Source organism: Triticum aestivum, chromosome 3A, assembly GCF_018294505.1.
Source record: "Triticum aestivum cultivar Chinese Spring chromosome 3A, IWGSC CS RefSeq v2.1, whole genome shotgun sequence".
Lineage (NCBI taxonomy): Eukaryota > Viridiplantae > Streptophyta > Magnoliopsida > Poales > Poaceae > Triticum > Triticum aestivum.
Genome location: NC_057800.1, coordinates 314697766 through 314769854, shown reverse-complemented (window position 1 = coordinate 314769854; position 72089 = coordinate 314697766).

Below are 72089 nucleotides of genomic sequence, written 5' to 3'. Positions count from 1 at the left end.
GATCTTCCTTGAATATTACCTTGGGGTGCCTTGTGCATCCCCAAGATTAGGGTCTTGTCACTCCTCATTCTCATCATATCAACATCTCACCCAAAACTTGAAAACTTCAATCACACAAAACTTAACGGAACTTTGTGAGATAGGTTAGTATGATAAAGAGCAAACCATTTCACTTTTGGTACTGCCAAAGACAAGATTCATAATTGTTCTCACACAATGCCTAATGTAACATATCATTTCTACAATTTATATTGAGAAATATAAGTCATAGAAACTAGAAAACAAGCAAACTATGCATTGAAAACAGAATCTGTTAAAAACAGAACAGTCTGTAGTAATCTGTACTTAAATCATACTTATGCTACTCCAACAATTCTGAAAATTTAGGACCACGTGTGTAATTTTTATATTAATATTCTGCAAAAATAATCAACTCAATATCACTCTTCTATTAAGAATAATAATTATTTTCATGAGCTCAGATGTTTCTGTATTTTTAGCAAGATCAAAGCAACTATCACTCAACAAGATCCTAAAGGCTTTACTTGGCACTTTATTGAAACAAAAGCAATAAAAATGATTACTACAGTAGCTTAATCATGTGAACACACAAAAACAGTAGGTAAAAGTGTTGGATTGTCTCCCAACAAGCGCTTTCTTTTATGCCTTTTAAGCTAGGCATGATGATATCAATGATGCTCGCATAAAATATAAGAATTGAAACATGAAGAGAGCATCATGAAGCATAAGACTAGCACATTTAGGTCTAACCCACTTCCTATGCATAGGGATTTTGTGAGAAAACAACTTATGGGAACAAGAATCAACTAGCATAGGAAGGCAAAACAAGTGTAACTTCAAAACAATCAACACATAGATAAGAAACTTGATATTATTGAGATATGTAAGGGCATAATTTCCTTTCTCATAATATTTTCAGAGACATCATGAATGAATTCAATAATATAACCGTCACATACATCACTCTTTTCATGATGCACAAGCATAGAAGATTTATCACTCTTTATGGCATAGATGTCATAATAATAATCATCATAGATAGCAACTTCATTGTCATAGTCAATTGAAACCTCTTCCAAAATAGTAGATGTATCACTAAATATAGTCATGACCTCTCCAAATCCACTTTCATAAATATTGTAATAAGATTCAACACCCTCCAAAATAGTGGGATCACTACTACCTAGAGTTGACACTCTTCCAAACCCACTTTCATCAATGTAATCATCACAAATAGGAGGCATGCTATCATCATAATAAATTTTCTTATTGAAAGTAGAAGGAATCAAAGGATCATATTCATTAAGAAAATCATCCCCAAGCTTAGGACAAGCATTATTTCCAGCAAATAAATCTTCAAACATATCATACTCATTAAACATAGCATCCCCAAGCTTGTGGTTTTTCATATCATCACAATCATTCTTAACAATAGCATGAATGGCACCAATAGTATAGCAAATATTATTATCATATTCTTCCAAGCAAGTGCTAAAAATATTTTTAAGATCATAATTGACATCTTGTCCTCCCAATCATAATCATTACATAAAGTAGTAGGTATCACAAAATCATGCTCAATATTATCATCCTCCATTAACATATTTGATTCACTTTCATGAGGCATAATGGTAGGAGCAACATTATTTGGGAGAGATAACTTTTTACCTCTATTCTTTCTTCTTTTCTCATTCTTCTTCACCACATCATGTGTGGGTTTAATTAATCTTTTCAAGCTTCTTATTGATGAGATTGGTTGGATAGGAAGCTCCTCCTCGTTACCTGATTCATCATAATAAACACTAGGAGGGTATTGGGAAATACTTTCCCTTTCATTAGTACTCTCTTCATATTCTATTGGTTTTCTTGACTTTAGATATTTGGAAATATAAGGATTCTCAATGCAATTTACCGCACAAAACATATAAATTTCCTCTAGATCAAAATCAAGAAATCTCTCAAGATTAAATTTTGGAATACCCTTAGTTATACGTTTCATTTCTTCATACCCCAAAAGAAGACTAAGATCTTTATGATGCTCAAGGGTAATCAAGTTATCACAATTTTTGGACACGATTTGATCATGAAAGAATTTGCATTGGAGATTTAAATGACCATGTTCATTACAAAGTTCACAAGGATGGCGAAAAAAAAATCTTTCAGCACAATCATCTAGCCTCTCTTGCAATTTTGAGTTTCTAAATATTTATGCTTCTTACAAAATCTATCTTCCCTTTTTGATGTGCAATTGCACTCCCAATTCACTCCGCAAAAAGTAACATGCTTATAAGAAACACTTTTGTCATGGCTTGTGCAGTCATCATTAGCATTTTGGATATTCAAAGAATTCATACTAACAACATTGCAATCATGATCACCATTCAAATATTTTGTGCCAAACATTTTATTGACTTCTTCTTCTAATAATTGAGCACAATTTTCCGAACCATCATTTTCAAGAAAGATATTATAAAGATGATCAATAACATGATGCAACCTCAATTCCGTTTTTTGTAGTTTTCTTTTTATAAACAAACTAGTGATCAAACAAGAAACTAAAAGATTCAATTGCAAGATCTAAAGATATACCTTCAAGCACTCACCTCCCTGGCAACGGCGCTGGAAAAGAGCTTGATGTCTACTACGCAACTTTATTCTTGTAGACTCGTGTTGGGCTTCCAAGCATAGAGTTTTTTTAGGACAGTAGCAATTTTACCTCAAGTCGATGATCTAAGGTTTATCAATCCGTGAGAGGTGTAGGATGAAGATGGTCTCTCTCAAACGACCCTGCAACCAAATACAAGAAATCTCTTGTGTCCCCAACACACCCAATACAATGGCAAATTGTATAGGTGCACTAGTTCAGTGAAGAGATGGTGATGAAAGTGTAATATGGATGGTAGAAATATATCTTTATAATCTGAATAAATAAAAACAGCAAGGTAGCAAATAGTAAACGGGCACAAAAACGGTATTGCAATGCTTAAAAACAAGGCCTAGGGTCCGTACTTTCACTAGTGCAATCTCTGAACAGTGCTAACATAGTTGGATCATGTGATTATCCCTCAAAGTACAATAGAGAATCACTCCCGGGTTCCTATTAGTGGAGAAAAAAAGATAGAAATTTTTTGTAGGGTACGAAACCACCTCAAAGCTATTCTTTCCGTTCGATCTATTCAAGAGTTCGTACTAAAATAACGCAATGTTATTGTTTCTGTTCGATCTATCCTAGAGTTCATACTAGAATAAAACCAAAGAAAATTCATATTCATATTACTCAATCTGTCGGATGTGGGGTTCCGGCAAACCCTTAAGGTTCGAACACTAGGGTGAGCGCGAAGTCTTTTCCTCCCACCAATCTACGCCCTAGCTCACTAAGATCTCGCGAACGAACTCGACGAACTCGCAACACGGAAAGACACAAGATTTATACTGGTTCGGGCCACCGTTGTGGTGTAGTACCCTACTCTAGTGTGGTGGTGGTGGATTGCCTCTTGGGCTGATGACGAACAATACAATGGGAAGAACAGCCTCCTGAGGTTGAGGTGTTCTTGTGCTTGGCTAACTTGTGAGGGTGAGACTGATCTCAGATCTCTCTCCCTGCCTATGGTGGTGGCTAGTCCTACTTATAGAGGCCCTGGTCCTCCTCCCAAATCTTGAGTGGGAAGGGAGCCAACAATGGCGGGCCAATTTGAAGGGGGGCAGCTAGTAGAAGCTATCCTGACAAAAGTGGTCTTCGCCTGCCAAAGGCTCTGGTGGTGACGCCGTCTTGGGCTCCACGATGACCTCCGCCTTGCCGTCCTTCTGGTCTTGGTCTTGTTGCACCAAAATGGTAACCTTTGCCTGATGCCTCGGTACTCCTCGCCTGCGCTGGTTCCCTTAGAACCAAAGAGGAAACAAGGACGTTGTGCACGCTGGCGCCCGCCTGGCGCCCGTCTGGTGTTGATCGTCATGGCTCAGGTCACGAGAGCCTCGTGAGGTTCGCCTTGCCTTGATATCTCCGCTCCTCGTGAGCCTGCCTGACTATGCCGCTCCAGAGGAGGTCTTGTGTCGTCCGCCTCGCTAGGCTTGGCCCCTCGCGAGGGTCATGGATGCCTTGTTGATGAAGGTGGGCCGTACGGCCTGCTAGCTTAGCCACGCCGCGGGCCGCCGGCAGGCAAGCCTGGGGACCCCCGTTCCCAGGACGCCGACAGTAGCCCCCGGTCCCAAGGTGCGCTCGGGCTCGACTTCACGGCAAAGCCAAGGGTCAAGTATGGAGCACCACGGGCCCCAAAAGCCAGCGACCTCGGTTGACACATGGCAGTTGATTGGACGCGGCGTCTCCAGTTCCCCATGCTGCCTTGGCAACTTCACGACTTGACGAGTCCCTGCGACATGCAAGGAAAACCATCATTACTTGCGATCGTGGGAGGTGTCGATTGGCCTTCTCTTGCTATAAATGGGGAGGGGGCGGAGCCCCTGTTGCCCATCTCTTCATGCCTTGCCCCCGCCTTCTTCCTCCTCCATTGCTCGCTGCGCCACCAATGGTGCCACAAAGGAAGTTCTCCACCACTGAGAAGGGAAAGGCCCCTCGCGAGGGGCCCGGCTTGCTGGTGCCCAAGCGCGGACGTGGCCGTCCGCACAAGCACGCCACGTCCCCTGGTGCGGCCCATTGTCGGAGCGGCGCCATAGCACGCGGAGGGGGTCGCCCCAGCCATGGCGATCCAGTTGACGAGGGGAGGCGTGCTTTGGTGCCCCCCCGTCTGCGTTTCCACACAGTGGAGGTGTCGCCGGAGTTTGTCGTCTGGTCGGAGAATCCGACCGGCAACTGACTCCAACTTCCGCGCTTCTTCGCCGAGGAGCTGCCGGCCTCTGGTCCAGGCGGACTTTGGCTGCAGGCGGATGGTTGCTGTAGCAAGGCCTCTTGGGTTGCAGTCGCGACTTCCGCCGCGGGCAACGTAGCCCTGACCACGGTTGGCAGACGTTCTCCTGCGCGCGTGGCTTGGGCCGGCGGTGCACCCTCCACTACAGGTACGACGGCGAATCAACCCTCTACATGAGAGTGTTTGGGGAAGATGGTCTCCACGTCGGGTGCTGCCCCGAGGCGAACGATGGTGAGGAGGTGCTTGGTCTCGGGGACGGTCACGACGAGGATGAGGGCGAGCCTGCCCTTGGGGGCGGCTGTGTCTTGTCCAGCTACAGCGTCTCTTCCTCCGGTGACAGCTCCAGCAGCAGTGGCCATGACCAGCCGCCGCACCGTCGCGCCCGCTTTGAAGGCGACAGTGGGTCATCTTGTTGTCGCACCTCCATGAAGCGCGAAGAAGGATCCGGCTAGGCTCGAGGTGCCGCTAGGGGTCTGCCTCCGCAGATTGCCGTGACGCTGCTTTTGTTTTATTCTTTTTCCTACATCAAGAATGTAACCAGTTTGGGCCCAGGGGGCGTGTATCGAACTATGGTTCCTCGGTTGTGCCACCGTGCGTGTTGTGTCATTATTTCGTGCAAAGATAACTTAACCTGGTATATCCTGGACACCCTCTTCCTCACGAGGTGCTCATTTCCTCGCGTCCATCTTGCCTTGGTGGCCTGCATTTGCTCGAGAACTGCGAAAGCTCATTAGGAAGTGCGTTAAAAGATTTTCCGTTCGCCCTGGCCCTGACCTGGCGCCTTGTATCGCGGTACCCGAGGGGCATGGACTAGGAGGGGCACACCAGCTTTTGGGCTCGAACGAGGGTGGCTGGCGAGAAGGCAGAGAAGGGAGAAAATGCTCGTGAGGGCACATGCCCAGCCCCTTCGCGAGGCATGCGAGAGAGAGAACACGAGCTAACCCTAGCCGGAAAAATGCAGCGAGAGGCGAGGGAGTCAACTCAGCAAGGAATGCCAAAAGCAAATTTCGATTAAGGAAAAGGAAGCCAAATACGGCAAGCAAATGAAAAGCCACGTCTGGCACCTAATCTAGTCTTCAAGTCTTCTCACCAGCGCGGAGCTAAGTGCTACCACTAGGCGTGGGCGGGAGCCCCAGGGCCTGAGGCCGACACCCCTGAGACTCCGGGGCATGTACAACCCCAACTCATTATTATGTGAGAGTGTCACAGGCGGTGATTCTTCACATGCACCGGGCCTTCTTCACAGGCTCTGAGCCTTTCTTCACAGGATCTGGGCCTTGCTTCACAGGCTCTGGTCTTGCTTCACAGGCTCTAGGCCTTGCTTCACAGGCTCTGGGCCTTGCTTCACAGGCTCTGGGCCTTGCTTTATGGGTAAAACTTCCGGAGGTGCTGGATGTTCCAGGCGTTTTGGACTGGTACTCCGTCTTGTGTCTCCAGGCGCACGGCGCCAGACCTGGAGATGTGGACGACCTTGAACGGGCCCTCCCACATTGGTGAAAGCTTATGCAGCCCTTCCCTGGAGAGGACCCGCCTCAGGACTAGGTCTCCCGTCTCGAGCGTCCTGGAGCGGATGTTGCAGCAGTGGTATCGCCGCAGTGCTTGCTGGTACCTCGCCATGCGCAGCGCAGCTTCGTAGCGGCGTTCCTCCACTAACACGAGGTCCATCCCCTGCGTGGTGTCCTGCTGCGTTTCGTCGAACGCCATGACCCGTGTGGAGCAATGCTTGACCTCGTGAGGGAGGACCGCTTCGGCTCCGTAGACGAGGAAGAATGGAGTTTCTCCCGTTGGCTTGGTGGTGGTGGTCCGGATGGACCACAGTACGGACTGGAGCTCGTCGTGCCAGCCCCTGCCGCAGGCGTCCAGCTTCTTCTTGAAGGTCCTGGTCTTGAGGCCCCTCAGGACCTCCGCGTTAGCACGTTCGGCCTGACCATTGCTCCTGGGGTGGGCCACCGAAGCGTAGCAGATCTATGTTCCAAGATTAGCACAGTAGGTTTTGAAGAGGTTGCTAGTAAACTGTGAACCATTATCTGTGATGATGCAGTTAGGGACACCGAAGCGGCTCACGAGGCCCTTGATGAACTTGACAGCAGAGCCGGCTGGGATGGTACGGACGGCTTCCACTTCTGCCCACTTGGTAAACTTGTCGATGGCGACGTAGAGGTAACGGTAGCCCCCTGGCGCCCGAGGGAACGGGCCTAGGATATCCAGCCCCCAGACCGCGAACGGCCATGTGAGCGGGATAGTTTGAAGGCCTTGAGCTGGTTGATGGATTTGCTTGGCGTGGAATTGGCAAGCTTCGCAAGACTTCACCAGCTCGGCTGCGTCGTTGAGTGCTGTAGGCCAGTTGAATACACTACGAAACACCTTGCCGATGAGGGTCCGTGACAACGAGTGGTGTCCGCAGTCCCCGCCATGTATGTCAATCAGCAACTCCCTTCCTTGGTCGCTAGATATGCAGCGCAATGTGACATCGTTTGGTCGCTTCTTATATAACTCGCCGTCTTGGATACAGTATGCCGTGGCATGCCGGGCCACGCGCTCCGCCTCCTCTTCCTTCTCCGGCAACGTCCCATGCGTTAAGTACTCCTTGAATTTCTTGGTCCAGCATTCCTCCTAGGGCTTGAGTGCCAAGAGCAGCCGAGCTCCGGAGGTCGGTCCACAGGTTGGGGCTCCCGCGGGCGGAGGCTGGGGGAGCTCCTCCCGAGGTTGAGTCTTGCTTTAGAGAGGTAGCGCAGCTGATGGCTTGAAGAGCCGCTCCTCAAAGACGCCTGGCTCCTGAGGTTGCCGCTTGGATGCTCTCCTGGCGATGTCATCTGCTTCCTTGTTGGTGCCCTGGGGCACGTGCTGCAGCTCTAGGCCCAAGAACTGTTTCTCCATCTTGCGCACCTCCGTGAGGTAGGCCTCCATATGCTCGTCCTTCAGCTCATACACCTTGTTGGAGAAGTTGACGAGGAGTTGTGAGCCGCCTCTGATGGTGAGGCGCTTCACCCCTAGGGCCGCTGGTTGTCCTCTGGAGCTTTTGCAACGCCACCCTGCCGAGCTTGGCCTTCCACTACTGATGCCTTTGTTGCGCCTTCCTGACCCCGCGCTACTTCAGCCTTGGCCTGGCGGGGCCCGCCCTTGGTTTGGCGCTCCTCCCGAACCGCCACCAACACCGCATTGGCGCAATACGAGGTGGCAGCAAGGTAGAGTACCAGAGGCTCGAGGGGCCATGGTGCCACCATCACTAGGGGGCTAGTAAGGTATTTCTTGCGGTCTTGGAAGGCCCGGTCGGCCTCCGGTCTCTAGTTGAACATGCGCTTCCTCTTCATGAGCTTGAAGAATGGTAAGGCGCCCTCTCCCAGCTTGGAGATGAAACGCCCTAACGCGGTCACCCACCCCGCCAGCTTCTGCATCTCTTTCAGGGTCTGCGGCGGGCTCATGTCCTTGATAGCCTTGACCTTCTTCGGGTTCGCCTCGATCCCCCTATGGGATACGAGGAATCCCAGCAGCTTGCCGGAGGGGACACCGAACACACACTTCTCCGGGTTGAGCCTTAAGTTCACTTGGCGCAGGCTCTCGAAGGTCTCCTCCATGTCTTGAATCAATGTCCTTGCCTCGCGAGACTTGACCACTATGTCATCGACGTAAGCCTCTGTGTTCCTCCCGAGCTGTCACCCAGAGCGATGTGCATCAACCGCTGAAAGGTTGCGCCCGCGTTGCGCAACCCGAAGGGCATGCAAGTGTAGCAGTACACCCCACATGGTGTCAGGAAGGCCGTTTTCTACACATCTTCCACTGCCATCTTGATTTGATGATACCCTGAGAACACATCCAGGAAGCACAACAGGTCACACTCGGCGGTGGAGTCAACGATCTGGTCGATGCGCGGGAGTAGGAATGGGTCTTGAGGGCAGGCTTTGTTAAGATTAGTGAAGTCGACGCACATCTGTTCCTTCCCGCCTTTTTTCGGCACCACGACAGGGTTCGCCAGCCATTCGGGGTATCGGACCTCTCGGATGGCACCTGCCGCTTCCAGCTTGAGTGTCTCTTGGACAATGAATGCCTGCTTCTTAGTGGACTGCCGCCTCGCTCGCTGCTTCATGGGGCGGATGTTGGGGGCATACCCTTAGACGATGCTAGATCACCTCCCTCGGGACCCCTACCAGCTGATTGGGCTCCCACGCGAATATCTCCTTGTTCACGCGCAAGAACCTCACTAGGGCTTCTTCTTGTTCCGGGTCAAGGCCGGCTCCTATGGTAAAGGTAGCTCCTGAAGACCCATCCTCGCTGACCGACACCTGCTTGGTTTCCGCCTTGTCCTAGGTGAACAGCTGCTTCTTCTTGGTGGGCATGGCCTTCCTGGCCGTGGGGGTACCGGCGTCGGCGGGCTGTGCTGCTGCCGCGGTCTTGGAGGCGAGCCTTAGCACGATCATGGCCTCCTTAGTGTCCCCCTTGATGGTGAGGACGCCCCTGCTCCCTGGCATCTTCATGAGGTTGTAAGCCGGGTGAGTCACCGTCATGAACTGAGCGAGAGCCGGGTACCAGAGGATGGCATTGTACGGGAGACTGATGCAAGCGATGTCGAAGTCCACCAGCTCGGTGCGGTAGTTGTCGCGTGTGCCAAAGGTGACAAGGAGGCGAATCTGTCCCAGGGAGTGGGCAGCTCCACCACCCACTCCCGAGAAGGGCTTACTGAGGCCAAGCCGCTCGAGTGGCACGTGAAGGCTGAAGGCTTCCACAGAGAGCAAGTTGAGGCCAGCACCACGGTCGATGAGGGTCTTGGTGACGGCCACGTTGTAGATGGTGGGCGTGCAGAGCATCGGGAGCATTCCAGAGCCAGCGGTGGAGTCGGGGTGGTCTTTCACGGAAAAACTCGACGAACTCGCAACATGGAAAGACACAAGATTTATACTGGTTCGGGCCACTGTTGTGGTGTAGTACCCTACTCCAGTGTGGTGGTGGTGGATTGCCTCTTGGGCTGATGATGAACAATACAATGGGAAGAACTACCTCCTGAGGTTGAGGTGTTCTTGTGCTTGGCTAACTTGTGAGGGTGAGAGTGATCTCAGATCTTTCTCCCTGCCTATGGTGGTGGCTAGTCCTACTTATAGAGGCCCTCGTCCTCGTCCCAAATCTTGAGCGGGAAGGGAGCCAACAACCGCGGGCCAATTTGAAGAGGGACAGCTAGTACAAGCTATCCTGACAAAAGTGGTCTTCGCCTGCCAAAGGCTCTGGTGGTGACGTCGTCTTGGGCTCCACGATGACCTCCATCTTGCCATCCTTCTGGTCTTGGTCTTGTTGCACCAAAATGGCAACCTTTGCCTGATGCCTCGGTACTCCTCGCGTGCGCTGGTTCCCTTAGCACCAAAGAGGAAACAAGGACGCTGTGCACGCTGGCACCCGCCTGGTGTTGATCGTCATGGCTCACGTCACGAGAGCCTCATGAGGTTCGCCTTGCCTTGATATCTCTGCTCCTTGTGAGCCTTCCTGACTAGGCCGCTCTAGAGGAGGTCTTGTGCCGTCCGCCTCGCGAGGGTCTTAGATGCCTTGTTGATGAAGGTGGGCCATACGGCCTGCTAGCTTAGCCACGCCGCGGGCCACAGGCAGGCAAGCCTGGGGAGTCCCGTTCCCAGGACGCCGACACAATTCCACACAAAGGACTACAAGGAGATCCCAAAGTTTCTATCGGAGAAAAGATAATGAAAATGTGCATCAACCCCTATGCATAGATTACCCCAACATCACCGCGGGAATCCGCAAGTTGAGTGCCATAACGTATATCAAGTGAATCAATAAGATACCCCATTGTCACCTCAAGTATTCATACCGCAAGACATACATCATGTGTTCTCAAATCTGAACATTCAATCCGAAATGACAAAACTTCAAAGGGTAAAGATTAAATTCATCACAACAAGAGTATAGTGGGGAGAAACATCATATGATCCGACTATATTACCAAAGCCCATTATATAGATCACGAAAGAGAGATTAAACATATAGCTACTCATACAGACCCTCAGCCCCGAGGGTGGACTACTCCCTCCTCATCGTGGTGGCCGCTGGGATGATGAAGATGGCCACCGGAGATGATTCCCCCCTTCGGCAGGGTGCTGGAACGGGTCTAGATTGGTTTTCGATGGCTACGGAGCCCTGCGGCAGCGGAACTTCTGATCTAGGTTTACCCCGAAGGGTTTCAGAATATTTGGGGATTTATAGTGCAAAGAAGGGGTGCAGGAGGCCACCGAGGTGGGCACAACCCACATGGGCGCGACGGGGGGCCCTGGCATGCCCTGGTGGGTTGTGCCCCACTCGGGGCACCCCCCAGGTGCAGCTCTGGCCCATTGGGTTCCTTCTGGTCCAAAAAAAATCTCCAAAAAGTTTTGCGGTGTTTGGACTCCGTTTAATATTGATTTTCTGTGATGTAAAAAACAAGCAAAAACAACAACTGGCACTGGGCACTGGGTCAATAGGTTAGTCCCAAAAAATGATATAAAGTTGATATTAAATGATTGTTAAACATCCAAGAAGGATAAAATAACTACACGAAAACTTCATAAATTATAGATATGTTGGAGACGTATCATAGCGGCTGTCATTGACGAACTCGGCCGGTTGCTGGCAGTGACGCGCTCGGCAAGACGGCCATGGAGGAAGGCATTGTTCACGTCCATCTGGTGAATGGGCCACTTGCGAGCGACAGCGGTGGTGAGGACGATGCGGACAGTGGCCGCCTAGATGATAGGCAAGAATGTCTCGTCGAAGTCCATGCCAGGACGTTGCAAGAATCCACACACGACCGACCATGCCTTGTATCGTTCCAGCGTGCCGTCGGCCTTGAGTTTGTGGTGAAACAACCACTTGTCGGTGATGATGTTAGCACTCAGCAGACGTGGGACGAGGCTCCATGTACGGTTCTCCATCAGTGCCCTGTACTGCACCTGCATTGCAGCTAGCCAATGGGGGTCATGCAACACAACACACACGGTCTTAGGGATGGGGGAGATGGCGGAATCGGTAGTGGATGTGGTTAGGGATTGGTTGTATTTAGAGTTGGGAAGGAACTTGCCTGCCTAAGCTCAGTGACCATGGTGTGTGTGGGTATAGGGGCTGGCCACCGTTGGGGGGGGGGTGTTTGGCACGGGTGGGCGGACGCGATGGGTTGGCTGGTGTAGGAGGGGAGCTCGGACCTGATTCGGCAGTGGGCACTACAAAAAAAAATACACTTTCGTGATGGTACGTGTTTGTCAGAGTAGGTAACATTTTCTGTCATGCATGTACATCCATGATGATTTTATGACAGAATCAAGATAGTCATACCTGTGCTATCGTAGAAGTGTTCCATGACATTACCAAAATTATCATCACGGAAGTGTCCACTTCCATGATGATAAATCACGCGTCGTAGAAGTGCTTTCGTCAAGGGTGACCGAAACATGGCATCCACCGTAATGGGTCACCGTTAAGCTATCAGGTCCGGTTTTGGATCCAATAACCCGCTAACAGCCACGACCATTGCCGATTTTCCATGTGTAAAATTCTTATTGGCTGGCGGAACCACGTGCTAGCTCCGAGTTGACACAGGTGTCACTCATCCAATGGGCGAGATGCGCCTATGATATGTTGACATGTGGACGGCCCATAAGTGGCCCATAAAGATTAAATGGGCCGGCCCAACTAAAGGCCCACAAGATTTAGAGACCATAATGGGCCCGTCCAGCTAAAGGCCCACAAGATTTTGCAGACCATAATGGGCCGGCCCGGCTAAAGGCCCAACATTCTTAGTTAAGGACCGTACGGCTAGTGTCAAATCGGCCCATCAATGGCCCGTCCTAAACTTGTCATCATCGCGGCCCATGTTCACTTCTGGCCCATTAACAGTCCGCTAAGTATTGGGGCCGAATTACGACCCGGTGTGTTTCTGGCCTGTTAAAGGTCCTATTTCATTTGGGCCCATTTATAGGCCACTGAAACTTTCGGCCCATAAACAACTGTGAAGGGTATGGGTCATATTTGGCCATGTCTGACATTCGGCCTGTTAGAGGCCCACTATAGATTCGGGCCACTTTTAGCCTGTTGTGACTTTCCGCCTATTAACGTCGGACGAAATCCATCGGCCTTATGTGGCCCAACGTCACATTGGGCCTACTAACAGCCCATATAAAAATGACACTAATCAAGCCCGACCAAACTTCTGGTCTGTTAAAGGCCCGTGTAGTAGGTTGGCGCATTTACGGCCCGTCTGAATTTCGGCCCGTGGACAATCCGCATTGTAAATGGGCCACCATTTCGTACTGCTAAGACCAGTGGCTTATTTGGCACAATCAGGGCCCAATCTTACTTTCGGCCTATTAAAGGACCATGTTTTTATGGGCTCAACATATTTACACCTGTAAATGACCTATTATTACTGAGGGCCAAAATTATGTTTAGGCCTATTAAAGGCCCACTATGGGCACATGCCTACCAGAAAAATATGAAAGCTTATGCTGATTTAGGCCCAGATATTTTTAGTGGGCTACATGCAAATTTCGGCCCAGAATCGTTTTTAGCCCAATTGGAATGGGCCCGATGAATGTTGGCATGTAGGGATCCTACGAAGCTTTCGGTCGAATACATTACTAAGATAAACCTACACTATACAAAAATAGCATCGCAATTACTGCAGCCTTTCGCAGCATCATAAATGCTGTATCACAACAAAATAAATTCCAACCATACAACAAAAGGCCTGTTGGTATAAAGTTTACAGTCCTTGCAGATAAAAGCACCATCATATGTATAGAAGCACAAATCATTTGACCCGAGTGCTAATCTTTCAGGCTGTAAAATAATGATGGAGCAACACAATCTTCCCCCTTTTTCCACCATTGCTCTTGAACAACGAAGCAAATGTCTGATAGTCTGGTTTCAAAACCATTCATATCTTCACGACATTTGGCAACCACTATTCTTGTTTCCGAAACAACGTCCATTAGGGATTGGACTTGTGTCTGGAGCACATATATATCACTCTGTCTAGCCGGAAGATTTTGTTCAGTAGGCGATTTGGACGAGGTTACCTTGACAACCAACCTAGATTTACGCAGGAAGGTGGTTTTTGCACTGTTAGTGGAGAGATACTGACCACTGCAGCAAGAGGTGACATTGTGCCTATGGTAGCCTCGTCACCTTCAGGTGGTTGTGGTTGTTCAATCATTTGTTCCATAGCTTGCTAAAAGTTTGAACTTGTAGATTAGTGTACCAGATAAGTTACCAATGAGACAAAAACAAACAAAGTAGGTTTCACGTTGATACATAACTTATTTTGGTGAACTACTGTAATACATTAGCATTTATTGTAGTGCCATCTACATAATAAAATCACTTTCAGAACATATGTCCATGTAGCATGCCTACTGTATTGTCTATTTCCTCACATTCGTTGACATCTAGGGATAAAGAGACATGGTTTAAAGTAGGATGAACATAGTATGACATCATTCATATCATGGGCAAACAGATATAAAGCAAACATGCTATTGTATCATTGTGTGCGCACGTGAACATCACAACTAGATTATAGGTCAAGACCAAAAGAATATCCTTTGTATCTTTTACACCATGTAAGGTGAAATGATACGTTAAGACAACTGTGTATAAAAGTGAACAGAGTAACTGACATTGGCTACAAACCAAGCAGTTAAGTGAACTCATCACAATACCAATCAGTTCAAAGGCAGGAGGAGTAAGGACTTACAACAGCGGCTTGAACTGGTGTGCTCATGCCCTTGATCTTGCTAGCGTGGCAATCCTTGAAGATTTCCACTGCATTCGGTTTAGGTTCTTTTTGGTCCGCACAGGGGTTCCTCTGTATTTGGAACAAGTCAATATAGATACGATAATATGGCAAAGAAAAAAGAAGGAACTAGCAGCTATTTACAAGAGCCTCGTAGTGTGCAATATAGCTACGAGATCCTATTGTCTGTTGGAATTTCACTTTAGAACGGTTGGTCTTGTTCTTCAAACAGTTAGCCTAGGAGAATATACACTTGTAAGGCACATACATAAATACAAGTTCAATATGTGGTTTCATCAAATACATATACCCTACCTGATACTTTGGATCAGACCAGTGTTTAACAAGGGCTGTCTAGTCTTCATCTGTAATATATTCCACTAGAGATGTTTGGGCGATTTCATTGTTAGCCTTGCCTTCAAAGTGAGATTTTCTAATGTGGTACCGATACTGTCGCAGAGCAGACTGAAAAACATGAGCGCATGCTTGTTTATTTTTTTGACTGGGAACTGTAGGGGAAACCCCCCACAGCATATCAAAACTTTATTAAAAAAGTAATACAATTACAAAGGGGGGATTACAAGGGGTAATCAAAATAATCTAAATAGGAAAATAACAAAAGGAGAAAAATACAAAACAAGGGCCTCAAGGAGGCAGAAATGAGACCCATTTAGGAGGTCATCCTTGTAGGCAGCTTTCACTCTATATTGCATCAAAGTAATGTCATGAATGAATGCACTTCTCCATTTATGAAACCTAGCTCTCACATGCCTGAACACTTTAGCATTCCTGATGATCCATATATGCCAACATGCAATAAACACCACTTCAGTGAAGAAGGGTTTCCCAAAGCTCCTTCTAGCATTGATAACCAAATCAGTCATGGAGTCACCAGATGACCAACCAACTTGCAAATAGTTCCAGACTCTGATAATGAAGTTGCAATTGAAGAACATATGATCCCTTGTTTCCCTAGCCTGTAAAGGACATAGAACACAATTGACACCATCCCCCAGATGCCAATGTCTCCTTTCCACCATGTCCTTAGTGTTTAATCTGTCCATAATGAGCGTCCAAGCAAAAACCTGTATCCCTTGGCAGTGCCATGCCAAAACCAAACGTCCTTGGACCCAAGTGCCCTGTTGTGGCCATCCATCAGAGACAGGAGAGTGGCTAGTGTCGGTGTCAAAACCGGCGGATCTCGGGTAGGGGGTCCCGAACTGTGCGTCTAGGATCGATGGTAACAGGAGACGGGGGACACGATGTTTACCCAGGTTCGGGCCCTCTCTATGGAGGTAATACCCTATGTCCTGCTTGATTGATCTTGATGAATATGAGTGTTACAAGAGTTGATCTACCACGAGATCGTAATGGCTAAACCCTAGAACCCTAGCCTGTATGACTATTCTAATGAATATCCTTTCCGGACTAACCCCTCTAGTTTATATAGACACCGGGGGGTCTAGGGTTTACATAGAGTCGGTTACATAGGAAGGAATCTTCATCTTCAATCGCCAAGCTTGCCTTCCACGCCAAGGAGACTCCAATCCGGACACGGGTACAGTCTTCGACCTTCATGTCTTCACATCCCATTAGTCCGGCCCATGGATAACAGGCCGGACGCCCGAGGACCCCTTAGTCCAGGACTCCCTCAGTAGCTCCTGAACCTGGCTTCAATGACGAGGAGTCCGGTGCGCAGATTGTCTTCGACATTGCAAGGCGGGTTCCCTTCTATCCGAACTTCAAGATAGTCTTCGGATGCGATGATAGTATCCAGACCTGTCACACACACACACCATACATAACCGCAAAGAGAATATATTTTTACACGAGTCTAATCTGCTGACCGCGTTTTACCACATGACATCACATCTGCTCGGTCACAATTCCAAACCGCTTTCATGTTTCGACGCCCGACGCCCCGAGATGCGGTTGCCATTGGCGCGTCTTGTAAAAGCAGAGATCGTGTATCCTTATCGCGGGATTCTCATCAATGCGGGCATGGGTAACCCAATCGTGCCGTTTATACAACCCTTGGGAATAGGCGAATCTTAAGGTGAGTGAGGAGGCGTTCAATATTCGATGCCTTTATAAGGGGATAAGGATTCCCTCTTCCTCTCTCACACCCTCTCTCTGTCTCCGCCTTTCCAATCTCGAGCTCCAGCGCCCAAGTTCTCATCTCCTTTCCAATCAAGCAACCATGTCCGGATCCGGAGGCCAGGGCAAGTGGATGGTCTCCTCCGTCAAGGAGGAGGACATTACTAAGCATCGGGCGGCTAGATATTTGGCGAAGGAGATCGCTCATCGCCTGCCGACCGAGGGACAAGTCGTCCCCACACCGAAGCCCACTGAGAGGGTAGTGTTCATCCCCCATTTCTTCCGTGGGCTAGGGTTTCCACTCCACCCTTTCGTCCACGGGCTGATGTATTATTACGGGATAGATTTCCATGACTTGCCCCCGAATTCTTTCCTCAACATTTCGGTGTTTATCGTAGTGTGTGAGGCCTTCCTCCGCATCCAACCCCACTTCGGGCTGTGGCTCAAAGTCTTCAACGTGAAGCCGAAGGTGGTGGACGGCCAGCACGCGGAGTGCGGAGGAGCCATGGTGAGCAAGCTAGCCAACGTCTCCTGGCTGAAAGGCACTTTTGTGGAGACAGTAAAGGAGTGGCAGAAATAATGGTTCTACATCACAGAACCCCGCGGCACCACCTGGGCCGCGGCTGTCGAATTCCACTCCGGTGCTCCCATGCGACTCACCTCCTAGGCCGAGAAGAGTCTAGACTGGTGCTCGCCCGATGAGCTGATAGCGCTGCAGACGCGCGTCCAGAGCATGATAACCAAGGATGTCAAGCTCGTCGATGTAATCCAGGTGATCCTAGTTCGCCGGATTCTCCCCTGCCAGCACAGAAGTCGCCCTCTGTGGGATTTTAATCCGAAGAAGCATCAAACCCTGGTGAGGCTCTTCGAAACCACCCACGAAAATGCCTGGAGGCTGCTCTTTAAGGGTAACGAGAATCCACCGGCCACAGATTCAGACCATGGTAACAATTGTAAACACCTCGCTAGCGAGGTATGTCATTTTTGATGCATTCTCCACTTGTTTGTTCCACGGATGAGCCTGAGCTTTTATTGTTGCATTTTCAGGACTGGATGGAGAGGGCGAAGCGGATCCAGTGTCCGGCCCTGCTGCCCGAAGAACCGGTCATCCCATGTCTGGCGAAGATGCTGGCGCCGGCGCCCTATAAAGCGCCGGAGAATAAGGCCAAGAAGAAGGCAAAGGGGGCCAAGAGTTGCCCCCGTTGCAAGGGCACTTCAGACGTGACGTTCGAAGACGATGAAGCTCTTTCCTCTGTCCCTGAGGACAATGGCGAGGAAGAGGAGGAAAACAACCCTCCCCCTGAGGAGAGGAAGAAGAAGAGGGCAGCTTTGGCGCATCTGGAGGTGGAAACGCCCAAGAAGGGGAATGGCACCCCAGCGGTTAATACCGCGTGGGACGTTGACAGCAGTCCGGAACGACGCCCCCGCACTAAGCCCCTGGTCGCATCGTAAATGACATGGCTCGCTCATGCGCACATCCGGCCCTTTCTCTTTATTATTTTGACATAGTTAACTGTACTATTGCAGTCCGGCCCGCGACCTTATCCAGCGATCCTCATCTGGAGGTTCGTTGGCTCCGTTGGAGATGGCGAGTATGTCGCCACCACCTGCTTATTCCCCCGGGGCCAGGGACGACACCAAAGTGTTATCCCGGAGAACTACTCCGAACTAGGGAGGAGCCCAGGACACCGTCCGGCAGGCGCCACAAGGCGAGACCTCCATTGCCGGACACATGGGGGAGCCGATCCCCATGGAGACGGGCAAAGAGGGCCGCATCCAATTCGGCCCTCAGACGAATATGATTCCGGAGACCCATATGGCTCCGGAGTCGGGCGAGCAGCCCCCTTTGAAGGAGGGGGTGCGTCGCTTCCACCTGTGGCCCCTATCCATCCAGGGGCGCCGGATAATCTGATGGAGGCGCTTCGAGGTGCCTCCCTCGTGGACGAGCACCGTGTCCTTATGGGTGCGGTGATCGAGAAGATTCAGTCTGCCAAGAGTGGACTGAATGAAGCCTGTAGCAGCCTATTGACAGGTTTCAAGGTAAGAAAGAGAAAAACCCCATGTAGTCAGTAGCCCCTGAGACACTGTCTGGTGTTCGGCCAGAAGAACTGGACAGAGGATCAATCTTTTGCTATAGGAGACTAACGTAATATGTATGAATAAGCAGGCGTCGCTGTTGTCTGCAACCTCGCATGCCGCCGAAGTCTCTGAACTGAGGCAGAGGCTGGAGCGGACCAAGAACGAGGTAGGCGAGGTTAAGGTTCGGCTCCAGGAGAAGGAAGGTGAGTGATGACTTGCTGTGTGTTCGGAAAGGATAGGTGTTGCATATTGACAGCACTGTCGTAATATGTGAAGGAGCCGCAACCGAGGTCGAGGCCCTAAGGAAGGCCCTGAGCGAGATCGAGGAGAAGGCTGTCCGGCAGCAAGCCGCCCGTAAGAAGCTCAAGGCCCGGGTCAAAGAAGTCCAATAGGAGCTCCAGGATGCGGTCAAGAAATGCGAAGCCTTGGAGCATGATGCGTCAATTCAGGGGACCGAACTCGACAAGGCTCGTCAAAGCGCGGAGACCGCACGGAATGAGGCCCAGGCCGCCCTTTAGGAGATCCAGGAGGCCAAGAAGATCGCGGCGGGTAAGGCATTTAAGATGCAAAGCAAGTATGCGGAGAAGCAGTACCTTTTACTAACCCCGGGTTCGGAGTTCCCCAGGGGCTTTGCAGATTTACCACGTAGTGTATCAGACCCCGTGGAGTTCTATCGAGCCGAAGGAGGGGGTTCTACGGAGAAGCTATTCTGGTCGCAATATGCGGCGCCAGAGCATCCCGTGTCCTTCACCAATCACCTGAAACAGCTGGTGGAGCTGAATAGGGTGGCCGAACTAGCCATTAAGGATTTGATAATCCGGCTATGGCTAGCCGAAGCTATGCCAAGCAGCTACTTCGGACTCGTGAGGCGGATGGTGAACACATGTCCTCGACTGGACGTCGTCAAGCGCTTGGCCTGCATTGAAGGTCCGCGCATGGCCTTCGCCCGTTGCAAGATGTGGTGGGAGAACATGGACGTCGTCGAGGTGACCAGAGGGCCACCGGAGGGAAAGGAGCACCGCACACCCGAAAGTTATTTTGCGGATGTCCTGGAGGGGTCTCGCCTTGCGGCAACACAATGTTCGCAGGACATTGTATTTGGATAAATGTATTCATGTTGCCTTTGCCTTGTATTATGAGAACAAAGCCTGTTTTGTAATGTAATTTTGTTATGCTTTTAATTGTTTCCTCCTGTGCGGCCGTGTTGTATGTAATCTGAGGGTTGGCCAGTCGTCGGCTTCTGCCCTCACGTAGGTAGTACGGAGGTGTTCGGGATGGAATCTAAACAATCTTGATCCAATTATATGGTCCTTGTAGGAGTTGTTTAGCGCAACGAACAAGGCAATCGGACTATACAGCTTAAACGCCCTCACTTAGCCATAGGAGTTTTATAATAAAGTGTGGGTGCAGCCCCTGGTTCGAACCAGAGTGCTGTCAGCATCTGATCGGGAAGTGCTGATCGTTCGCATAATGCGGAAAAATCTCCAATGATTTGTAACCCTCGAACAGCTGACCGGCTCTCGCCGTATCATGACAGTCAGTTTTCGGCTTTCTCTACTGAGGTGCTCATCTGGTCAAGGCCAGGGCACAATCGCAATAGTTCTCCATTTACTACCCTAGCCGATTTAGCAGAACATAGGGTAGCAAGCACAGGAGCCGGGCAAGCCAACTATTGACCAAAGACATGATTCGGAGCTAATGCATATAATGCTAAATTTGGGGCGCCGAACTTATCTTTAAGGATTGTTCGGACTTTGTTGCCGTAACGTGGGGCGATGGGGAGCCCCTGGCGAATATGAAACGTACCAGAGTGTACGGTTGCTAGGAAATAAGTAATTTAAAGGAAAAACATAAGGAGAACAGAGATAGAATCTAGGGCCCTTGAACTTGGATCATGAACTGTTTCCCTAAGTGCTCGCTTAGGCTCCCTTTTGGGGATGTGTGTAGCGTATATCATGTTCACCATTTTGACTTGAGGGGGGAATTTCTTCTGCCCCCCGGTGTTCGGCTGCTGGGGCTCTTCGTCCTCGTCCTCACTTTGTGATCCCTTTTCTTTGTTTTCAGCATTTAACTTGCCATCCTATTTGAAGACCCAACAGTCTCTGTTGGTGTTATTGGCTTGTTTATCTTGGGTACCATGTATCTGGCATGGATGATCGAGTATGCAATCCAGGCTGGATGGTCCCTTAATGTTCCTTTTGTAGGGATTCTTTCGCTGTCCTGACTTGGAGCCGCTGAATCCGGCGTCAACGGTGGTGTCATCGGTGTTGTCGCCATTGCTTCGGCGTTTATGTCTATTGCGCCGGAGCTTGCCGGTGCTGTTCTTGGCCTCAGAGGGGCCTGTCTTGCTGGCTGTGTTTTTGCTACGAGCCAGCCAGCTGTCCTGACCCACGCAAAAGTGGGTCATGATTGCCGTAAGGGCTACCATGGACTTCGACTTTTCTTGGCCAAGGTGGCGTGCTAGCCATTCGTCATGGATGCTATGTTTAAAGGCCGCTAGGGCTTCGGCATCCGGACAGTCAACGATCTGGTTCTTTTTGGTTAGGAACCTAGTCCAGAATTTTATGGCTGATTCTCCAGGTTGTTGAACTATGTGGCTTAAGTCATCGGCATCGGGTGGCCGGACATATGTACCTTGGAAGTTGTCAAGGAAGGCTTCTTCCAAGTCCTCCCAGCTGCCGATGGAATTTTCGGGCAGGCTATTTAGCCAGTGTCGAGCTGGCCTTTGAGCTTCAGTGGGAGCTATTTGATGGCGTGGAGATCGTCTCCACGAGCCATGTGGATGTGGAGAATAAAGTCCTCAATCCATACAGCAGGATTGGTTGTTCCGTCATATGATTCAATATTAACGGTCTTGAATCCCTCGGGGAATTCATGATCCAGCACCTCATCTATGAAGCAGAGAGGGTATGCGGCGCCTCTATATTGGGCCGCGTCACGGCGCACCTCCGATGAAGTCCGTCTGCGGTTATCGGCCCGGGTGTGACTAGGTTTGTCAGGTCCGAATAGGTAGCCGTCATCCTGAGTCGGGAAGCGTCCTCGCGATCCATAGGTTGATCTTGTGTGTCTTGCTCTGGTGTCCAGCTCCTGCCAAAGGTCGTATGTATGGTCCCGAGCTGTTCCGTCCCTGTTTTTGCGAGGCGGTGGGGTAGGCTGTTGTTCGGCCTAGGTTACCGTTTTATCTCGACCACGGGGTGGTCGGTCCGCATTACGTGAGGGCGGTATGGGATCTGGTGCTTCCTCATCAAACTGAGGTAGCAGTTTGCTCTTTGGGTAACTCTTGGCTGGGCGCTCGAGGCTGTATTCTTCGGCTGCCAGGACATCAGTCCACCTGTCAATGAGCAGGTCTTGATCAGCTTGGAGCTGCTGCTTCTTCTTCTTCAGGCTTCTTGCAGTGGCTATTAGTCGGCGCTTGAAGTGCTCTTGCTCGAGGGGTGCCTCAGGCACGATGAAGTTCTCATTGCCGAGGCTCTCGTCATCCTCGAAGACTGGACAATAACTATCATCATCTGGGTCATTGGGCATGGCCTGTTTATCAGGGTTATCTTGCCCGTTGTCTTGCTCCTCCTGTTCGGATGCAGCCCCAACAGGTTCTTCATTGTTTTCGGCGTCACCCAGAGTACTATTTTCTCCGGTGCTAGTGTCGCCATCTTTTGAGCGATGAGGCTTAGAGCGGCATTTAGGGCACCGGCGCTTGGACTGTGTCTCAGAGGGTTTATTCCCAACTGGATCTCCTTTGTCATCGTCGCTAGCTTTTTTAGGTGTGTCGACCATGTACACATAGTATGAAGAGGTGGCCGTCCAACGTCCAGTAAATGGAGGGTCTTGGCCTTGCTCCTGGTTGGCATCGTCGTCCATACCATCGATGTCTTCGGAGCCGTAATCAATCATGTCGGTTAAGTCATCGACAGTGGCTATGAAGTGGGTGGCGGGTGGGAAACAAAATTTCCCATCATCGGCCTCTGGCTCGAACCGAACATAGTTCGGCTGTGAGTCCTTCTCCAAGGACAAATTCTTTAAAGAGTTTAGCACATCACCCAAAGGTGAGTGCTGGAAGATGTATTCGGCGCTAAATTCGAAAGTCGATAACCGAACCAACTCGGTGTCCGCGGGCGTACCTGGTCCAGAACTTATAGCCGGAGACGAGTCCAGAGTTCCATTGACACAAATATTGCAGGGTGCCGAGTCCGTGTGTGGCTCCAGCGCCGCGGACTCTGTGGCCTCAGATGGCACGTTCAGCTCCGGTTCTAAGGTCATTGCAGCAACAGGGACCATCTCCTGGATGTGATCCGATGACAAATTTAAGTCATGTTCATCGGGGCGAGGGGTAGCGACCGCTGCGGTCTCAAATCCATTGAAGATCAAGTCTCCACGGATATCCGCGACGTAGTTCAAGCTTCCAAATCTGACCTTGTGGCCAGGGCGTAGCCATTGATCTGCTCCAGATGGCGAAGCGAGTTGGCCCACAATACAAAGCCACTAAACACGAAAATCTGTCTAGGGAGGAAGGTTTCTCCTTGGACAGCATCACTACAAACGATTGAAGGGGCCATCGAACCTTTCGTTGACGGCACAGTGGAACTCTAAATGAAAGCACCAATGTCGGTGTCACGGCGGATCTCGGGTAGGGCGTCCTGAACTGTGCGTCTACGATCGATGGTAACAGGAGACGGGGGACACGATGTTTACCCAGGTTCAGGCCCTCTCTATAGAGGTAATAGCCTACGTCCTGCTTGATTGATCTTGATGAATATGAGTGTTACAAGAGTTGATCTACCACGAGATTGTAATGGCTAAACCCTAGAAGCCTAGCATGTATGACTATGGTAATGAATATCCTTTCCGGACTAACCCCTTCGGTTTATATAGACACCGGGGGGGGGGGTCTAGGGTTTACATAGAGTCAGTTACATAAGAAGGAATCTTCATCTTCGGTCGCCAAGCTTGCCTTCCACGCCAAGGAGAGTCCAATCCGGACACAGGTACAGTCTTCGGCCTTCATGTCTTCACAGCCCATCAGTCCGGCCCATGGATAACAGGCCGGACGCCCGAGGACCCCTTAGTCTAGGACTCCCTCAGCTAGTCATCAAAAGCTTGACTAGACAGAGGAAGATGGAAGTGTTGGAACACATCTTATGAGTCAAAAAACTCTTTAACAGTGATCCAGGGGTCCTTAATATACAAAAAGAGCTCGGGAAATGTGAATTGAAGGTTAGAAACCTGTTAATCAAGCTGCCAGTTATCTGACCAAATGAGGGCAGTGTCCCCTTTGTTTATCTGCACCCAAGCACTTTCTCTATAGCTTTGCATGATCTTGCCTATATCTTTCCACCGGAAAGAGCCACAATCAGTAGTTCGCTGAGGCACTCTGCCATGATAGTAAGAGTCCCAGATTAAAGACACCCAGGGAAGGTCCTTATTGAGAAAGTTATTTGCATGTTTGAGCAGAAGGGCTACATTCTGAACACCCAGGTTGAGAATACCAAGACCTCCCTTGTTCTTTGGCCTACAAATAAGGTCCCAAGCAGCAAGTGAAGGAGCAGGCTCACCCCTATGTTTCCTCCAGAGGAATTGCCTCTGAATTCTCTCCAGTTGTTTCAAGATGCCAGTAGGAACATCCAAACTGCAAAGTAAAAAAATGGGCATAGAAGACAAGGCAGAGTTCAAAAACTGTAGTCTTTCTCATTGATTTAAAAAAGAGGAGCTAGCTGTCATTCTTCTCTCCATGCAGCTTGCTTGTTTAGTTGCATCATCTTTCGGATCCAACTTGAACCTCATCTGTTGAAAAAGGAATGTGTGTCTTATTAGGAGGAAGCTAGGGAGTATGGCACAGAGCAAGACAATGTTATAAATTGCGATGAATAACATTACTTACGGATAAATGGTCAAGGAAGGTGTTAAACTGGGTATTGTCTTCCTCATTCCTGTACTGGATCCACGTTGGGAGGATACGTGCATGACACCTAACGACAATGGCTGCCTCTGATATTAACTTGGCTGACTCTGTATTATCACGTGGCCTTTTTAAACCTGCCTCAAAATGGATCTCCATTCTTCCTTGTTTCGGTTTTGTTAATCTGTCAAGCATTATCCCTGATGTCTATTTCCGCTTGCGCTGTGGTGTTAGTTCAACAACGAATATGGAAAGTGTTAGTGCACATCAAACTACAAGAGAACATATAAAGGAGCATGCAACTGCAACTTGACTCGGTCAGGTACCGTCTTGGTGTTGATGCTCATGAGGTTCATCTGATCTTGCCAAGTCTTGTCTTCAACGGTGGAGCTGTCAGTTGGAGCAGTTCTAAACAAAGCGTTGTGGCAGGATCTACATGTAAAGCTGAGTACATAGCTGCTTCGGAAGTAGCAAATGAAGGAGTCTGGATGAAGGAGTTCATATCCGATCTAGGTGTTATACCTAGTGCATCGGGTCCAATGAAAATCTTTTGTGACAATACTGGTGTAATTGCCTTGGCAAAGGAATCTAGATTTCACAAGAGAACCAAACACATCAAGAGATGCTTCAATTCCATCCACGATCAAGTCCAGGTGGGAGACATAGAGATTTGCAATATACATACGGATCTGAATGTTGCAGACCCATTAACTAAACCTCTCTCACGAGCAAAACATGATTAGCACCAAGACTCCATGGGTGTTAGAATCATTACTGTGTAATCTAGATTATTGACTCTAGTGCAAGTGGGAGACTGAAGGAATATGCCCTAGAGGCAATAATAAAGTTATTATTTATTTCCTTGTTTCATGATAAATGTTTAGTATTCATGCTAGAATTGTATTAAACGGAAACATAATACTTGTGTGAATACATAGACAAACAAATTGTCACTAGTATGCCTCTACTTGACTAGCTCGTTGAATCAATGATGGTTATGTTTCCTAACCATAGACATGAGTTGTCATTTGATTAACGGGATCACATCATTAGAGAATGATGTGATTGACCCGACCCATTCCGTTAGCATAGCACATGATCGTTTAGTTTACTGCTATTGCCTTCTTCATGACTTATACATGTTCCTATGACTATGAGATTATGCAACTCCCGTTTACCGGAGGAAAACTTTGTGTGCTACCAAACGTCACAATGTAACCGGGTGATTATGTTGAGTTGGCATAGATCGAGACTAGGATTTGTCACTCCGATTGTCGGAGATGTATCTCTGGGCCCTCTCGATAATGCACATCACTATAAGCCTTGCAAGCAATGCAACTAATGAGTTAGTTGCAGGATGATGCATTACATAATGAGTAAAGAGACTTGCCGGTAACGAGATTGAGCTAGGTATTGAGATATCAACGATCGAATCTCGGGCAAGTAACATACCAATGACAAAGGGAACAACATATGTTGTTACGCGGTTTGACCGATAAAGATCTTCGTAGAATATGTAGGAACCAATATGAGCATCCAGGTTTCGCTATTGGTTATTGACCGGAGACGTGTCTCGGTCATGTCTACATAGTTCTCGAACCCATAGGGTCGCACGCTTAAAGTTCTCTAACGATCGGTATTATGAGTTTTTGTGTTTTGATGTACCGAAGGTAGTTCGGAGTCCCGGATATGATCACAGACATGACGGGGAGTCTCGAAATGGTTGAGACGTAAAGATTGATATATTGGATGACTATGTTCGGACACCGGAAGGGTTCCGGAAGGTTTCGGACACATACCGGAGTACCGGGGTTACCGGACCCCCCCCCCCCGGGAAGCTATTGGGCCTTATGGGCCTTAGTGGAGAAGAGAGAGGGAAGCCAGGAGGTGGCGCGCTGCCCCCCTTGCCCCAATACGAATTGGACAAGGGGAAGGGGCGGCGGCCCCCCTCTCCTTCCTTCTCTCCACCTCCTCCTTCCCCCTTCTCCTTCTTGGAATTGGAAAGGGGGGCGGGACAAACCTACTTGGAGTAGGATTGCCCCCCCTTGGGCGCGCCCCTCCCTTAGCCGGCCCTCTCCTCCTCCCCCCTTTATATACGGGGGTAGGGGGCACCCCAAAGAAACAACAATTGATTTGTTGATCTCTTAGTCGTGTGCGGTGCCCCCCTCCACCATAATCCACCTCGGTTATATCGTAGCGGTGCTTAGGCGAAGCCCTGCGTCGGTAGCTTCATCAACATCGTCACCACGCGGTCATGCTGACGAAACTCTTCCTCGAGCTGTACTGGATCGTGAGTTTGCGGGACATCATCGAGCTGAACATGTGCTGAACGTGGAGGTGCCGTACGTTCGGTGCTAAGGATCGGTCGATCGTGATGGCGTACGACTATATCAACCGTGTTGTTATAATCCTTCCGCTTAACGGTCTACGAGGGTACGTAGATGACACTCTCCCCTCTCGTGGCTATGCATCACCATGATATTGCGTGTGTGTAGGAATTTTTTTTGAAATTACTACGTTCCGCAACAGTGGCATCCGAGCTAGGTTTATGCATAGATCTTATATGCACGAGTAGAACACAAGTGAGTTGTGGGCGGTACAAGTCATACTGCTTAGCAACATGTATACTTTGGTTCGGCGGTATTGTTGGATGAAGCGGCCTGGACCGACATTATGCATACGCTTACGCGAGACTGGTTCTACCGACGTGCTTTGCACACAGGTGGCTGGCGGGTGTCAGTTTCTCCAACTTTAGTTGAACCGAGTGTGGCTACACCCGGTCCTTGAGAAGGTTAAAACAACACTAACTTGACGAACCATCATTGTGGTTTTGATGCGTAGGTAAGAACAGTTCTTGCTCAGCCCGTAGCAGCCACGTAAAACTTGCAACAACAAAGTAGAGGACGTCTAACTTGTTTTTGTAGGGCATGTTGTGATGTGATATGGTGAAGACATGATGCTATATTTATTGTATGAGATGATCAGGTTTTGTAACGGAGTTATCGGCAACTGGGAGGAGCCATATGGTTGTCGCTTTATTGTATGCAATAAGCGGTAGCAATAGTCGTGGAAGCAATAGATGGCGGGACGACAACGATGCTACGATGGAGATCAAGGTGTCGCGCCGGTGACGATGGTGATCATGACGGTGCTTTGGAGATGGAGATCAAAGGCACAAGATGATGATGGCCATATCATATTACTTATATTGATTGCATGTGATCTTTATCCTTTATGCAACTTATTTTGCTTTGTTTGATGGTAGCATTATAAGATGATCTCTCACTAAATTTCAAGGTAAAAGTGTTCTCCCTGAGTATGCACCATTGCCAAAGTTCGTCGTGCCAAGACACCACGTGATGATCGGGTGTGATAAGCTCAACGTTCATCTACAACGGGTGTAAGACAGTTTTACACACGCAGAATACTCGTGTAAAACTTGACGAGCCTAGCATATGCTGATATGGCCTTGGAACACTGAGACCGAAAGGTCGAGCGTGAATCATATGGTAGATACGATCAATATAGTGATGTTCACCATTGAAAACTACTCCATTTCACGTGATGATCTGTTATGGTTTAGATGATATGGATCACGTGATCACTTAGATGATTAGAGGGATGTCTATCTAAGTGGGAGTTCTTAAGTAATATGATTAATTGAACTTAAATTTATCATGAACTTAGTACCTGATAGTATTTTGCTTGTCTATGTTATTGTAGATAGATGGCCCGTGCTGTTGTTGCATTGAATTTTAATGCGTTCCTTGAGAAAGATAAGTTGAAAGATGACGGTAGCAATTACATGGAATGGGTCCGTAACTTGAGGATTATTCTCATTGTTGCACAGAAGAATTACGTCCTGGAAGCACCGCTAGGTGCCAAACCCGCTACAGGAGCAACGCCAGATGTTATGAACGTCTGGCAGAGCAAAGCTGATGACTACTCAATAGTTTAGTGTGCCATGCTTTACGGCTTAGAACCGGGACTTCAACAACGTTTTGAACATCATGGAACATGTGAGATGTTCCAGGAGTTGAAGTTAATATTTCAAGCAAATGCCCGGATTGAGAGATATGAAGTCTCCAATAAGTTCTATAGCTGCAAGATGGAGGAGAATAGTTCTGTCAGTGAACATATACTCAGAATGTCTGGGTACCATAACCACTTGACTTAGCTGGGAGTTAATCTTACGGTTGATAGTGTCATTGACAAAGTTCTTCAATCACTGCCACCAAGCTACAAGAGCTTCGTGATGAACTATAAATATGCAAGGGATGGATAAGACGATTCCCGAGCTCTTCGCAATGCTAAAGGCTACGGAGGTAGAAATCAAGAAGGAGCATCAAGTGTTGATGGTCAACAAGACCACCAGTTTCAAGAAAAAGGGTAAAGGGAAGAAGAAAGGGAACTTCAAGAAGAACGACAAACAAGTTGCTGCTCAAGAGAAGAAACCCAAGTCTGGACATAAGCCTGAGACTGAGTGCTTCTACTGCAAAGGGACTAGTCACTGGAAGTGGAACTGCCCCAAGTATTTGGCGGATAAGAAGGATGGCAAGGTGAACAAAGGTATATGTGATATACATGTTATTGATGTGTACCTTACTAGAGCTCGCAGTAGCACCTGGGTATTTGATACTGGTTCTGTTGCTAATATTTGCAACTCGAAACAGGGACTACAGATTAAGTGAAGACTAGCTAAGGACGGGGTGACGATGCGTGTGGGAAATTGTTCCAAAGTTGATGTGATCATCGTCGGCACGCTACCTCTACATCTACCTTCGGGATTAGTTTTAGACCTAACTAATTGTTGTTTGGTGCCAGCGTTAATCATGAACATTATATCTAGATCTTGTTTGATGCGAGATGGTTATTCATTTAAATCTGAGAATAATGGTTGTTCTATTTATATGACTAATATCTTTTATGGTCATGCACCCTTGAAGAGTGGTCTATTTGTGTTGAATCTCGATAGTAGTGATACACATAATCATAATGTTGAAGCCAAAAGATGTAGAGTTGATAATGATAGTGCAACTTATTTGTGGCACTGTCGTTTGGGTCATATTGGTGTGAAGCGCATGAAGAAACTCCATACTGATGGTCTTATAGAATCACTTGATTATGAATCACTTGGTACTTGTGAACCATGCCTCATGGGCAAGATGACTAAAACGCTGTTCTCCGGAACAATGGAGCGAGCAACAGATTTGTTGGAAATCATACATACTGATGTATGTGGTCCAATGAATATTCAGGCTCGCGTCGGGTATCATTATTTTCTCACCTTCACACATGATTTGAGAAGATATGGGTATATATACTTAATGAAACATTTGAAAATTTCAAAGAATTTCAGAGTGAAGTATAAAATCATCGTAACAAGAAAATAAAGTTTCTATGATCTGATCGTGGAGGAGAATATTTGAGTTACGAGTTTGGTCTACATTTGAAACAATGTGGAATAGTTTCACAACTCACGCCACCCGGAACACCACGGCGTAATGGTGTGTCCGAACGTCGTAATCGTACTTTACTAGATATGGTGCAATCTATGATGTCTCTTACTGATTTACCACTATCATTTTGGGGTTATGCTTTAGAGACAGTTGCATTCACGTTAAATAGAGCACCATCGAAATCCATTGAGACGAGGCCTTATGAACTGTGGTTTGGCAAGAAACCAAAGTTGTCTTTTCTTAAAGTTTGGGGTTGCGATGCTTATGTGAAAAAGCTTCAACCTGATAAGCTCGAACCCAAATCGAAGAAATGTGTCTTCATAGGATACCCAAAGGAAACTGTTGGGTACACCTTCTATCACAGGTCCGAAGGCAAGGCATTCGTTTCTAATAATGGATCCTTTCTAGAGAAGGAGTTTCTCTCTAAAGAAGTGGGAGGAAAGTAGAACTTGATGAGGTATCTGTACCTACTCCCTTATTGGAAAGTAGTTCATCATAGAAACCGGTTCCTATGACACCTACACCAATTAGTGAGGAAGCTAATGATGTTGATCATGAAACTTCAGATCAAGTTACTACCGAACCTCATAGGTCAACCAGAGTAAGACCCACACCAGAGTGGTACGGTAATCCTGTTCTGGAGGTCATGTTACTTGACCATGACGAGCCTACGAACTATGAGGAAGAAATGATGAGCCCAGATTCCGCAAAATGGCTTGAAGCCATGAAATCTGAGATGGGATCCATGTATGAGAACAAAGTGTGGACTTTGGTTGATTTGCCCGATGATCGGCAAGCCATCGAGAATAAAAGGATCTTCAAGAAGAAGACTAACACTGATTGTAACGTTACTGTCTACAAAGCTCAACTTGATGCAAAAGGTTTTCAACAAGTTCAAGGAGTTAACTACGATGGGACCTTCTCACCCGTAGCGATGCTTAAGTCCGTCCGAATCATGTTAGCAGTTGCCGCATTTTATGATTATGAAATTTGGCAAATGGATGTCAAGACTGCATTTCTTAATGGACTTCTGGAAGAAGAGTTGTATATGATGCAACCTGAAGGTTTTATCGATCCAAAGGGTACTAACGAAGTGTGCAAGCTCCAGCGATCCATTTATGGACGGGTGCAAGCCTCTCGTAGTTGGAATATATGTTTTGATAGTGTGATCAAAGCATATGGTTTTATACAGACTTTTGGAGAAGCCTGTATTTACAAGAAAGTGACTGGGAGCTCTGTAGAATTTCTAATATTATATGTGGATGGCATATTGTTGATTGGAAATGATATAGAATTTCTGGATAGCATAAAAGGATACTTGAATAAGAGTTTTTTAATGAAAGACCTCGGTGAAGATGCTTATATATTGGGCATCAAGATCTATAGAGATAGATCAAGATGCTTAATTGGACTTTCACAAAGCACATACCTTGATAAAGTTTTGAAGAAGTTCAAAATGGATCAAGCTAAGAAAGGCTTATTGTCTGTGCTACAAGGTGTGAAGTTGAGTAAGACTCAATGCCCGACCACTGTAGAAGATAGAGAGAAAATCAAAAGTGTTCCCTATGCTTCAGCCATAGGCTCTATCATGTATGCAATGTTGTGTACCAGACCTGATGTGTGCCTTGCTATTAGTTTAGCAGGGAGGTACCACAGTAATCCAGGAGTGGATCACTGGACAGCGGTCAAGAACATCCTGAAATACCTGAAAAGGACTAAGGATATGTTTCTCGTTTATGGAGGTGACAAAGATCTTGTCGTAAATGGTTACATCGATGCAAGCTTTGACACTGATCCGAACGATTCTAAATCGCAAACCAGATACATGTTTATATTGAACGGTGGAGCTGTCAGTTGGAGCAGTTCTAAACAAAGCGTTGTGGCGGGATCTACGTGTGAAGCGGAGTACATAGATGCTACGGAAGTAGCAAATGAAGGAGTCTGGATGAAGGAGTTCATATTCGATCTAGGTGTTATACCTAGTGCATCAGGTCCAATGAAAATCTTTTGTGACAATACTGGTGCAATTGCCTTGGCAAAGGAATCCAGATTTCATAAGAGAACCAAACACATCAAGAGACACTTCAATTCCATCCACGATCAAGTCCAGGTGGGAGACATAGAGATTTGCAAGATACATACGGATCTGAATGTTGTAGACCCATTGACTAAACCTCTCTCACGAGCAAAACATGATCAACACCAAGACTCCATGTGTGTTGGAATCATTACTGTGTAATCTAGATTATTGACTCTAGTGCAAGTGGGAGACTGAAGGAAATATGCCCTATAGGCAACAATAAAGTTATTATTTATTTCCTTATTTCATGATAAATGTTTATTATTCATGCTAGAATTGTATTATCCGGAAACATGATACTTGTGTGAATACATAGACAAACAGATTGTCACTAGTATGCCTCTACTTGACTAGCTCGTTGAATCAATGATGGTTATGTTTCCTAACCATAGACATGAGTTGTCATTTGATTAACGATATCACATCATTAGAGAATGATGTGATTGACATGACCCATTCCGTTAGCTTAGCACATGTTCGTTTAGTTTACTGCTATTGCTTTCTTCATGACTTATACATGTTCCTATGACTATGAGATTATGCAACCCCCGATTACCGGAGGAACACTTTGTGTGCTACCAAACGTCACAACATAACTGGGTGATTATAAAGGTTCTCTACAGGTGTCTCCAGTGGTACTTGTTGAGTTGGCATAGATGGAGACTAGGATTTGTCACTCCGATTGTCGGAGAGGTATCTCTAGGCCCTCTCGGTAATGCACATCACTATCAGCTTTTCAAGCAATGCAACTAATGAGTTAGTTGCGGGATGATGCATTATAGAACGAGTAAAGAGACTTGCCGGTAACGAGATTGAGCTAGGTATTGAGATACCGACGATCGAATCTCGGGCAAGTAACATACTGATGACAAAGGGAACAACGTATGTTGTTATGTGGTTTGACCGATAAAGATCTTCGTATAATATGTAGGAACTAATATGAGCATCCAGGTATCGCTATTGGTTATTGACCGGAGACGTGTCTCAGTCATGTCTACATAGTTGTTGAACCTGTAGCGTCCGCACGCTTAAAGTTCTATGACGATCGGTATTATGAGTTTTTGTGTTTTGATGTACCGAAGGTAGTTCAGAGTCTCGGATATGATCACGGACATGACGAGGAGTCTCCAAATGGTCGAGACGTAAAGATCGATATAGTGGATGACTATGTTCGGACACCGGAGGGGTTCCGGAAGGTTTCGGACATATACCTAAGTACTGGGTTACCGAAACCCCCCCGGGAAGCTATTGGGCCTTATGGGCCTTAGTGGAGAAGAGAGAGGGCAGCCAGGAGGTGGCGCGCGGCCCCCCTTGCCGCAATCCGAATTGGATAGGAGGAAGGGGCGGCGACCCCCCCTCTCCTTCCTTCTCTCCACCTGCTCCTTCCCCCTTCTCCTTCTGGGAATAGGAAGGGGGGGACAAAACTACTTGGAGTAGGATTGCCCCCCCCCCCTTGGGCGCGCCTCTCCCTTGGCCGGCCCTCTCCTCCTCCCCCCTTTATATACGGGGGCAGGGGCACCCCAAAGAAACAACAATTGATCTGTTGATCTCTTAGCCGTGTGCGGTGCCCCCCTCCACCATAATCCACCTCGGTTATATCGTAGCAGTGCTTAGGCGAAGCCCTGCATCGGTAGCTTCATCAACATTGTCACCACGCCATCATGCTGAGGAAACTCTTCCTCGAGCTCTACTGGATCGTGAGTTCACAGGACGTCATCGAGCTGAACGTGTGCTGAACACGGAGGTGCCGTATGTTCGGTGCTAAGGATCAGTCGATCGTGAAGTCGTACGACTACATCAACTGCATTGTTATAATACTTCCGCTTAACGGTCTACGAGGGTACATAGATGACACTCTCCACTCTCGTTGCTATGCATCACCATGATCTTGCGTGTGCGTAGGATTTTTTTTAAAGTTACTACGTTCCCCAACACCACTTCCAGACTAATTTCCTTTAGCTCTATTGATTTTGGATTGTGAAGTCAAACCGATAAGAAAAAGGAATAAAGTTCGCTCTTCAAAACTCATTCATGCATGATACTAGTGAACACTACTCGGATGAAGGGAAAACACATGATACGAGGATGGAATATGTACGAAAAATAGGACGGCGTGACATATTCACACCTATGATGTGGTAACTAAGCAGAACACATTTCAACAAATCAGAAGCACTGCAAGCTAGACACCATATGAAAGGTGCAACCAATATCACTCTGCCAAGTTAAAACTGTCTGACGTTTCAACAAATTAGAAGCAGTACATGCTAGAAATCATATGCAAGACACAACCAATATCACAGTGGCGACTTAAAGGTGCCTTATCATAAGTGACTGATGCAGGATATGCAAGAACAGTAGTCTGATGTAAGAACATGGTGTGATCAGATATAGTATGTTCTAGAAACAGGAACATGTGTCATATTCACAAGCATTATGTGTAAAGTAAGCAGAGGCAATTCAACGAAGTTAGAAGCAATACAAGCTACACATCATACGCAACATCCAACCACATATAATAGTTCCAAGTTAGAGCAAGCACCTGTGATAGTGGAGTAGGTTAGATGTGCTCATCATCTACACACCTATGTTGATTGTCTAGCCTTGCGTTGTCTTGCGAATCTTGTTGGGAGGATGGCAGAGTAGAATCTGTAGAGACACTCATTTCAGTTGGTCGGAAGGACCACCATCATCCAATGCCTTACCAATTTCCTTCCGCTTTATTGATTTTGCATTGTGAGGTCAAACCGACAAGAAAAAGGAATAAAATTCGCTCTTCAAAACTCATTCATGCATGATACTGACGAACACTACTCTGATGAAAGGCAAAGTCATGATACGAGGATGGAATATGTATGAAAAACTGGACGGCTTGACATATTCACACCTATGATGTGGTAACTAAGCAGAAGGCACTTCAACAAATTAGAAGCACTGCAAGCTAGACACCATATGGAAGTTGCAATCAATATCACTCTGCCAAGTTAAAACTGTCTCGTCATAGGTGGCGTTCATCAAACTAGAAGCATGACATGCTAGAAATCATATTCAAGACACAAACCAATATCACACTGCCAACTTAAAGGTGCCCCATCATATGTGACTGATGCATGATACACAAGAAGAGTTGTTTCATGTAAGAACATGGTGTGATAGACAGATATAGTATGTACCAAAAATAGGAAAGCGTGTCATATTCACATGTATTATGTGTAAGCTAAGCAGATGTAGTTTACACTAATTAGGAGAAATACAAGCTAGACACCATATGCAACATGCAACCAGATATCACACTACCAAGTTAGAGCAAGCACCTTGGATGGTGGAGTAGGGGAGCGGAGACTTGGAACTTGTAATGCACTAGCAGTACATGGAGAATCCGTACAGATGCTCCATTTACGTTGCTGGAGAGGACCACCATCATCGCCTTCCTTACTCCTTTCCTTCCTCTTTTTTGAATTTGCCTTGTCAAGTCAAACCCACAAGAAAAAGGAATAAAATTTGCTCTTCAAAACTCATTGATGCATGATACTGACGAATACTACTTTCATGAAAGGCAGCCACATGATAGGAGGATGGAATATGTATGAAAAACAGGACGGCATAACATATTGTCATGTATGATGTATAAAGTGTAAACTAAGAACAAGGTGTTTGAACTAGTTAGAAGCAATGCAAGCTAGAAACCATATGAATGATGAAACCAATATCACTCTGCCAAATTAAAAGGGTGGCCTAACAAATGTATTTGACCACATTAGAAGCAATACATAGCAACATGCTAGAAATAATATGTAATATGCAACGAATAAAGCTGTATCATTGTAAGTTATTGATGCAGGATACAGAAGAGAGGTAGTTTCATGTAATAACATGGTTAACACATAGATGTAGTGTGTACCAAAAATTGGAAGGCATGTCATATTCACATGTATAATGTGTAAACTAAGCAGATGCAATTTACCCTAATTAGAAGCACTACAAGCTAGACACCGTATGCAACATGCAACCACATATCACACTGCGAAGTTAGAGCAAGCACCTGCGATGGTGGTGTAGGGGAAGTGCAGTCTTCAAGTACAGAGCTACGTTCAATATCTTCATTTAGGCTTGTTGTTTCTTGAGAGTCATGTGGAGAGGATGAAACTGCACTCTTTATAAGAGTAGCACGTCTCATACTAACCCACGGGCGTGACTGTCTCATCATAAGAGATAGATGCAGGATACACAAGAACAGTAGTTTGATGTAAGAACATGGTGTGAGAGGCAGATGTAGTATGTACCAAAAATAGGAAGGTGTGTCATATTCACATGTATAATGTGTAAGCTAAGGAGATGCAATTTAACAAATTAGGAGCAATAGAAGCTAGGCACCATATGCAACATGCAACCAGATATCACACTGCCATGTTAGAGCAAGCACCTGGGGTTGTGGAGTAGGGGAGATGAGATTTGGAACTTCCACTGCAGCAGGAATAGCAGGAGAATCTGCTGATATCATCTGTTTCGGTTGCTCCAGAGGACCACCAACATTCCGTGCCTTCATCCTTTTAGATTTTGCCTTGTCAAGTAAACACACAAGAAAAAGGAATGAAATTCACACTTCCAAATTCGTTGATGCATGATACTGATGAACACAACTTTTATGTATGGAAATGCTACCTCTTGAGCACTGCGTTGGTTTTCCCTTGAAGAGGAAAGGGTGGTGCAGTAAAGCAGCGTACGTATTTCCCTCAGTTTTTGAGAACCAAGGTATCAATCCAGTAGGAGACCACGCGCGAGTCAGCTCGTGCCTACACAAACAAATAATAACCTCGCAACCAACACGATAAAGGGGTTGTCAATCCCTTCACACCCACTTGCAAGAGTGAGATCTGATAGAGATGATAATAATAAGATAAGTATTTTTGGTATTTTTATGATATAGATTGAAAGTAAAGATTGCAAAATAAAATAGATTGGAAACTTGTATGATGGAAAATAGACCCGGGGGCCATAGGTTTCACTAGTGGCTTCTCTCAAGATAGCATAAGTATTACTATGGGTGAACAAAAATTACTGTCGAGCAATTGATAGAAAAGAGAATAATTATGAGAATATCAAGGCATGATCATGTATATAGGCATCACGTCCAAGACAAGTAGACCGAAACGATTCTGCATCTACTACTATTACTCCACACATCAACCGCTATCCAGCATGCATCTAGAGTATTAAGTTCATAAGAACATAGTGATGCCTTAAGCAAGATGACATGATGTAGAGGGATAAACTCATGCAATATGATATAAACCCCATCTTTTTATCCTCGATGGCAACAATACAATATGTGTCGTTTCCCTTTCTGTCACAGTGATCGAGCACCGCAAGATTGAACCCAAAGCTAAGCACTTCTCCCATTGCAAGAAAGATCAATCTAGTAGGCCAAACCAAACTGATAGTTAGAAGAGACTTGCAAAGATAAACCAATCATACATAAAAGAATTCAGAGAAGATTCAGATATTGTTCATAGATAGACTTGATCATAAACCCACAATTCATCGGATCTCGACAAACAGACCGCAAAAGAAGGTTACATCGAATAGATCTCTAAGAGAATCAAGGAGAACTTTGTATTGAGATCCAAAGAGAGAGAAGAAGCCATCTAGCTACTAGATATGGACCCGAAGGTTTGAGGTAAACTACTAACACATCATCGGAGGGGCCATGGAGTTGATGTAGAGGTCCTCCATGATCAATGCCCCCTCCAGCGGAGCTCCGGAAAAGGCCCCAAGATGGGATCTCTTGGGAACACAAGGTTGCGGCGGTGGAAATAGGGTTTCGTGGTGCTCCTGGATGTTTGCGGGGTACGTGGATATATATAGGAGGAAGAAGTAGGTCGGTGGAGCAACGAGAGCCCACAAGAGTGGAGGGCGCGCACAGGGGGTGGGCGCGCCCCCTTGCCTCGTGGCCGCCTCGTTGATTGCTTGACGTCCACTCCAAGTCCTCTGGATCACGTTTGTTCCAAAAATCACGTTCCCGAAGGTTTCATTCCGTTTGGACTCTGTTTCCTTTTCTACGAAACACTGAAATAGGCAAAGAAACATCAATTTGGGCTGGGCCTCTGGTTAATAGGTTAGTCCCAAAAATAATATTAAAGTGTAAAATAAAGCCCATTAACATCCAAAATAGATAATATAATAGCATGGAACAATCAAAAATTATAGATACGTTAGGGGTGTATCAGGAAACCACATTGTAGGAGGATGGAATATGTACGAAAAACGCTAAGCAGAAGGCATTTCAAAAAATTGGAATCAATGCAATCTAGACACCATATGAAAGATCCAACCAAAATCACTCTACCAAGTTAGATGTGTCTCATTATAAGTGACACTTCAACAAATTAGAGGCAATACATGTTTGAAATGATATACAAGATGCAACCAATATTACACTGTCAACTTGAAGGTGTCTCGTCAGAAGTGATTGATGAGGGATACACAAGAAAAGTAGTTTGATGTAAGAACATGGTTAATAGAAAGATGTAATATGTACCAAAAACAGGAGGGCATGTCATATTCACAGGTATAATGTGTTAACTAAGCAGATGCAATTTACCCTAATTAGAAGCATTACAAGGTAGACACCATAGGCAACATGCAACCACATATCACACTGCCAAGTAAGAGCAAGCACCCGCGGTGGTGGTGTGGGGGAATTGCGGTCATCAACTAGAGAGCTACGTTGACTACCTTCATTTAGCCTTGCTGTTTCTTGAGAATCATGTGGGGAGGATGACACTGCACTCTTTAAACGAGTAGCGCGTCTCACAGTAAGCCACTAGGGCGACTGTCTCATCATAAGTGATTGATGAGGGATACAAAAGAGCATTAGTTTGATGTATGAACATGGTTAATAGACATATGTAGTATGTATCAAAAACAGGAAGGCATGTCATCATCAAAGGTATAATGTGTAAAGTAAGCAGATGCAATTTAACCAAATTGGAAGCAATACAAGCTAGACACCATATGCAATATGCAACCACATTTGACAGCGCGAAGTTAAAGCAAGCACCTAGGATGGTTGTGTGTGGCAATCGAGATCATCAACTCGAGAGCTACGTTTACTGTCTCCATCTGCTAGCACTGCACAAGCGCTGAAATGCTTAATGCTTATCTTCGAATTACACTGGAGCTACTTCTGTCTTTTCTTTTTTGTATTCATCAACACCGTGTCAGAGTCTGAAATACCCATGCATAAAAAACAATAGTGTGAGTATGGGTCAAGTGTGTGCACAAGTAGTACAGTGTAAAGGTAGCAGATAGTAGGTCGGTGAGAAATAAATGACGGGAGCATATGATAGCTCTACAACATGCATGGCACACGAAATTACTAGATTCTAGGATTTTGAAATATGAGCACAGGGATGGCTGGGAAGTGCAGATGCTCCTCCAGCACACCACAAGGTGTGGTCCTATGAAAATAATAGTCGACTAAAAACAAATAGGTCAGTCCATTTTTTCTGCACCGTCTGATGTACAAAGAACAGGCAGATCACCTTCATCTACCTCTAGCCAGTCAGTGTTACGATCTTCCTCGAAACGCCAGCGACCACCGGCCCAATCCCCTGCCTGCGCCCTCCGCTCGACCTCACCGCACCGCCGTGCTTGGCACCGCCCTCGGCCATCCCTTCAAGCCCCGCTGACCTCCAGATCAGGCGCAAGCAGCTCCTACGCCCCATAGCCCTATGACAGACACCGATGCGCCGCTTCCCAGGTTAACAGACGGACTAGGTGCTCCGCGCGCCTAAGCGGGTGCTGCTTCTTTTAGTTGTGATTCGACTGACCCTGAATTCAAATCCAAGCGGGCTACTGACCTCTAGCAAAAGTAAAATAGTAAATGGGAGGAAACCTTGTGCATTTAGTATCACGAAGAAGATGAAGTAAGAAGCGCTCAACTAGTTTCTTTCATGGGATGAATACGGTGTGAGCGGAGACGTAAGATTTGCACGAATAAGTGAAGAGGAGTACCTCTTTATGCCGGCAATGCTGTGTCCTCCTTCCGTTTTCCAACAATATTCTTGTGGTTCACTGGAAACAAGAAGTTGTGGAGGACGATGGAGCGTTGGATGAACCCATGGCCAAGTTGTTGAGTGTGGTGCGGTGGCCGTCCGGCGGTGGGGAACCAGATCTGAGGCGGCGAACGATGGCGTAGCGGGAACAACTCCGGTGTTGTGGACGGGTGCGACAGTGGAGCGGCAGCGGTGAGGCGCATGATGGCGTGGTCGAAGTAGTTTTGGTACAGCGCACATCGGTGTCGGCGTCATGGAGGCAGCTCTGCCTCGGCTTCAACTGCTAAGTCCTTGAGGGCGTTGCGGTTGCAGTTGTGTTGGATGACGACATCGGGGTACCGGCTCCGGTGTGATGGAGGAGGGCGGCGGTGTATTGGGCACGATGGGGTGGAGGACAGAGGAGGCTGGGGTTTCGCGGCTAGTGGAGAGGGCGTTTTGGCGCCCACGGAGTATGAATGGGGAAACAGAGGGAGGGGGGAACTAAGGGGGGGGGGACAATGTTTCGGTTTAGGACGCGCTTGTTTGAAATTGGGGAAAGTTACGAACTTTGCCCCTATCTAAAATTTCGGACATACTGCGGGTTGAGGGTAGGACAATAATCTCAATTGTCCCAAATGGTGGGCGGGATAGATTTCGGCCGAGTGCATGGGTGTTTAGGCGCCCACGGTGTATGAATGCTTCTCGGAGGCGGTTGAGACTGGCGTCTTGGTGAAGTTACAAACCTTCCCCAGTTTAGACCTTTGGACATCGGGCCGATAGGCTACACGGGACAGAGTCAGGACAGTAATTTCCTACCACCAAGCATTAGTCTCGTGCGGTTTCGGGTGACCAGAGGCTTATTTGGCGCTTCGTTCAATATTTGGGAGCAGAAGACGTTTTCAGTTCTCTTGAATTGAACTTTCAGGATTTGTCAAACTTCACAAATCTTTAATCTTGAAAATCCTAAAACTATGATTATTTTGGAATGGAGGGGTACATTTGAATATACATTATACACGAGTATATATTAAAAATATGCAGCTTACCTCAGTTAATGCATGGTTCCAGATATAATCTCCTTGGTTGCAAAAAAACAGTTAGACATGCGTATGAATATATAGCATGTTCAAATGCACAACAAAGATTGATGCCCCCTTTTAGATCTGATTTACAAATGCCATTATCTCGGGATCAAATAGATGAATGCACTTCCTAGAATTCGAATCTCCGAAGACCCCTTTATGTTGAATTCAACATGCATTCTATTTCGTAGCTAGCAATTTGGAATGTATCCATGTAAGTGACAAATGTATAAAGTGCTTCACACTAACAACATGGAGTGCACTAATTAATGTTTATATATGAATTTCAAAAGCAATGCATTGCCTATTTTCAAACTGCTCTCACTCTATGGATCGATAATATGAAATAAACACATGCACATGTTAGAATTCAATAGAGTATGGGTGTATGATAGACCGATTTTCATTCATACGCAAATTGCAAAATTCATGATCTCATCCAAAAATGATAATTCCATTTATATTTTAATTTAATGCGTAGAACTGCCTTTTATACGTAGATGCACTATGCCTCAGCCCGTTCTCACAAATGTGCTATATATCTCTCTATCTAACGCATAAGTGCACACAGTTTATATACATAGGCATTTGTATTTCACACATGCTCACAATCTCTTCCGGGGTGTCGGGGTGTCTCACGCACACACTTTCTCTATCTCTCTCTCTCTGACTACTATGTACCACTCTTTTCACTAATCTCAGTTGGAAAACAATATTTCTCTCACATGCATATATACACACACACGGTCTCTACTAGCCCTCTATACGCACATATATGTGCCTACGTGTCTCCCGCATGCACATTATCTTTAGGCCTCTCTCGCACACATTCCCCCCCCCCACAGACACACCTCTCTCTTAGTAGTTGGCAGATATGATTCCATCAGCATTCGGTAGGATATCCCAGACTGTTAGGCTGGATGGTAATATGAGGCAAAGTTTTACCCAAGTTCGGACCCCTGCAGTTGAGGAAAAAGCCTACTCATGGTACTGTATATTAGTGATAGGGGTGTGTACAAAGTACACATGAATACCAGGTATTGTGCGTGTGTGTATACTATCGACGAATTAGCCCCCAGGCTTCTATAATATGCTCGGGGCCGAGGGTTACAAATAATATATAGTCGGCTTATCACCAGTGAGGATAGAGTCCTTCACGACTCTGGTAGCTTCGTGTTGTACGCCGAGTCCTCCACATGGGTCTTCGTATAATGCGTCTCGGTTGAACCTATGTGGCGCAGGATGGAACCGACCCATGAGTCCTCATGTTGATCCACCACAACTAGAAATGATGTGCCCACCCCAACTAGAAATGATGTGCCCACCACACCACACAACACATGCAATCAGCCACTAAGAAAACAAGCATATACAATAGTACAATGTTATACATGAAAGATAATTGCATGGTGCATCCAAAAATATTTGTTCTACATTGTGAATGTTTATATTTTCTCCTAAAATATTAGTCACGGGAAAGAGAAACGAAGGGCATATCTCTCCTTGTCTCCACCGGACACCCCCTCTTTCTACACCACTTTCACGTATGCACACAAACTATCTCTCGACCCTCTAAAGGTATGCATGCCCATGACACATTCTCACGTGATAGTCACTGTATTCCAAGCGAAAGCACTATACGGTCACTGGACTTCAGAATATGCTCATTACAGTCACCGTATACATTCTCGTGGTGATCATATGGTATCTAGCTCACGATACGTCTCCGTATTTTGTTGGTGACACTGACGGACATTGAATTTGATGCGTGCTCCGTATTTTGTTGACGATACTTACGGTCATTGTATTTGAAGCGAAAGCACGATATGGTCACTGGACTTCAGAATAAGATCATCATGGTCATCACATACATTTTGTGGCGCTAACCAACCTGTGGTTGGATGGTTAGGAGGACAGTGGTTTCTCGAGCCCACAAGGGTTAAAGTCCTGGTGCTCGCATTTATCCTGGGTTAATTTCAGTATTTTCCGGCGATGTGCGTTCAGTGCGAGGAGACATTCCACTCGACTACGAGGCACCTATGGTGACTTCATAAAATCTCAAGATCATATGCTGTCTCACTCTCTCAAAGGTGCTCATAGGGGTAGGGTATGCGTGTGTGCGCTTATAGCGGTGAGTGCTTGCGCATATATATGAGCGCTTTGCGTCTGTACCATGTTAAAAAATACTTGTCGTGATTATATGGTCACTGGCTCAACCATACAACTCCGTATTTTGTTGATGACATAGTGGCACAACTAGTGTTGCACCATCGAGGCGCGTAACCGTGGGGCCCACCTGTCAGCGCGTATCTATACCAATATAAAAAAACCCAAAGGGGAAGATCCAATTGATCTCGGCCATCAAACTAATCAATCCTATGACCTAAACTGCTCCAATGGCGAGCGTTCAACGTGTTTAACACGCAATTAATATCATACCAAATATTGCACTAATCATAAAATTAACACACAAACAATAACATACTTAGTATCCGCGTGCAATTAATATATTACCTAAATATTAACGTGCAACACATGCAATTAATATATTGCCTAAATATTTACGTGCGTTACACATGCGCATTTATACTAGTATGAAAGAAAGAAATGATAGTTTGAGTCTGTACTGTGTTAATAAAATACATTTTAGGGTGATCATACGGTCTCTAGCTCACCATACAGCTCCATAATTTGTTGATGACACAATCAATTGACAAGTCAAACGGTCCACATTCAGCAGCGCACATTACCATAGGGCCCACCTGTCAGCGCGTATATGAAGGACAGAAATGTTAATAAATTAGTGTTCGGTGGGGATTCAAAGTCATGAGACCTCTGGTTGGCAGTCGCCGACGGTGGGGGCGCGGTGATTGGGCGGTGGCGTGGGGATCGCCAGAGAAAAACCTCGGCGCGGGGGGGGGGGCCTGGAGGGATGGCCGGGGTGGCGATGGACCGGCGGTGGGGAGTGGTTTCGGGGCGGGCGGGGCGGCGACCAGCGGTTTGACCGGTGGTGGCTGGCGGCTCAGGGGGGTGGAGGTTGAAGAGAAACTGCAGGCCCTTGCTTTCGTATCCAACGGCTGGAAAATCTACTGACGAGAGATGAAGAAGTCAGTCGACTGATGTGTAGCCTCACCCTGCACGTACACATGCATGCACGCAGCACCCGCACGAACACGCGCACACATGCAGGCGTGCAACACTGACACGTACACATAACAAACACACGCACGCATGCAGGCGTGCAACACTGACACGTACACATGCACTCACGAACACACGCACGTACGCACACATGCATGCAACACTGAAATGTACACATGCACGCATGCAAAACTTGCATGCCTGCATGCACACAACACACGGCACAAGACACACGCTCAACCTATACGTGCATGCACCCTTTGTTAAGGAGATGGATTGTTACAGGTATTAATCAATCTTATTTGTGATAAGAAGAACATTGATGTTTGCAGCGGTCTTTATGAATCACAATGTATCGAACGTGCTATCAACGTATATATGAAAATTTTAAAATTCTCTTACATTATATAGTAGGCTTATCTAGATGAAATAGATGACGTCACACTCAATGAACAATCACCGGTTTATGAAATGCCCGCTTCTGACCACCCTGGCCCACCAAAAGTTCCTCTGCCGTGCGCTGCCTACGTTGGGTCATTGACATGCAGGCATTGTACCCAAAGAGACCACACGTCAGTGGAAGAACGGTGCGATGTCGTATGTCAGAGTCGAGGACGCCACTCGATGCACGCCCAGCTGAACACTCCTCCTTGGCGCATTCTGTTGGGTTTCGTAGTGATTTCAAAAATTTTCCTACGCGCACACAGGATCATGTGATGCATAGCAACGAGAGGAGAGCGTTGTCTACGTACCCAACGCAGACCGACTGCGGAAGCGATGACACGACGTAGAGGAAGTAGTCGTACGTCTTCACGATCCAACCGATCAAGCACCGAAACTACGGCACCTCCGAGTTCGAGCACACGTTCAGCTCGATGACGATCCCCGGACTCCGATCCAGCAAAGTGTCGGGGAAGAGTTCCGTCAGCACGACGGCGTGGTGACGATCTTGATGAACTACAGCAGCAGGGCTTCGCCTAAACTCCGCTACAGTATTATCGAGGAATATGGTGGCAGGGGGCACCGCACACGGCTAAGGAATTGATCACGTGGATCAACTTGTGTCAACTTCTATGTTTAGAGGTGCCCCTGCCTCAGTATATAAAGGAGGAGAGGAGGGGAGGCTGGCCGGCCAAGGGGGGGAGGCGCAGGAGAGTCCTACTCCCACTGGGAGTAGGATTCCCCCTCCAATCCTAGTCCAACTAGGATTCCTCGGAGGGGAAAAGAGGAGGAGGGGGCCGGCCACCTCTCCTAGTCCTAATAGGACTAGGGGAAGGGGGGGGGGCGCAGCCCATCTAGGGCAGCCCCTTCTCTTTTCCACTAAGGCCCACTATGGCCCAAATAGCTCCCGGGGGGTTCCGGTAACCCTCTCGGTATTCCGGTAAAATCCCGATTTTACCCGGAACACTTCCGATATCCAAATATAGGCTTCCAATATATCAATCTTTACGTCTCGACCATTTCGAGACTCCTCGTCATGTCCGTGATCACATCCGGGACTCCGAACAAACTTCGGTACATCAAAATGCATAAACTCATAATATAACTGTCATCGTAACCTTAAGCGTGCGGACCCTACGGGTTCGAGAACAATGTAGACATGACCGAGACACGTCTCTGGTCAATAACCAATAGCGGGACCTGGATGCCCATATTGGCTCCTACATATTCTACGAAGATCTTTATCGGTCAGACCGCATAACAACATACGTTGTTCCCTTTGTCATCGGTATGTTACTTGCCCGAGATTCGATCGTCGGTATCCAATACCTAGTTCAATCTCGTTACCAGCAAGTCTCTTTACTCGTTCTGTAATACATCATCTTCACAACTAACATATTAGTTGTAATGCTTGCAAGGCTTATGTGATGTGTATTACCGAGAGGGCCCAGAGATACCTCTCCGACAATCGGAGTGACAAATCCTAATCTCGAAATACACCAACCCAACATCGACCATTGGAGACACCTGTAGTACTCCTTTATAATCACCCATTTACATTGTGACGTTTGGTAGTACCCAAAGTGTTCCTCCGGTAAACGGGAGTTGCATAATCTCATAGTCATAGGAACATGTATAAGTCATGAAGAAAGCAATAGCAACATACTAATCGATCAGGTGCTAAGCTAATGGAATGGGTCATGTCAATCAGATCATTCTACTAATGATGTGACCTCGTTAATCAAATAACAACTCATTGTTCATGGTTAGGAAACATAACCATCTTTGATTAACGAGCTAGTCAAGTAGAGGCATACTAGTGACACTCTGTTTGTCTATGTATTCACACGTGTATTATGTTTCCGGAAAATACAATTCTAGCATGAATAATAAACATTTATCATGATTATAAGGAAATAAATAATAACTTTATTATTGCCTCTAGGGCATATTTCCTTCAGTCTCCCACTTGCACTAGAGTCAATAATCTAGATTACACTGTAATGAATCTAACACCCATGGAGCTTTGGTGCTGATCATGTTTTGCTCGTGGAAGAGGCTTAGTCAACGGGTCTGCAACATTCAGATCCGTATGTATCTTGCAAATCTCTATGTCTCCCACCTGGACTAGATCCCGGATGGAGTTGAAGCGTCTCTTGATGTGTTTGGTCCTTTTGTGAAATCTGGATTCCTTTGCTAAGGCAATTGCACCAGTATTGTCACAAAAGATTTTCATTGGACCCGATGCACTAGGTATGACACCTAGATCGGATATGAACTCCTTCATCCAGACTCCTTCATTTGCTGCTTCCGAAGCAGCTATGTATTCCGCTTCACATGTAGATCCCGCTACAACGCTTTGTTTAGAACTGCACCAACTGACAGCTCCACCGTTTAATGTAAACACGTATCCGGTTTGCGATTTAGAATCGTCCGGATCAGTGTCAAAGCTTGCATCAACGTAACCTTTTACGATGAGCTCTTTGTCACTTCCATATACGAGAAACATATCCTTAGTCCTTTTCAGGTATTTCAGGATGTTCTTGACCGCTGTCCACTGATCCATTCCTGGATTACGTTGGTACCTCCCTGCTAAACTTATAGCAAGGCACACATCAGGTCTGGTACACAGCATTGCATACATGATAGAGCCTATGGCTGATGCATAGGGAACATCTTTCATATTCTCTCTATCTTCTGCAGTGGTCGGGCATTGAGTCTTACTCAATTTCACACCTTGTAACACAGGCAAGAACCCTTTCTTTGCTTGATCCATTTTGAATTTCTTCAAAATTTTGTCAAGGTATGTGCTTTGTGAAAGTCCAATTAAGCGTCTTGATCTATCTCTATAGATCTTAATGCCTAATATGTAAGCAGCTTCACCGAGGTCTTTCATTGAAAAACTTTTATTCAAGTATCCCTTTATGCTATCCAGAAATTCTATATCATTTCCAATCAGTAATATGTCATCCACATATAATATCAGAAATGCTACAGAGCTCCCACTCACTTTCTTGTAAATACAGGCTTCTCCGAAAGTCTGTATAAAACCAAATGCTTTGATCACACTATCAAAACGTTTATTCCAACTCCGAGAGGCTTGCACCAGTCCATAAATGGATCGCTGGAGCTTGCACACTTTGTTAGCTCCCTTTGGATCGACAAAACCTTCTGGTTGCATCATATACAACTCTTCTTCCAGGAATCCATTCAGGAATGCAGTTTTGACATCCATTTGCCAAATTTCATAATCATAAAATGCGGCAATTGCTAACATGATTCGGACAGACTTAAGCATCGCTACGGGTGAGAAGGTCTCATCGTAGTCAATTCCTTGAACTTGCCGAAAACCTTTTGCGACAAGTCGAGCTTTGTAGACAGTAACATTACCATCAGCGTCAGTCTTCTTCTTAAAGATCCATTTATTCTCAATCGCTTGCCGATCATCGGGAAAGTCAACCAAAGTCCATACTTTGTTCTCATACATGGATCCCATCTCAGATTTCATGGCTTCAAGCCACTTTGCGGAATCTGGGCTCACCATCGCTTCTTCATAGTTCGTAGGTTCATCATGATCTAGTAGCATGACCTCTAGAACAGGATTACCGTACCACTCTGGTGCGGATCTTACTCTGGTTGATCTACGAAGTTCAGTAGTATCTTGATCTGAAGTTTCATGATCATTATCATTGGCTTCCTCACTAACTGGTGTAGGTGTCACTGAAACAGTTTTCTGTGATGAACTACTTTCCAGTAAGGGAGCAGGTATAGTTACCTCGTCAAGTTCTACTTTCCTCCCACTCACTTCTTTCGAGAGAAACTCCTTCTCTAGAAATGATCCATTCTTAGCAACGAATGTTTTGCCTTCGGATCTGTGATAGAAGGTGTACCCAACAGTTTCCTTTGGGTATCCTATGAAGACACATTTCTCCGATTTGGGTTCGAGCTTATCAGGTTGAAGTTTTTTCACATAAGCATCGCAGCCCCAAACTTTAAGAAACGACAACTTTGGTTTCTTGCCAAACCACAGTTCATAAGGCGTCGTCTCAACGGATTTTGATGGTGCCCTATTTAACGTGAATGCGGCCGTCTCTAAAGCATATCCCCAAAATGATAGCGGTAAATCAGTAAGAGACATCATAGATCGCACCATATCTAGTAAAGTACGATTACGACGTTCGGACACACCATTACGTTGTGGTGTTCCGGGTGGCGTGAGTTGCGAAACTATTCCACAATTTTTCAAATGTACACCAAACTCGTAACTCAAATATTCTCCTCCACGATCAGATCGTAGAAACTTTATTTTCTTGTTACGATGATTTTCAACTTCACTCTGAAATTCTTTGAACTTTTCAAATGTTTCAGACTTATGTTTCATTAAGTAAATATACCCATATCTGCTTAAATCATCTGTGAAGGTGAGAAAATAACGATATCCGCCACGAGTCTCAATATTCATCGGGCCACATACATCGGTATGTATGATTTCCAACAAATCTGTTGCTCTCTCCATAGTACCGGAGAACGGTGTTTTAGTCATCTTGCCCATGAGGCACGGTTCGCAAGTACCAAGTGATTCAGAATCAAGTGGTTCCAAAAGTCCATCAGTATGGAGTTTCTTCATGCGTTTTACACCGATATGACCTAAACGACAGTGCCACAAATAAGTTGCACTTTCATTATCAACTCTGCATCTCTTGGTTTCAACATTATGAATATGTGTATTACTACTATCGAGATTTAGTAAGAATAGACCACTCTTCAAGGGTGCATGACCATAAAAGATATTACTCATATAAATAGAACAACCATTATTCTCTGATTTAAATGAATAACCGTCTCGCATTAAACAAGATCCAGATATAATGTTCATGCTCAACGCTGGCACCAAATAACAATTATTTAGGTCTAATATTAATCCCGAAGGTAGATGTAGAGGTAGCGTGCCGACCGCGATCACATCGACTTTGGAACCGTTTCCCACGCGCATCGTCACCTCGTCCTTTGCCAGTGCCCGCTTATTCTGTAGTCCCTGTTTCGAGTTGCAAATATTAGCAACAGAACCAGTATCAAATACCCAGGTGCTACTGCGAGCATTGGTAAGGTACACATCAATAACATGTATATCACATATACCTTTGTTCACCTTGCCATCCTTCTTATCCGCCAAATACTTGGGGCAGTTCCGCTTCCAGTGACCAGTCTGCTTGCAGTAGAAGCACTCAGTTTCAGGCTTAGGTCTAGACTTGGGTTTCTTCTCTTGAGCAGCAACTTGCTTGCCGTTCTTTTTGAAGTTCCCCTTTTTCTTCCCTTTGCCCTTTTTCTTGAAACTAGTGGTCTTGTTAACCATCAACACTTGATGCTCCTTCTTGATTTCTACCTCCGCAGCTTTCAGCATTGCGAAGAGCTCGGGAATAGTCTTGTTCATCCCTTGCATATTATAGTTCATCACGAAGCTCTTGTAGCTTGGTGGCAGTGATTGGAGAATTCTGTCAATGACGCAATCATCCGGAAGATTAACTCCTAATTGAATCAAGTGATTATTATACCCAGACATTTTGAGTATATGCTCACTGACAGAACTGTTCTCCTCCATCTTGCAGCTATAGAACTTATTGGAGACTTCATATCTCTCAATCCGGGCATTTGCTTGAAATATTAAATTCAACTCCTGGAACATCTCATATGCTCCATGACATTCAAAACGTCGTTGAAGTCCCGATTCTAAGCCGTAAAGCATGGCACACTGAACTATCGAGTAGTCATCAGCTTTGCTCTGCCAGACGTTCATAACATCTGGCGTTGCTCCAGCAGCAGGCCTGGCACCCAGCGGTGCTTCCAGGACGTAATTCTTCTGTGCAGCAATGAGGATAATCCTCAAGTTACGGACCCAGTCCGTGTAATTGCTACCATCATCTTTCAACTTTGCTTTCTCAAGGAACGCATTAAAATTTAACGGAACAACAGCACGAGCCATCTATCTACAATAATCAAGCAAGATACTATCAGGGACTAAGTTCATGATAAATTTTAAGTTCAATTAATCATATTACTAAAGAACTCCCACTTAGATAGACATCCCTCTAATCCTCTAAGTGATCACGTGATCCAAATCAACTAAACCATAACCGATCATCACGTGAGATGGAGTAGTTTCATTGGTGAACATCATTATGTTGATCATATCTACTATATGATTCACGCTCGACCTTTCGGTCTCTGTGTTCCGAGGCCATATCTGCATATGCTAGGCTCGTCAAGTTTAACCTGAGTATTCTGCGTGCGCAACTGTTTTGCACCCGTTGTATTTGAACGTAGAGCCTATCACACCCGATCATCACGTGGTGTCTCAGCACGAAGAACTTTTGCAACGGTGCATACTCAGGGAGAACACTTCTTGATAATTTAGTGAGAGATCATCTTATAATGCTACCGTCAATCAAAGCAAGATAAGATGCATAAAAAGATAAACATCACATGCAATCAATATAAGTGATATGATATGGCCATCATCATCTTGTGCTTGTGATCTCCATCTCCGAAGCACCGTCATGATCACCATCGTCACCGGCGCGACACCTTGATCTCCATCGTAGCATCGTTGTCGTCTCGCCAATCTTATGCTTCCACGACTATCACTACCGTTTAGTAATAAAGTAAAGCATTACATCGCGATTGCATTGCATACAATAAAGCGACAACCATATGGCTCCTGCCAGTTGCCGATAACTCGGTTACAAAACATGATCATCTCATACAATAAAATTCAGCATCATGCCTTGACCATATCACATCACAACATGCCCTGCAAAAACAAGTTAGACGTCCTCTACTTTGTTGTTGCATGTTTTACGTGGCTGCTACGGGCTTAAGTAAGAACCAATCTCACCTACGCATCAAAACCACAACGATAGTTTGTCAAATAGACTCCGTTTTAACCTTCGCAAGGACCGGGCGTAGCCATACTTGGTTCAACTAAAGTTGGAGAGGCAGTCGCCCGCAAGCCATCTCTGTGCAAAGCACGTCGAGGGAACCGGTCTCGCGTAAGCGTACGCGTAAGGTTGGTCCGGGTCGTCTCGTCCAACAATACCGTCGAACCAAAATATGACATGCTGGTAGGCAGTATGACTTGTATCGTCCACAACTCACTTGTGTTCTACTCGTGCATATAACATCAACATCATTAACCTAGGCTCTGATACCACTGTTGGGTTTCGTAGTAATTTCAAAAATTTTCCTACGCGCACACAGGATCATGTGATGCATAGCAACGAGAGGAGAGCGTTGTCTACGTACCCAACGCAGACCGACTGCGGAAGCGATGACACGACGTAGAGGAAGTAGTCGTACGTCTTCACGATCCAACCGATCAAGCACCGAAACTACGGCACCTCCGAGTTCGAGCACACGTTCAGCTCGATGACGATCCCCGGACTCCGATCCAGCAAAGTATCGGGGAAGAGTTCCGTCAGCACGACGGCGTGGTGACGATCTTGATGAACTACAGCAGCAGGGCTTCGCCTAAACTCCGCTACAGTATTATCGAGGAATATGGTGGCAGGGGGCACCGCACACGGCTAAGGAATTGATCACGTGGATCAACTTGTGTCAACTTCTATGTTTAGAGGTGCCCCTGCCTCAGTATATAAAGGAGGAGAGGAGGGGAGGCTGGCCGGCCAAGGGGGGGAGGCGCAGGAGAGTCCTACTCCCACTGGGAGTAGGATTCCCCCTCCAATCCTAGTCCAACTAGGATTCCTCGGAGGGGAAAAGAGGAGGAGGGGGCCGGCCACCTCTCCTAGTCCTAATAGGACTAGGGGAAGGGGGGGGCGCAGCCCATCTAGGGCAGCCCCTTCTCTTTTCCACTAAGGCCCACTATGGCCCAAATAGCTCCCGGGGGGTTCCGGTAACCCTCTCGGTATTCCGGTAAAATCCCGATTTTACCCGGAACACTTCCGATATCCAAATATAGGCTTCCAATATATCAATCTTTACGTCTCGACCATTTCGAGACTCCTCGTCATGGCCGTGATCACATCCGGGACTCCGAACAACCTTCGGTACATCAAAATGCATAAACTCATAATATAACTGTCATCGTAACCTTAAGCGTGCGGACCCTACGGGTTCGAGAACAATGTAGACATGACCGAGACACGTCTCTGGTCAATAACCAATAGCGGGACCTGGATGCCCATATTGGCTCCTACATATTCTACGAAGATCTTTATCGGTCAGACCGCATAACAACATACGTTGTTCCCTTTGTCATCGGTATGTTACTTGCCCGAGATTCGATCGTCGGTATCCAATACCTAGTTCAATCTCGTTACCGGCAAGTCTCTTTACTCGTTCTGTAATACATCATCTTCACAACTAACATATTAGTTGTAATGCTTGCAAGGCTTATGTGATGTGTATTACCGAGAGGGCCCAGAGATACCTCTCCGACAATCGGAGTGACAAATCCTAATCTCGAAATACACCAACCCAACATCGACCATTGGAGACACCTGTAGTACTCCTTTATAATCACCCATTTACGTTGTGACGTTTGGTAGTACCCAAAGTGTTCCTCCGGTAAACGGGAGTTGCATAATCTCATAGTCATAGGAACATGTATAAGTCATGAAGAAAGCAATAGCAACATACTAAACGATCAGGTGCTAAGCTAATGGAATGGGTCATGTCAATCAGATCATTCTACTAATGATGTGACCTCGTTAATCAAATAACAACTCATTGTTCATGGTTAGGAAACATAACCATCTTTGATTAACGAGCTAGTCAAGTAGAGGCATACTAGTGACACTCTGTTTGTCTATGTATTCACACGTGTATTATGTTTCCGGAAAATACAATTCTAGCATGAATAATTAACATTTATCATGATTATAAGGAAATAAATAATAACTTTATTATTGCCTCTAGGGCATATTTCCTTCACATTCAAACGCCTCCATGAAACACGTGCGGAATCCAAGAAACCCACTTTGGACACACATCCGTTCATGACCGGGCCGACATTAAATGCAACGCCAGCCGAACTCCTCCCGTCCGCGTTCTATTTAATCCCCTATTTAAAAGAGGCTAAACGTTGGCCAAGAATCACACACCTCCGCCGCTCCCTTATCTCCTCCTTCACCATTTTTTCCACTCTTACAATGGCTTACGAATAGTAGTTGTCCCGCATCCAAGCCACCTGGGTGGCCCGCCGAGCCCACCGGATACGAGCTATGCAGCTTGCTGATCCACCTCCCTCCCCTCACCCGATGGAGCGAGTTGCCGCCCCAAGCCAGCGTGTGGTTCAACAACTTGCTGCTCCAGGCCATCTCAACGAGGAGCGACACACGGGCGTCGTCGCTACCGTCCATGCCGCCGCCTCGTACCACGCATCCCGTGTCTGCGACCGCGTCTCCCGTTTCTATGGTCGAGACTCCCATGCCAGTGGCCATGCCATGCAAGCAGAGACAGAAGCCGGGTATGCGGAGAGCGAAGAGTCGGTGGCCAGCGCCTCCGTGTCCGCCACCATCATCTAGGAGAAGTAGAACACGGGAGGCCGCCGCCGCTTGGGTCCCATGAAGGCCACTACGGAGGCGACGCCGGCATACACAACAGGTGTCTTGCCGGATCTCTTTGTTGTGAGGAAGCGGAGAAGCCCCATTCCACCATCATCATGGGCATGAGCCAACCATATCAGTTGGGTAGTGGGGAAGTGAGCCGTCCTTTGCGCTGAAGCATATACCTTCGAGGCTCCTGAGAGTCTAGTGATCCTCCTGCCGGACATGAGGAACACAAATGGATCGGTGGGCGACCATTTAGGCCAGGTATTATATACATGTGCTGTCCAGAACTAGCACCACTTAGTTGATTTGAATGTAATGAAATCCGTCAAGTTTGTATGAGAATCCGAAATTTTATATGGATTCTGTCATTGCTTATATGAAATATCACCGTGTTTGCATGAATTTCGCCCGGTTGGTTGAATTGCTATCAGAATGTGTGCGGCTATGGTTGGATGGCGCAGTATGCGGGTCGCCGATTGGTATGTAGCCGGCTCGGGCGGCGTGGTGGGACAAAAAAGCATAGCTCGTGCGAGCTCGTATCCAATGTGCACCTGAGCCATTCCTCGTTCATCGGTGGAAAAGGCACCAGTGGACAAAAGGGTCGCCAATATTTTGGCTACCCCGGGCAAGATCCAAACAGCCCCTCCCAGCAGATTCAAATACCTCGTTCGCCGTGAAATTTCGCCATCCATTGTTTTCATGGACTAGCAAGATGCCCATGCATTGCACGGAACATCAAGATGCCCATGCATTGCACGAAACATCAAGATGCATTTTTTTACAAAACACCTGTTGTGATTAACCCAAGCTGGAGTAATCCCATGTGTAAAAACTAATGATATCTCGAGAATTTTATCGGAAAAATGGTATCTCAAGAATTTCATCAAGAAAATGATATCTCGAGAAAGATGAGAGATAAGGTGAGGAGGAGTGGGGCATGGTGGTGACTGGTGGTCGGACTGAGCGGAGGCATGGGGATGGATGGCACATTATGTATAAACTTGTATCTGTCTCACACACACCCACGTAGGTGGGGGACGTGCACGAAGAGAAGAGGTGCATGCATGACGCACGTACTCCCACTCTTCCCCAACCACACCCGCGTGGGTACACGGTGGAGCTCATTTCTGTACGAAAAGGCAGCCCACGTGGTAATTTGACACGTGTACTGGTTGTCCACTTGATGGAGGATCGTCTACCACGAGTGAACAAACAAATTGCAACTTGACGCGTTATGTTAAAAAAGCGGCAAACCATGTGGGACCTACCTTAGAGGCAAGGCTCTATACACTCGAGATGCTCTGTACATATTACTTTTGATGTGTCCCGTCAACTTGCAGAACGAGAAGAAGCTTGCTTAGTACACCGTCTCCCCAGGACACGGGCGCGGTGGCTCGCAGGACGAGGTGAAGCTTGCTTACTACGCCTTACGCCCGCTCCCTTGCCCACGCACGAGGTGGCTCGCAGGACGAGGAGAAAATTTTACTACTCCCTCCATTTACTCCTTATCCCTACCTTGGTTGAGAGATTCTCATATTGTTTGGAATATATGTCTTTTAGTAGTAGTAGAAGTAGTACATTGGTATATAGGAGTAGTACTACTACAGCAATTTCCTTGGAGTCCGTGGTGCAGCAAGCTACCGTAGGCTATGTTACTACTCCCTCCTTTCCAGTTTATGGATCAATTTCAAAATCTCTCCAACCAAGGTAGATGGTGAGTGGTGGAATTAATTTTGTAGTTTGCACAAGTAATTAGTACGCTCGTTGTTATCAAGAAGTTATGTTTATAGATGTATTAATTAGAACGAATGCATGCATGGCCACTAAATTTCCATGAACTTCTACATGCATTGGTGAGTTTTCTCTTGACACTGCTTGCATTGGGTGATTTAACGCACCTCAAAATCCAACATGTGATGGTACTACTACTACTATAATTGAGACTTAGGAAATGAGAAACAAATTTGTGTAGATGAGCCCTATAAACCGAAAATGAGGGAGTAGTAAGTAGTAGTACTACCTCCATAGTGGGTACGTACTCTGTAAAATTAGATTTTCCCAAAACTAAATCGCTCAACCTTTATTCGCTTGTTTCCCTTCCTGCCTCCTTGCCTCAAACAGACTATGCCAAACTCCCCTGCCTTCCACGTGGGAAAAGACCTGCCCTCGCCTTTTAAGTCTGGGTTTGTATCGATGGATCACGCGAAGCAACAAAAACCAAGCCGTGTCTTGTACTCCTCCCTCGACGCTTGCTTTCATGAATTTTGTACTTTCTCTCGCTGACATGTGGGACATGTAGCAACCGGGTCGATGTGTCATGCACCAAATAATAGTGTAGAACAGTAGGGGCGACGCCCCCAATCGTACCGCCACAGTAGTAGTAATGAGCAATGAGACGTCAACTCACAATGCCGCACCTTCCCAGACGGACGAAGCAACCATTATTTCACACTTTGCTTCGCCATCATCTCCTTCTGGAAAACCACGTAGTATTGCTTCTGCCATTGTTCTGCCTCAAGAGGGACACGCGCATCGCCTTGGTACATCATGACACGTGGGACCGCATGACAGGCCATGCTCCCCCGCCCATCGCTCGGTAAAATCACCTCATTTTTACTACTTCCTCTGTATTGGTTTTCAGGGCATGCACGTCCTACTAGGTTGAGAATTTAACTGGCTATATATGTGATGAACAATATATGTTTAGAAACTACACCCGCTTAAGAATCCAATGATATACTTTTTGTGACATAGTAACTCATATTTAGGGCTCCTTTGATTCAAAGGAATTACATAGGATTTTTGGAGGGTTAGAATCCTTAGGAATTTTCCCTGCATTGGTCGTTTGATTCATAGGATTGAATCCTATAGGAATTTCTCCTATGGAATCATGTGTACTACATTTCATTGGAAATCTAGCATCCACTCCAACCTCTTTTCTCACTTCCTTTGTTCTTCCTATGGCATCAAATACTCTATGCTAATCCCATGGGATTCAAGTGGGCTTGCCACTCCAATCCTTTATTTTTCCTATTCCTGCATTTTGAGAATCCTATGAATCAAAGAGGGCCTTAGTTAGTCAAATGGATGACCTAGAACTATGTGCACGCCCTATAAACTGAGACAGAGAGGGTAGTACAATGTGTATCTTTTTAGATCAATATAGTCGGGATTCACCACGGAGCAAAACCAAGTGGTAGGTTGGTCCTGTCGTGTTGGCATAGCAACTCAAGCAGGGTCAGTTCACACATGAAATGGCGACACACTTAACAGGACCCCTTTGGCCGACATATGGCTCATCCACCGTCTTGTTCCACGTGCGATGCACCAAAATTATAGTTCAGAGCAGCGGTTGGACTTGGAGGCACCCCGGTCGTAGCGCCGCAGTAGTAGTAAATGAGCGACGAGGGGTCAAATCACAAAGCCCCACCTTTCGAGCATGGTTAATAATATAGCCCGTTGCTGGCTATAACATCTCGCCATGTCATCTATAGCCAATATTATAGCCAACACGTATAGTAGTGGGCTACAAGGAAGTACTACTTTTCTATCATATGACCCACCGTACACTCTCACATAGCTTCTTGGAGGACGTGCTATAGCCGGCTGTAAGTCTACAACCTGCTTCTCTTGTCTCTCCTCTTCTCTCTCTTCCAAGTTAGCAAACATATAGTATTTAAATCCTTACAGCCCGCTCATGTCACCTTATTGTACTTGCTCTTCCCGCATTAAGCTGGACGGACAAAGCAACCATCATTTCACTCTAGGGAGCAAGAGCATAAAGAAAAGAGAAAACCAATGATGTGTGCGGCAGCTACCTATGGCACCCTAGGGTAGGGACCTCCACTACAAATCCTATTTTTGGAAGCGCCTCCACTACAAATCCGCTTCTCCCTCGTCCTCTTTAAAAAACCGATGATGCGTGCGGCGGTATGGTTTGTAGGAGTACTACGGCGTGCGGGGCCACGTCGTAGTAAACAGGAGATGGATTGAGTTCGAGTCAACTTCTTAATATGTGTGGGTGGCTTGGTTTTACGGGAACGAGGCAGCATTTTGGGTTCGGTGACCAGTGGATATATGCATACAAAAAATTGTGGACGTAGGTTTAATCGAAAGGCAATGATGCATGGGCCCTGCATTTTGATATACCCGCGGCCGCGTGAAATTTGCTACTCTATTAAAAACTAGTAAGGTACACATGCATTCAACGCATGAGATTTGGAAACCAAATTATGAATAAATACACACTATAGCATGTAATGCTTTGAGTCATATATGCATGATGTATATGTTCATTTAGTTCTTATAGTTCATCTCATTCAAAATCAATTAGTTTTATAAAAAAGTTAAGATTCATGGGATTGTGCATTGTAAAGCATAAAGTAAAAACAATAATGGCAATTCATTTAGAAAAAAAAGTTTGGGAAATTATGATATGAAAGATTCTAGAACAATGGAGAAGTGCTTGTATTTTGAGGTTTGTGCATTATGCTTAAGTTCGACCATGGAGTCTTCTATATTGTACGTGTGGCAGAATCTGGTGGAATGTTGATGATATCCAATGACCAGTAGTGCTCCTAGATGAAACAAGAAACGAGGAGGGAGTTAATGTACTATGCCAAAGTGTTTTGGGATTATTTGGTTTTCGGAAGATGACTTACACACCTAGACGGAGGGAGTACAAAGAGAAAAATGAATTGCTGTTAAAATAATGACATTTCTAACAAAAATGTGAATCTGAACTACATATGTGTGCATGTGACCAGCACATACATTGTCAATACAAAATTTAATGCAAGAAATAACTTATGAGTAACAGGCATGAATTGATGATGTGGTGATTGCATGCATAGAGTAGAAAACCAATGTGATTTATGACTTGCATGCATGACGTGTTCTTATGCCATAGTTGGATGTCTAGGAAAAAAACTACTAGTGGGTTGTACTACTAGCTATTTAGGAATAGAAGATTTATACATGGAATTTGTAGGGAAAGAGATAACATGTATCTCAATGCCTATGAGTAGGGATTGGAAAAGAGATGCCATTTGGTTCACATCATAGGAACTTTTCTATTGAATCTAGAGATGACATGTATCTCAATTCCTATGAGGAGGGATTAGAAAAGAGATGTCATTTGGTTCACATCATAGGAACTTTTCTATTTAATATACGCTAATGTTTATTTTCCTTTGAAACTATGGGAGTATAGGAATCCATTCATATGAACCAAGCGTCTCTAAAGCTATAAAAATGATATCATGTTTATTTTCTTTGAAATGTGGACTATATGAATTTATTCCTATGAACCAGTTGGCTCTAAAGGAAAAAATCATATAAAAATCATATCATATAGAGTTCCTATGATATTCCTCCACACCAATGGATGGTTGAAATTGCTGCAGGTGATACGACGGTCTTTATTTGTAGACTCCTCCCCCATCTTTAAAGTTACCTCTCAAAGATGAATCAAATGATATATTCTGGGTATTCTATATGTGCATTTTGGTACATGAAAACTTGGTAAAAGTTTGCGAGGATCCAATTTTCAATAAAGCTATATGCACTACATTTTGGAACGGAGGGAGGTGCATACGACAGTTTCTAACACTCACATGGAAAATTTGTGTGTAGGAGGAGTGGCTGCTCTGTTAAATGACATGGCAAAACTGACACTGTCGTATGCCGATCTAACGGTTCTTACGGTGTTCGTCAGGAAACGGCTTGTGGCGAACGTTTGTCGGATAATGATTTATGGACACATGCATTGCATTGATATGTGCCCCCTCTCTCTCACGCACGCACGCACCCTCACGAGTCACGACTCTCCCGAGTCCTCTCGCACCCACCGTCTATCTGCAGGTAGATGCCACACACATATGTGCTCTTCACACCCTACCCTTAGAACTTCTAAAAAACAAAAGATGTCGCGCACCTTTTATTCTAGCTCACATGTCACACACTTATACTATTACTCTTGTGGCGAACGTTCTTTGGGCATAGTATATTGTACTCTCACGAAGAGAAGTGGTGTATGCATGAACTATTTCTCTCACACCCACTCGCAGGTACACGTAGGAGCGCATTTTTTTGAAGCTGGTACAACAAAATCACTCCATCATATATATAAGCAGGAGCCTTAGCGCTTGCTTTACTAGGGTTCCTCTCTTTCACTCTCTCATGCTCTCTAGATCTAAGCAAGATATAGGTGGCCACACTCTCTCTCTGCTCCCGGCTGGTCACAAATCCGTCCGGACCACCTCGACCAAAGCAGGCGTGTAGGTGCATTGTTCACACTGTCGTCGGCGGCGAGGGAGGAGACCAATGGTTGCCCGTGTGTCCCGATCAGCGGACGTGTCGTTCTCTTCGAGAGAGCGCCGACTTGGGAGGGCCTCCGACCCCTTCTTCCTTGCTGCGGTATTTTGGCCAAGCTGCAGCCTCCCGACGCCGTCTTTGCCACATGCCGATGACCCTCATGTATATATTCCTTCGAAACCTACCTTGCTCTACTGCCCCAGCTCCCCATATGGCTGCGTGTGGATCTTTTTCTACTCTGTCGGCTATTCCAAAGCCACCTAGACTTCTACTATTATTAGAGATAAAGCTAGTTCATACAGTCGAATCTAAGAGTTGGTTCAAACAGGGAAGAGAAGTGGGAAGCTATAGCATGAATCTAGGATTTGGTTCTAAGAGGAAATGGGGGAAAGTAGTAGATACTGGCTACCCAACCAGTCTCTTGGTTGAAAAGGAGAGGAAAGCATGGTGGATGGCGAAGGGTGGGGGGAAGTGGACCTATCTCTTGGTTGAAAAGGAAAGAAAGTGAGGGGTGTTGGGGGACAACGCAAATGAGAATGGGCAGGTCTAGATTTCCTATGCTCACATAGGAAAATGTCATCGAGGAGATAAAAATGGGACAAATGCAGACATGCTGCCTGAGTGTTTGCCACTCTCGGCAACCACATCTGCCTCACCACTTTATGCCCCTACTGTCCCTACGCCCATATCGCTACCGTTAATGTAAAATCACATGAAGCATTATGCAATGCCACCTAATGTCAGTATAAGTAATGGTGTAGTGTCGTCGATAAATTGAAGCAATGCCACCACCATTTTATGAAGTGCTTCCGTCTTGCTTTATTTCCCATGAATTGTGTTTTTGTAGTTACACTTAAATCTCACACCGCTAACATTGCTTCATCCCAGTGGAACTGCACAAATTTAATTGCACATTTACTGACCATGTGATACTCTCATGACAGTAATACTAATGCTATTGTACTGCATATTAATCTAGTGGCAGTGTTGATGTGATGTGATGCTACTTACTTAAGGGAACTTTCATTCTGTCAATCTAGTGCCAATTATAACACAATAGATGCTGCTGTTAATCATACGCCACTGCAAATATTTGTCACTTTTTAAATAACCGTATTTCATATTTGCGCAAATAGGGATGTCTGTCTCCATATTGTTTCTATCTGCGCAATCAAAAGTACACACCTCAGTTTTAGTACAACTGCACATAATGAGATGGCTATTCCTAGGTGTCGTCCTCTAACCACCAGTGTTCCAGGTATTCCTACATTGGTAGTAACTAGGTAGAATGACCAACGCAATCTAAAAGAAGTTGATTTGTGCGTTTTACTTCCTGATTGCAGTGCAGGGATGAGCGAAAACAACTGCATCCTAGTCCGAAATGCACTTTCTATGAGTTGATCCATGGACCGAGGACTAGCTGGCATGGCTGCATGGAGGTTTTTGGGACAGGTGCACGAACAAGAGGCATTGTGGTTTGCTTATTTCTGCAAATAGCGGTGCTTAAATTTAGTGGGATGCACAAGAATTTCACCTTGTCAGTACACTACATGGTTCAGTTCAGCATTCCAGTTGAGAACACAATTATAATTGGTTATTCTGGAACGAGAGAACCTAACCATGGATGGTGGCAACAAGAAAAAACCAGAGTGAACTCCAGGAAATTTAAGCCTGCCGGGAGGCCATTTCTTCAGAGAAGCCCTGCTTGTTTTTTTCCTGATTTGTAAACCTTGTCACAACTTTGTCTTTTGCTGTGAACTAGTATATGTTTGTTATGTTCTATGAATCATTGAGATGTATAAAATTGCTTAACTTATGCTTTTCAAGTTTTTTATGAGGCCGAGTTTAATAATGTGAGTGTTCCACATGAACGGTGGACTAGCATGTGAACGTTTGGAATTTACATTGTGGCCTCAGTTAATTGCATGAACCACTGTAACAAGATACGTAATTGCTTATATGTCAGACAACAGATTATTGATTATTGGTTGGTCGATAGCCTAGTGTTGAAGCGAGCTGAGCCAATGTGTCGTGTTTTGCACAACTGCTTACAAGTGGGGTAGCACCAACATTGTTTACAAGTAATTATGTATATGTCGGCGCACAGTTCTCGAACGAGTACTCTATTTCATCAAACACACACTGCTCGTATGATAAACCATGACAACTTATGTCTTACCATGCCATATCGATGAAAAAACTAGTGATGACGCATTTGTTTCAGCAACAATTACGATGGTTCTCACATGATTCATGGGCACACAAAAGTAGTAGCAGTTCCCATAGACTGATTCAAACAGAGTACTAGCCCTAGAGGGCTCGATAATAGGCAGGGTTCGGATAATTAGACACAATCCAAACTACTATTAAACACTAGCTGGGGAAACTATTTCATGCCTCGATCTAATTTGGGCTGGACACAAGACGGGCCTTGCCATGAACATCATCGAGGACGTCCGGCAGCAGCTCAATCATGTGAACCTTCATGAAGATAACCTTGTGGCCTTGCCACTCATAAACTTGTTTGTGGAGGCATGCCACCTCATCTTCCTGCGTAAGCTTGACAAGAACAATATTCCTCACAAACGAAGGAGTAGCTTTGAACTTCTTGTGCTTCAGTACACCCTAGACAACACGCCTGACAACAGTGAGGCTGGAATACAACTCGACATCGATATAAGCGCAAATGGCTTCCAGGATCCAACAACCTAAGAACTCTGTTTTTCCAGTGTGTATATTCAAGTCATCCGCCTCATAGCGAGTGACATGTATAACCACACAATCCTTGTCTGCATCAGGGCTCTAACTGAAACAGAAACAAATTCTGAATTACTTTCCAGTATAAGAAACACAAGTTATTTAAACCACTATGTATATCATGGCATCGAAGCTAATAAAATTTTGCATTATTCATCACCACATACTTAGATGAAAAACCACAATCGAGATCGGCAAAGAAAAAAATCACCTTGGGGAGCTTAGCATGGGGGGAGACACATCCTAGAAGGGGGAAAACTGCTCCTGCAGTGCCACGGGGGCTGTAACCTCAAACGGGGCATTGGCCATCTCAGTAGTGGCCGTGAGCGTATCTAGGGTCGGCTCGGTGGCTGCCTCCATCTTCTTGGAGCTCTCTGTCTCGTGGGGTTCAGCCTCCCGTGTCTGCTCCAATATCAGCAGATCTTTGGCTGGTTCTCCTTGGTCCATCATGAAACTGACGAATACTAGGAGACCACTGAAAGGAAAACACAATCGCAATGAGAAGGAAACAAAAAGAGAGTGAGGATCGGTTACTGCTTTGCAAAAGTTCTTTCTTTCTCCGAACAAAAATATACCAATATCACAGATTTGCTTACCATCCCTTCGTTGGGAGAGAAGAACAGTGGCAGATGCACGTGTTGGCTTTCTTGAAGACGGTGAGGGAGAAGGGGATTCAGCGAAGAGTGAAATTATGGTTGCTTCGTCCGTCAAACTTAGACTGCGGGGAGGTGGGGTTCTAGGATAGGGCGGCTCGTTACAGCCGCGCTACGACCGGGGTGACTCTCCGCCTGCGTACTGCCTTCTAATTTGGTGGATGGCATTTGGGGCCGCGCACGGCATGGCCCGCATGTCGGTGAACAAAAGTAAAATGACATTCAGTAGAGGAAGATGTTTTGATGACCTAGGAGGAGCCAGAAGCGGTAGTGTATCCACTATACTAGTAGTAATTGTTTTTCCAGGTAGCTGTAGAGTGTCTCCACTGTACTAGTAGTAATTGTTTCTCTGGGCCCAAGACAAAACAGCCCATCAACCCTAGTAAATAATAAATCAATTCAAAAGCCCATATAGTTACTTAATGAGAGGCGCTACCGACACCCAGCACACCGCCCCCCCAAAAAACCTGGGTGCTCTTCTTCCTCCTCAATCCCACCCACCTCATGTTAGCTCACTCCACTAGTGCCCCCAAATTCCTCACCTCACTCCTACAGAAAACCCCAGCTCCCCTTCTTCCTCACTACTACAGAAAACCCCCAACTCCCCTTCTTCTTCACTCGCAATACAATTAGGCTCGTCATTCGTTACTCTGCTCAAATCCGTGAGCGCAATGCGACTCCCTCGAGGAAAATGGAGTCGGCTGACCCCAGCGCCAAGAAGATGAGGCTCCCTCCAGCGGCGACGCCTGTTGTAGATCCCACCACTAGCAGCATGGGGAGAACCTGCGACCCCGCCCTCACTGGGTCCCAGGGACCCATAGAATCTCGGGTGGACCGCATCAGCGATCTCCCGAACGCCGTCCTTGGGGAGATCATCTCGCTTCTCCCCACGAAAGATTGCTGTCGCGCCCAAGTCCTCTCAATTCGGTGGCACCCTCTATGGCATGCCGTGCCCCTTAATCTCGACTGTCGTCAGCTATTTCTCTTCAATGATTTTGAAATCCCCAAAGCCATCATCTTCTCCCACCAGGGCTCCGTTCAAAGCCTCTGCATCCCGTCATGCTACCTGAGCAAGCATACCATGCCCTGCATAGTGGATGCCTGGCTGAAATCCCCAGAATTCACAGGACTATAACTACTTGAGTTCTACTATTCCCCTGAAAATCACCTACCAGATACCGAACGCCATGTACCTGTGCCCTCAGCACCGATGTCCATCTCGCGGGTTTTCTCCTCTCTCCACACCGCCACCTTTGCGCTGTGCTACCTACTAGACAATCTGGTACTAAACCTTCGACTCCCATTTCTCAAGAAACTTTCACTTGTGCGGGTTCGTATATCGGAGGCCTCATTACACAACATCATCCACTCCAGTTGCCCTGCCCTGGAGTGCTTGGTGCTTGTTTTCACAGTTAGAGTCGGTTGTCTCCAAATAAAGTCGCCTAACCTTGTAAGAATTGGAATTTCTTTTGACGAAAGGTAGCTCATCATCCAAGATGCCCCTTCACTTCAAAGCTTGATCCTTAATTCTAGTGGTTCATCGTCGCAAATAACCGTCACCTCTGCACCTAAACTGGAGACCTTGGGTGTAATACATGATATCTGTGCTCATTTCAATATGGTGTTTGGCTCCAAGTTCTTCATGCACTTTATATTATCATCTACACTTGTAACCATAACCTGCATTTTAAATTTTTGCGCAGAAGTTATATATAATCTCGGAGTACACATTTTGTACTAATATTATGTTCTATGCTCAATGAAGAGTTTCTCCATGGATAGCCTATCAATGGTGCTGGATTCTGTTAAGATCTTATATATCCAAATGAATAGTTTTGATCTGAAGAAGATTATTGGCTTGCTGCAATGCTTTCCATGTCTGGAGAAGTTGTATATAAAGGTGATAATTCACACACATTGGAAGCCCGCACATAGTGTACTAGAATTAACCGTTTAGTTGTTGCTCTTTCGACACTCTTTTTCTAGACCTTAACTGTTTTCAATCTTCATGTCTATTTAGGCAATAGGACGAGGTAAGAAAGTTATAACCAATTGGTGGGTTCGTAAGAACCCGGATTGAAGATAATAACGCTAGAACGATATGTAGCCAACCAGGCGAACACTAGATTTGTCACATTCTTCCTGCTGAATGCGAGGTTACGATTGTCCATCAGGCTTAAGTTTATCAGTAGCATGGTTTTGACGGATGGGTATGTCGAAGAGCAAAGAAAGTAGTTTCAGGTGGGCAAAAGAGCTTCTGAATGTGCTGGGCTTCTATTTACAACATATTGTGGTCATAATCCAGTAAATTTTATGACCCAAGATGTTCATTCTATGGACCTGACCGGTCCATTTGACTGTGACTGTCGAAAACAATGCTGGAGTTAGATGTTGTTGCCCTTTTCAAGCTGGCTTTTGTCTAAACCTAATGAACAATTAACCCTCGTGCTTTTGTATAGTTTGTAAGCTGGAGTTAGATGTTCTTGCCCTTTTCAACTCGGCTGTGACTATCATATTTTCTTTGAAACAAGGCAAATGTCTCTCCATTCGTTTAATTTAGAGTGAAATATTGTAACAAATCCCAACCAAGGGAAATAACATCACTCTCGCCGGCTGCTTGAGCTAACTGTGCATTACAGAAGCCAAGTGATTAGCCCATACCAGCACCCACAAACTTATTTCGAACAAGCACACCAAATGGGCTATAAATTTTCATAGGAAAGGCTGCATGACTCTGACAGATTTCGATTCTGACATTTGGGACCCATGAGGAAATAGCCTATCCAAGGTGGTGTTGACTTACTAGCTAGTCAACAAACGATTCTGCCTACCAGCCGTTGGATTGACATCCAACAACTATCGTGTATCTTCTATCTCTTGTCTCTTCCTCCAGCCGCCCAAACCAGACCACCCCGTCGGCTCCTCCTGCTCCCGCCTCCCATGTCTAGCTGCGCCTCCACTACCCTGCCGTACCCTCCAACATTGGCCAGTCCCTACCTCTATTCCCCCACACGTCCTGTTATTCTCTGGTGACGTCAGCCCTAACACGCACCCGCACCCGAACCAGTCAACCCTCGTACTCCCCTCCGCCCGCGACTGGATCGGTGCATCTTCCACGGCTCTTGTTCGTTCCGTCAGAGGCCTCGTCATCGTCCTCCGCCTTGATTCGCTCATTGTGCGCGGTGCGCCACGCTCTTGCGTTGTCAACGTCATCAACAACGGAGAGGAACAAGGAGAGACTATAGGTGGAGAGGATGACAGTAGGGACCCACCAGTGTCATGGCAATACGCAAGCAAGTGCCTCATTATTACAAGCCCCAAAAAATGGTTCCTCTTAATTGTTGGACATTTGGGCTCACGCCATTGTCAATGTAGTCAATAAACGAGAGAATTACACAACGAGCGGCTGACACCAGGGACCCAGCAGGTCGCGCAGTTGTTATTTACCTTTTTTGAGGAACAAGCAATTGTTATTTATACTAGTTTTAGCAACGGATCAGGGTACCAACGGGGCTGTGCAGGAGATGTGGCCCGTCTAGCCAAGGTTTTATTTATGTTTACCACATCATGAGCCCAGTGGTGTTTTTTCTTGCTGAAAATGGCTAGCCCAGTTCTATTTTTTAAATAAATACCCAAACGAGGCCTACTTGCTTTATCAGCCCTGCTGGGCTGCAAATCTACCAAGACGAGGAGAGTTTCATTTGGTTTGCCCAGAAATGGGTTGTACATTTTTCAAACACATCAATCCGGGAATTAGTTTCAATTTTTCTCAATACAAGATTTTAAATTCCATTGATTTTTATGCATGGAAAATTATTTGGATTTTATATTTATATAAATTATTTTTCAAAATAGGTTGAATGTGACTCGATATTTCGGGATTAAAAACAGTTGACCACATCGAAATATGCAAAATGTCGTATAATTTTTAACCGTGGCCACAATATGGGGTGTAATGCTAACAAAAATAAGATGGGCTCCAAAAAATTCTTAAGAATTAGCAAATGGGTTGTAAATTATTAGAAGTAATGGCAGATAGGATGTATGCTGTTTTGCAAAGATTTGAGGCTGACTTGTGCGCCTACTACAGGTTGACGCGTATGCTTTCCTAAAAAAATTGTTGACGCACACGCAACACCGTGTCAACTTAGACAACATATGAGAGCAGTGATGGTTGGATGTCCATCCAACGGCCGCCGTGCTTCTTCAATCTCTGGTCTTCCTGCTCCAGCCACTCAAACAAGCGCCGGTGGGACTGCCTGCTCCCTCCTCCCGCGGCCGGCTGTGCTGCTGCGCAGGCCTCACCGCCCCACCGTACTCCCATTGCTGGCCTAGCAATCCCTCTAATCACCCACACCTGCTTTTATTCTCCGGCTATGGTAGACGAACCAGTAAACCCTCATACCCCCCTCCGCGTGGAAACAACTGCCGGGTCTTCCCTGGCTCCGTGTCGTTCCCTTCCTAGGCCTTGCCGTCGTCCACCACCCTGGTGCTCTCAGCGTGGCGTGGTCAACCCGGTCAACGAACGACATCCATCAGAAGTGGACTGTATGTGGAGAGGCTAACAGCTGGGTCCACGGCCGCACGCAAGGAAATGTCTCCTTATTACGCGCAAAATAATGATTCCTCCACTTGATAGCTCGGACCTACCGGAAGGGCCTCTGTATTTGGCGAAAAAATGTTCCCCCTGCTGAGAGGTCGCACCCACCAGCTATATCTTCACATGCAAGGAAGTGCCTCCTTATTACGCACAAAAAATGAATACCCCTGCTAGCTGGGACCCACCACAGTAGGAGGCTGACTTGTGGGCCTACTAAGTTGACAGGGACGGAGGGGTTTGTCAACTTAGTCAATAATGAACGATTCTAGCTCCAGTGACCATACGATGTCCATCCAACGGTCGTAGTGCTTCTTCAACCTCTGGTCTTCTTGCTCCAGCCGCCCAAAGCAGCACCGATTGTGCTGCCTGCTCCTACCTCCCGTGGCCGGCTGTGCTGCCGCAGAGGCCTCACCGCCCCTTACTATTCCCACCGCTGGCCAGGCCCTGCGGCGACGGGAGCCTCACACCGCAGCCGAACCAGTGAACCCTCGTACTCCTCTCTGCGTTGGCATCCACTGTCGCGTCTTCCCCGGCTCCGCGTCATCCTCTTCCTAGGCCTCGCCGTCGTCCACCGCCTTGGTGCTCTCGACGTGGCATGGTCAATGTGATCAAGGAACGACATCCATCGGAAGTGGACTGTACATGGAGAGGCTGACAGTTGGGTCCACGGCCGCACTCAAGGAAATACCTCCTTATTACGTGCAAAATAATGATTCCTCCACCTGACATCTGAGACCCACTGGAAGGGCCTCTGTATTTCATGAAAAAACATACCCCATGACTACTGGGACCCACCAGCTACATCTTCGCATGCAAGGAAGTGCCTGACAATCGGGACCCACCTAGTCGAAGCGTACATAGCGTTGTCATTCTGGTCGCGAATGTGTACGTACATACTGGTCGATCGGTCTATCTACAAGTATGAACTGTGGCCGAGTAAGTAGCGGCACGTGTCTTTGTAGAGCACCTGACATAGAAGTTCACGCAATCCCGTCTATGTCCTGTACACGTACGTACAGCCACAGGGCAAAAAATATGGCCACATACGTACATACGGGCAGGGTCTCGAGTGCATACTCGCGCATATATATACGTACGGCCGGGGCTTGTGTACATGGAAAGGCAATGGACGGGAGCAACAACGTCCTGTTCATTGGGCAACGAATCGGCTAGGTCAGAACAGAGAAACAACGTCGTGTTCATCGGGGGGCAACGAAATACGTCGTGTTCATCGGGAGCCAACCGGCTTGGACGGAACAGCGATCGTCTCGCCAACTATTGCTTCTACGACTATCGTGACCGCTTACTGGTAAAGTAAAGCAATTACATGGCGATTACATTTCATACAATAAAGCGACAACCATAAGGCTCCTGCCAGTTGCCGGTAACTTTTACAAAACATGATCATCTCATACAACAATTTATATCTCATCACGTCTTGACCATATCACATCACAACATGCCCCGCAAAAACAAGTTAGACGTCCTCTACTTTGTTGTTGCAAGTTTTACGTGGCTCCTATGGGCTTCTAGCAAGAACCGTTCTTACCTACACGTCAAAACCACAACGATTTTTCATCAAGAGTGCTGTTTTAACCTTCAACAAGGACCGGCCATAGTCAAACTCGATTCAACTAAAGTTGGAGAAACAGACACCCGCCCACCACCTGTGTGCGAGGCACGTCGGTAGAACCAGTCTCATGAACGTGGTCATGTAATGTCGGTCTGGGCCGCTTCATCCAGCAATACCGCCAAATCAAAGTAAGACGTTGGTGGTAAGCAGTATGACTATTATCGCCCACAACTCTTTGTGTTCTACTCGTGCATATAACATCTACGCATAGACCTGGCTCAGATGCCACTATTGGGGAATGTAGTAATTCAAAAAAATTCCTGATCACGCAAGATCTAACTAGGAGATGCATAGCAACGAGACGAGGAGAGTGTGTCCACGTACTCTCGTAGACCAAAAGCGGAAGCGTTTAGTAATGCGGTTGATGTAGTCGAATGTCTTCATGATCCAACCGATCCAAGTACCGAACGTACGGCACCTCCGTGTTCAGCACATGTTCAGCATGATGACGTCCCTCGAGCTCTTGATCCATTTTAGGACAAGGGAGAGTTACATCAGCGCGACGGTGTGGCGACGGTGATGATGAAGTTACCGGCGCAGGGCTTCACCTAAGCACTACGACGATATGACCGAAGTGTTGAACTGTGGAGGGGGCACCGCACACGGCTAAGAGATTGTCTTGTTGTGCTATTGGGGTGCCCCCTGGCTATGTATATAAATGAGGGAGGGAGAGAGTAGGCCGGCCAGGTTGGGCGTGCCAGGGGGAGTCCTACTTGGACTCCTAGTCCAAGTAGGATTCGCCCCCCCTTTTCCTTTCTTCCACCGGAGGGAAAGGAAGGAGGGGAGAAGGAGAAGGAAGGAGGGGGCCACGCCCCCACCCCTTGTCCAATTCAGTTTGGGTAGGGGGGAGGTGCGTGCCACCTCGTGGCCCTTCTTTCCTCTCTCCACTAGAGCCCACTATGGCCCATTAACTTCCTCGGGGGGTTCCGGTAACCTCCCGGTACTTCGGAAAAATGCCCGAATTACTCGGAACCATTCCGATGTCCAAATTCAACCTTCCAATATATGAATATTTCCCTCTCGACCATTTTGAGACTCCTCGTCACATCCGTGATCTCATCTGGGACTCCGAACAAACTTCAGTCATCAAATCACATAACTCGTAATATAAATCATCATCGAATGTTAAGTGTGCGGACCCTACGGGTTCGAGAACTATGTAGACATGACTGAGACACATCTCCGGTCAATAACCAATAGTGGAACCTGGATGCTCATATTGGCTCCTACATATTCTACGAAGATCTTTATCAGTCAAACCGCATAACAAGATACGTCATTCCCTTTGTCATCGGTATGTTACTTGCCCGAGATTCGATCGTCGGTATCATCATACCTTGTTCAATCTCGTTACCGGTAAGTCTCTTTACTCATTCCGTAATGCATCATCCCATAACTGACTCATTAGTCACATTGCTTGCAAGGCTTATAGTGTTTTGCATTACTAAGAGGGCCCAGAGATACCTCTCCGATACACGGAGTGACAAATCCTAATCTCGATCTATGCCAACTCAACAGACACCATCGGAGACACCTATAGAGTATATTTATAATCACCCAGTTCCGTTGTGACGTTTGATAGCACACAAGGTGTTCCTTCGGTATTCAGGAGTT